This window comes from Rhodamnia argentea, chromosome 6, assembly GCF_020921035.1.
Source record: "Rhodamnia argentea isolate NSW1041297 chromosome 6, ASM2092103v1, whole genome shotgun sequence".
In the NCBI taxonomy this organism is placed as follows: domain Eukaryota; kingdom Viridiplantae; phylum Streptophyta; class Magnoliopsida; order Myrtales; family Myrtaceae; genus Rhodamnia; species Rhodamnia argentea.
Window position 1 is genome coordinate 17,033,129 of NC_063155.1, and position 67,629 is coordinate 17,100,757.

General features: G+C 41.0%; 8 protein-coding genes and 1 long non-coding RNA gene across 17 annotated transcripts; 6 read left to right on the forward strand and 3 right to left on the reverse strand.

Annotated features, from left to right (window-relative positions):
- Positions 1-4,922: 4,922 nt before the first annotated feature.
- LOC115751250 (calmodulin-binding protein 60 B-like) lies at positions 4,923-8,912 on the forward strand. 5 transcript variants are annotated; one of them, XM_048280432.1, is made up of 8 exons: positions 4,923-5,492; positions 5,575-5,650; positions 6,189-6,241; positions 6,433-6,938; positions 7,073-7,233; positions 7,309-7,515; positions 7,698-7,869; positions 8,011-8,912. In XM_048280432.1, exons 1-8 carry the CDS (start codon positions 5,407-5,409, stop codon positions 8,511-8,513), a joined length of 1,764 nt encoding a protein of 587 aa, XP_048136389.1. In that variant the 5' UTR covers positions 4,923-5,406; the 3' UTR covers positions 8,514-8,912. The 5 variants fall into 5 exon arrangements, with proteins under 5 accessions (XP_048136389.1, XP_048136390.1, XP_030544894.1 ...); XM_048280433.1 differs by having other exon boundaries at positions 4,924-5,492; positions 8,056-8,912; XM_030689034.2 differs by having other exon boundaries at positions 4,924-5,492; positions 6,445-6,938.
- Positions 8,913-18,044: 9,132 nt separating this feature from the next.
- On the forward strand, positions 18,045-22,081 carry LOC115751249 (calmodulin-binding protein 60 B-like). The gene is made up of 8 exons (XM_030689031.2): positions 18,045-18,657; positions 18,758-18,833; positions 19,349-19,401; positions 19,609-20,102; positions 20,238-20,398; positions 20,509-20,715; positions 20,890-21,061; positions 21,204-22,081. Exons 1-8 carry the CDS (start codon positions 18,548-18,550, stop codon positions 21,698-21,700), a joined length of 1,770 nt encoding a protein of 589 aa, XP_030544891.1. The 5' UTR covers positions 18,045-18,547; the 3' UTR covers positions 21,701-22,081.
- Positions 22,082-24,946: 2,865 nt separating this feature from the next.
- Positions 24,947-27,087, forward strand: LOC115751258 (dnaJ homolog subfamily B member 6). Its single transcript, XM_030689052.2, has 5 exons — positions 24,947-25,375; positions 25,855-25,942; positions 26,112-26,182; positions 26,389-26,445; positions 26,629-27,087. Exons 1-5 carry the CDS (start codon positions 25,265-25,267, stop codon positions 26,785-26,787), a joined length of 486 nt encoding a protein of 161 aa, XP_030544912.1. The 5' UTR covers positions 24,947-25,264; the 3' UTR covers positions 26,788-27,087.
- Positions 27,088-31,981: 4,894 nt separating this feature from the next.
- On the forward strand, positions 31,982-36,725 carry LOC115751254 (importin subunit alpha-1a-like). Its single transcript, XM_030689047.2, has 11 exons — positions 31,982-32,423; positions 33,311-33,407; positions 33,539-33,630; positions 33,729-33,860; positions 34,085-34,270; positions 34,703-34,866; positions 34,982-35,060; positions 35,147-35,275; positions 35,416-35,543; positions 35,624-36,001; positions 36,123-36,725. Exons 1-10 carry the CDS (start codon positions 32,214-32,216, stop codon positions 35,997-35,999), a joined length of 1,593 nt encoding a protein of 530 aa, XP_030544907.1. The 5' UTR covers positions 31,982-32,213; the 3' UTR covers positions 36,000-36,001; positions 36,123-36,725.
- Positions 36,726-37,971: 1,246 nt separating this feature from the next.
- LOC115751259 (GATA transcription factor 16-like) lies at positions 37,972-39,550 on the forward strand. Its single transcript, XM_030689054.2, has 3 exons — positions 37,972-38,255; positions 38,374-38,475; positions 38,901-39,550. The coding sequence occupies exons 1-3, from the start codon at positions 38,229-38,231 to the stop codon at positions 39,219-39,221; spliced, it is 450 nt and encodes a 149-aa protein (XP_030544914.1). The 5' UTR covers positions 37,972-38,228; the 3' UTR covers positions 39,222-39,550.
- Positions 39,551-39,638: 88 nt separating this feature from the next.
- On the reverse strand, positions 39,639-43,754 carry LOC115751255 (syntaxin-43-like). 2 transcript variants are annotated; one of them, XM_030689050.2, is made up of 8 exons: positions 43,372-43,754; positions 42,060-42,333; positions 41,187-41,276; positions 40,964-41,041; positions 40,619-40,696; positions 40,465-40,530; positions 40,295-40,375; positions 39,639-40,213 (listed from the first exon to the last, which is right to left on the reverse strand). In XM_030689050.2, exons 1-8 carry the CDS (start codon positions 43,566-43,568, stop codon positions 40,106-40,108), a joined length of 972 nt encoding a protein of 323 aa, XP_030544910.1. In that variant the 5' UTR covers positions 43,569-43,754; the 3' UTR covers positions 39,639-40,105. The 2 variants fall into 2 exon arrangements, with proteins under 2 accessions (XP_030544910.1, XP_030544909.1); XM_030689049.2 differs by having other exon boundaries at positions 42,060-42,336; positions 43,372-43,752.
- A 1,053-nt stretch (positions 43,755-44,807) lies between these two features.
- LOC115751257 (protein DEHYDRATION-INDUCED 19 homolog 3-like) lies at positions 44,808-50,018 on the forward strand. Its single transcript, XM_030689051.2, has 5 exons — positions 44,808-45,140; positions 46,418-46,557; positions 48,119-48,196; positions 48,528-48,784; positions 49,644-50,018. The coding sequence occupies exons 1-5, from the start codon at positions 45,065-45,067 to the stop codon at positions 49,750-49,752; spliced, it is 660 nt and encodes a 219-aa protein (XP_030544911.1). The 5' UTR covers positions 44,808-45,064; the 3' UTR covers positions 49,753-50,018.
- A 7,540-nt stretch (positions 50,019-57,558) lies between these two features.
- LOC115751215 (topless-related protein 3-like) lies at positions 57,559-66,606 on the reverse strand. 4 transcript variants are annotated; one of them, XM_030688990.2, is made up of 25 exons: positions 66,284-66,606; positions 64,626-64,805; positions 64,420-64,533; positions 63,954-64,112; positions 63,269-63,443; positions 63,040-63,172; positions 62,816-62,931; positions 62,536-62,671; positions 62,348-62,448; positions 62,075-62,147; positions 61,929-62,002; positions 61,756-61,851; positions 61,589-61,681; positions 61,003-61,130; positions 60,580-60,814; positions 60,329-60,496; positions 60,151-60,237; positions 59,884-60,036; positions 59,693-59,803; positions 59,409-59,588; positions 59,200-59,328; positions 59,030-59,125; positions 58,195-58,377; positions 57,936-58,111; positions 57,559-57,810 (listed from the first exon to the last, which is right to left on the reverse strand). In XM_030688990.2, exons 1-25 carry the CDS (start codon positions 66,361-66,363, stop codon positions 57,594-57,596), a joined length of 3,393 nt encoding a protein of 1,130 aa, XP_030544850.1. In that variant the 5' UTR covers positions 66,364-66,606; the 3' UTR covers positions 57,559-57,593. The 4 variants fall into 4 exon arrangements, with proteins under 4 accessions (XP_030544850.1, XP_030544849.1, XP_030544848.1 ...); XM_030688989.2 differs by having other exon boundaries at positions 62,075-62,150; XM_030688988.2 differs by having other exon boundaries at positions 62,339-62,448.
- Positions 65,165-66,277, reverse strand: LOC125315452. The gene is made up of 2 exons (XR_007198718.1): positions 65,554-66,277; positions 65,165-65,467 (listed from the first exon to the last, which is right to left on the reverse strand). It is a non-coding gene; the product is annotated as an uncharacterized LOC125315452 (long non-coding RNA).
- Positions 66,607-67,629: the final 1,023 nt, after the last annotated feature.

The following is a 67,629-nucleotide window of genomic DNA, read 5'->3' on the forward strand; positions in this document are numbered from 1 at the left end:
TTCTAATTCGGACACAACTCTTCATGTTCGAAAATTGCCATGTTTGAAAAATCGCAACATTTCAAAAGTTGTAAGAATGCCAAATAACTATTAGGCAAAAATTAAAATTAAAATTAGTAAAAATAACTGCAACTCCTACATGAATAATCGGATTTATTACTAAGTTTAAAGGAAAAAAAAATCATTGATTAGTACCAATTCACCGTACTAATTTTAAGAACAACTAAAAAAGGAAGGTTGGCCTGGCGTTCTTGACTCGCCAGGCGCCATAAGAGCTATTCTGCAGCTAAGAATCTACCCATGTCCCTTTGCCTTATTGCCGTATGCATTTCAACTATGATATACCCAGAGAAATAGGACAATGTATGACTCTACATCTCCCATGAAGATGGTACTATATACAGGGTTAAACTGGTCTCGCCAACTTGAATCAGTAGCTTAAGGTCTTAATCATTGTCTAGACACTCAACTTAACACGCATGATCATCTAAATCTCTCTCTTTTTTCCCTTTGGGTAATTATGCTATCACCCTTCTCATGTGGAACATAATCTAGCATGGAAAGGGAAACCCCAATTCATGCATGAATATGTCTGGACACAGACAGCGACAAACTCTGCTTAGTGGAAGCACGATTCCGACAAACACAAAAAAAAACACATACGTAATGCCCACATTCGCTTGTCACACAAGACAACCTAATATTTTAACGTTGAACCCGACGACTTCCTAGAGAGAAGTTCAACCGACGGAAACGGGTAGCAGTGAACGTTCAAATCTTGATCGTCCATTCCTCCTCAGTACAACACCCCTCTTCCGGAACGCGGTTGCTCTGAAACTTTGCTGTAACTCCCAAAAACTTTCTCGATCGCATTATTCATCGTCTACTTAGTTACGCGTCGATGCCACCGTGTGTCCCCGTCAACTCTCTCTCTCTCTCTCTCTCTCTCTCTCTCTCTCTCTCTAACCCCACCTCGAGAAAACATTTAAAAAGGACATCATTATATGGGTATCACTAATATTGTGTCAATAATTAGGGTTTCGCTGGAATAAATTCCTATGTTAGAGATATTTGATAATGCTATTAATTTGATGCATCTCTTAAGATTGCACGTATATTTTTATTTTATTTTTTTGGTCAAATGTACATGTCTTTATTTGTATGCATTACGTTCGATATTGATATCACAAAACCTATTAATAGGCTAATGTACTATTCATTACGATATATCGAAATACATACAAATTCTCTAAACTTATATCTTCCGCATTATTATTTTCTTAACTTGATATTAAAGCCTCCTATTCGTGTGGCAACCCTCGTGCACCCCAATTATGTAGCTGTCAATCATTTAAGGTTAGTTAGTTGATCTTGGTTTTCAACGGGTAATTTTCGCCGATGTGTCTTGGGTGTCCCTACTGAACTGATGAGTCCAAAGTTGAGCGTTCTTGACCTTGGAAGTGTCTAAAATGCAATCATAGTCGAGAAAATGTTGCGCAGGTCGGTCCCTCCACGTCACCATGGGACCTGCTTATTCAATGGACAACAAGTGGCTTCCTGGTCCCACTTTCTCTCTCTTCATTAACGAAGATTAAAAGAAAAATAGAAAAGTGGTTAGTAAATTGCATTTGCTTGCCTTTTTAGTCTAATTAGTGCTTTCATGTGTTTGATCGATGGTTGTTTATCTATGTCTTAATTGCATGATTTAACAAGATTCGCATGAGTATTTTAGATGAATGTTAGGACCCGGTACATGTTTTTAATTGCTAGTTTAGGAGGGTAATTACAAGTTAAGTAGGGGGTTAACGATGCTAGTATACTGCCTTGCGTACGCAAGTGGAGGCTAGTCGTAGTTAACCTTAGTCTTTTGAATCCAAGGTCGCGATTTCTCGTTTAATTGAGTGAACTTCGCCGATTGGTTGCTTTGTTGAATGCATTTGTTGAATGGTTTGCATCCTAATTGAAACTAACGTCGAGATGGTGGGCGAGAGCTCGAGGTTCCATGGCGTTCCAAGGCGAAATTAGTTTAGTTAGAATAGTCTATAATAACTTTATGTTTTAACTAGCTTAGGTCCTAATTAGTGAAATCAAATGAACTTAAGACTTATAATAAATGGTTAGATTAGCCTTAGTTAGCTTTGCCAACATAATTGGTAGATTTAGAATCACCTTAGATAGGCGTGGTCTGTAGTCTCAAGCTTACGGGGTCATGTCTGAAGGCCTAAAAATGAGGCCGTATATATTCTTTGCCTAACGTTGTATCAGGTTTTCTATTTCTTCGCATTTAGATAGTTGATTTTCAGGTGTTTACTTATCGCACCACTTTTCAATATATTGTGTGTTAATTTCTCTTCCAGATTAGGACTAGTTTGAATTTTAAATGAAAATGAACTCGTAAAAATATTTGCATGTCGACTTAGAAATGGATTTTAAGATATGCAGGCTTTAAATGGTAAGCCAATATTGCATGGCCACTTAATAAACACCAACTAGTTAGATGTACCGAAAGGACGCTAATTAGACAATTAGCGTAAACAAGTCTAAGAAATTGCGTATGTGAAATAGGTAAAAATATCTCGAGATTTGATTTTTCTTTAGGAAGGTTGTTATTGGATAGAAAAAATTTAAATTTGAATGTTGAAACGTGCAAGAGATAAAATCAAATTATTAACTTACGCTTGTGTGCATGGGTAGGATGTTGGTCAAATAAGCATTTGATAATTTCTGAAGAAGAAGGAAAAGGATCTGAGATCTCTAAAAGGCAAGAGGTCCTGTTCCATTCTTGCGGTTACTTCACGTTCTAATCTTCGACATGGATGAATCAATCGAGACCTTTGGACATGTTCGCTTACGACTTTACTATTTATTGAACTCTTCTCTCTGGCCGCGGGATCTTATCTAGTCAAGTAAGATGTAACTTGCGGTACTAACGAAATAAGACTTCGAATTTGAAATCGGACTTTTCAGCTCAACCTACAACATAAAACACGATACATTCGCAATTTCTCAATATTAACATCTTAGGCACGGCTGGCTGAGCTTCACATTCAATCTAATATTATGCGGAAATAGCAGCAAATTCAGCGAAAAGCTAAACGATTTTCAGCCCACTTTTGGACATTTTACATTGCAAAAACAAATAGGACATGTATAAATATGTACATATGTTACTGACTCGTGCCTACATATATAGAAAGCAAAGTCCATCTGGGAATTATGGTGTTTGTGAAGATTAATGTAGTCACAAGTCCGTTGGATCACATATTTTCCTAATATATTCAGCCTGACTGATGAGTCGTTAATTTTTATGAACTTGCCTTTTACTATGAACTAATGACACCTGTTTTCCCGAGAAAACAAAAGGTTCGAGATTAACATAATTCTTGGTCAACCTACTATTTTTAGAGGCAGTAACACAGAAACCGAGCCTGAATTCAATCGAAACTTCATACTTCTCATCTCCACGTCGAAGCAAACGAGGTCCTTCCCTTCAATTCAAAATCAGTCCACGGTCCCCAAAGAACGGTGAAAGTGAAAGGGGCTGGAAGTGAGAAGATTTTCCCGGAATGTTCTTCCCCACCCTCGAATTTTCCCTGGAAACCGTCTTGGCTAACGATTCGAACGGGGAAACAGCGCAGAAGTTGTGGTGTCGTGTGAGTATAGTCCATTTGTGAAACTAGGGTTCGTGTTTCCGACTGCACATCGTACATAACTACATGCTTATATACATATATACGTACATACATAGTGCAAGGAATGGCTAGGGTTTCATTGATAAATGTTCAGTTCATGAGATGTGTCTTCAACACATAGGTCTTCGTCATGGCACACATGTTGACATCCTTACGTTGTTCCTCGAAATGGTCATTTTCTATTGTTTTCAATTGACGAAGACGTCTTAAACTTAGGTCAAGATCGTGTGAGAGCAAAGGGCCAACGGGGTTTATTTCTCATATTTGACTATGATTTCTACATCAGATGACAACAACAGGGTGAAATTGGTCGTGCCAAGCCTGGCTCGATAGCTCAAGGATTTCATCATTGTTTAAATGGGCTAATCCCCTTTAACAAAAAATGCAAACTTTTAAGTGTAATCTCTACTTACCCCAAACTTTTTTTTTTTGGGTCTCGAATAAGCATCTCCAACTTTCGCTCTAACTCACGAATCTGCCCTCGCGTCCAAAAATCGCCATTGATTTTTCAAGATTATTTACCTCAAGAGGTTGTTGTTACTTCATACGAAGGTGAGAGTGTTAATGAAGACACTGGTCTGATGATGAACCCGTAACTGGATCTGATGTTAATAATTTTGAAGAAACTAATGTCGACTTTTGGATGGTGGGAAAATTTTCAATTATAATGGAAGTTGACATTCTCTTTTTAGACAAAAAAAAAAGTTCGGGACATAATTAAAATTGAACCTAAAGTTAAGAATATTTTTAGGAACTATGTCTTGTTTAAACACTTCAAACCCGCAATCATTTTAACTCGTGTCCTTTCCTTTTCACAGGGATCATAGTGTAAATTCATACATGAATTTGTTCCCAGACGCGGACAGCGCCGAGCCTCGCTCGGTGCCTCGGTGGAAACCCTGTTCAGACAAGTCCAAGAAAACACACGTAATCCCCACATTCGCGCATCACGCACAAACCTATCTAATATTTTAACGTTGAATACGACCTGGCGAGAACAGTTCAACTGACGAGAACCGGGCAAGAGTCAAGCTCGAATCTTGATCGTCCATTCCTCCTGAGCACAGCAACGCTCTACGGGAACGTGGTTGCTCTGAAAGTCCGCCTGTAACTTCCAAAAAGCTTTCACGATCACATTGTTTACTACGGTCTACTCAGGTACGCGTCGATGCCACCTCCCGTCTCTGCAGATTTTCACTCTCTCTCTCTCAAATCGAACCCCACATCGAGAAAGCACTTAAAAAAGACATTTTTTTTCATCTGGGTATCTCCTAGATTGTGCCATTAACGTAGCTGTCAATCTTTTAACACGGTTAGTTAGCTGAACTTGGTTTTCTATTGGGTAATTTTCCCGCAATCTTCTTGGAGGCCCCCACCTGAAATCAGTTGATGGGTCCAAGGGAGAGAGAGCTCTTGGCGCTTGGAAGTGTCCGAAGTGCAATTATTAAATTTGTCACACGCAAGAATGTTGTCATCGATTTGACCTTATTTTTGGGTTGGCTTTGTACCTCTTTGGAGCCCAAATAGCATCTATTTGTTTGACTTTAGTTGGTGTCTGGTTCCTGCTTTCCATGTTGAAGCTTCTTTGTACCTTCCATTTCTGTGGCGGCCCATTCTTGACTCCCTATATAGTCTCCGCTGCTTCAGCAGTACAGGTTGCTGTATCTATAAACGAACTTGGACATGAATTTCAAGTGCCTTTGATTCTGTGGTGATGTTGAAGAGGCAACTTCCGGAGGAGGAAAGGGAGGGTGGTTCCGGATTTTCGGCCCGAGGATCAAGAAGAAGGCTTAACATAAAGTAGAATCATCTTTACTAGGGGCCATTGCATTCCAATTTTAGCGTCTGTGACTGTGAATCACTATCCCTGATTACTTTGCAGTTACTTGAGAAATGTGACCGGAGGGCTGTCGCCGGATGAATTTGCATCTGTTCTCGAGCCTCTCTTTCGGAAAGTGGTATGCTATTCGCATCGGGCACTAGCTGCGTTGCTTGAAAAGAACTCAAGTCTGGTTCTTCACAATTTGATTGTCGATTTCATATTAATGCTATGGTTGGTATGTGGCTTTGGATTTCGCGGTAAGATATTACAATTCATTTCATCTGGCTTAGTGATGTTCGGTCAGCATGTCATGGATGTAGTTCGGATATCTATTGAGAAGGCTGTTTTCTAGTGGTGATTTGGATGTTCGGTTATCCAAGTGGGCAGTCGCCCCTTGCCTTCATTTTTGGTTTTTGTTATGAATGGAATGAAAATTTTCCTTTTTCTAATTATTTGTTGTGATAGGTATGCTATGCAGTAAGTACCTTCTATTAGAAAACATCGCAACTTAGGAAGGCAAGATTTACCCTGCTCGTAGTCTAACGAAATCACCTGTTTGTCATCGTGATGCTAAACAGGATGGAAGTATTTCGACCAAGAAAAAAAACAGGATGAAACTATTGGTTTGTTATATAAGTTCTCTTCAAATCTAAGTTATATTCTGCATCAAGCAGGTTAGTGAGGAAGTGGAACGTGCAATCTCGCGCTTTCTTGATCCATCGTTGAGGTCAGTGTTCCTTCTATTTCTGCGTCAACCTCCAAGGTTGATTGCAAGTTACAGCCATATTGATCTTGCTTCATGTTAGTATTTTCATACCAGACATGGTCATCTGGTCTCAAGTTCAAGATAAGTTGTTTTCTGACATCATGTCGACACTTTAACATCCCTTATGCACAGGGGAATTAATGTATTTCTAGTCTATATCGCAGAGCTCTCTCTATTCCTGTTGGAACTTCTGAAGAAAGCAGCCTGCGGCTGCAATTTGTTACCAAGTTACCGGCAACCATCTTCACTAGCAGTCAGATAGAAGCCGAGGACGGTACTCCTCTCATGATCGAACTAGTAGATGGCAGGACCAATCAGAGGGTTACAAGTGGCCCTCTATCTTCGGTAAAGCTTGAAATCGTCGTCCTTAACGGCGATTTCGGGTCAGAAGAGGGAGAGGATTGGACCGAGAAGGACTTCAGTTGCAATATCATTCGTGAAAGGGAAGGGAAAAGGCCACTGATAACAGGGGAGCTGACTGTGGTGTTGCAAGGCGGAATTGGTTGCCTCCGTAATCTAATCATCACCGACAATTCGAGCTGGATGCGAAGTCGGAAATTCAGCTTAGGAGCTCGAGCTGTTCAGAAGGTTTCTGCAGAAGGAAGAATACGGGAAGCGAGAAGTGAAACTTTCGTTGTTAAAGATCATCGAGGAGAGCGTAAGTTTGCAATGCCTGAGTTTCAATGCCTTTCATTTGATGACAGCATATTGATTTTTGACCGTTAATTCTTTACTCTATTTGTGGATCTTAAAAAGGTATAAACTTTGACAAGTTTTCCCTGCTATGAGCAGTGAACAAGAAGCATCACCCTCCATCTCTGAGCGACGAAGTGTGGCGTTTAGAGAAAGTAGCCAAAGACGGCGCTCTACACAAGCGCATGACTTCGAGAAGAATAAACACTGTTCAAGATTTCCTCCAGCTCTACGAAGCCGATGCATCCTCTCTAAGAAATGTAGCCACCATTTCTTTGCGGGCCGTGCTAATTTCCATTTTTATGTACACTTTATTCTAAGCATTGTTATTTCAGATACTTGGCAATGGGATTGCGAACCGGATATGGGAGACGATTGTCAAACATGCCAGCACCTGTGTGTTCGACAATAACAAGATGTACTCTTACTACCCAGCTTCGAACAAGACCAGTATACTGTTCAATTCGATATTGAAAGTTGTTCAAGCAACACTCGACGGCCAAACTTACCAGTCGCTAGACAAATTGACCCACTCTCAGAAGGTACATAAATCGTAACCTGTAACTTTTATATCAAGTAGTTGAGCGTCAATCTATCTGGAGCTATAGAAGGGCCTGTATTTACCGGACTGGTCTGTCTACACAGCAGAATAAATACCACAACTAACCTTAAAATAGTATCCATTTGATTATGGATTTGATTGAATCCGCTGCTCGATCGACAGATTTTGGTGCAGAACTTAAAATGGCAAGCTTACAATAACAAGAATCAGTGGGTGCCGCTCGATGCCCTACCCAGCATCACTCCTCCGAGAGCCCTGACCAACTTGCATACAGAGCCATTAGTCGGCCTGAGCCCACCTCTCCATCATCTAGATTACACAGTGCTAAACCAAGGTATTGTGACATTATATCAGTTCTATCTGTGTCTTCTTGGCTTCCTTAATCTTTCCGAGTTTAGTGATCCTATTTCTTTATTGGCACATCCATCATTTTGCATCTCTATGGTAGCTGAAACTTAACTGCATCTTTATTCAGATAGACCAGAAGTGACTCCTGAATTCTATTACTCATTGGCTTCAGCATCGCACTGCTACAATGTCACAGAGGACAGACAATTTGATTGTCTGGGGCCACAGAGCCATGTCACTGCAAAAATCTTTGACCCCAACATAGCAAATAGCTTAGCAAGGCAGGACTGCTCGTCCAGTTTTAGTGCTGGCGAAAGCAGTAATAATCCTGCTCACTCACAGGGACCTTTTGCACCGAACATTAATTTATCTCCTGAAGAGCTTTTCAAAGTGCCGTCTCCGATCCCTGGCAATTTGATGTGGACACCCAACCATACTTTCATCATCGAATCAAGCAGCGGGGCCGATTTAGGGATCTGTCCATCAGGCACGGGCTTCGGCATCCACAAGTCTAGGATTTCAAGGCCCAGGGCGGCGTGGTGCAAGATCCGTGCCATGGTGAAGTGGGGATCAGTTCGGCGCATCGTGGCTGCAAAGAGAGCAGCAATGTTCAATTTTCCAAATTATTAAGCTGTACAAATGGAAAGTCCTACACCCCAGGGAGAATTTTAGGTACTCCATATGCACAAGGCTCTCATCCAGACAAGCTGACCATCACGAGGTGAAGTATCATTACTTATACAGCGCAAAAAAAAAAAAAAGAAATTTATAATGCTTGACGCCCTATGATTGGCTTTAGTGGATGAGAATGTCATGTTTGGGGAGGATTAAGTTTCTGCAAAGCATCTAAGGATAAGATGCCCTACATGCATCAATTCAGTACTATGCCTAAGAATCTAAGGATAGTGCCTGCTTTGTATAGATCAAGCAAGCTGATCTTATGAACTACCTCAATGTGAGGGTACTTCAAGAATTGTAAGCCTTTTGTTTTTCTTGTTCAAGAATTGCTTGGCATTGTGTTTGTCCCAACCCATCATCTCTTGATTTATTAGTTTATTGCTCTGATATACTTAGCAGAATTTTCTTTGCTTTACACAATTTCTGAAGTATTTTACTCAGTTTGCCAAATCCAAAGTTTCTCCTGTGGGCTTTGCTTCTATTTGTTTGTAATGCAATGTCCCAACATATACTCAAGGTTCTTCTATCGCCAATGTGGGACCTTATGTGCATCCATGTTCCATTCTAATACAATGGCCAAAAGGAAAATCCCCTTCCTAATTCGTAGTCTCAAAAACAAGTGAAATACGATTGTCCATAGCAAAATTAGCACCTGCTTGAGTAACATAACTTGAGATGACCGGGACCAGACCAGACTGGCCATCCCAAGCGCTGCTAGCTGACCAGATCAAGCTGACCGCATGATGAAATCCAACCAGATCTGATCCTGCAACATTGGGTTGAACGGATTATGAGATACCTGAATTCTTGCAATGACTTTTATTAGGCCGGTTCTCCGAAGACCAGACGAATATGAATATAGCTAGCTCATCAACAGTCCTTTCCGAGAGAAAGCTATTAAGCATGGTTTGGCTCTAGGTATCACCTCCCATGATGCACAAGAGAAGAGAACTCTGCACGTACGAGTTATTTGATTGTGAGAGTGAGTTCTAAAGGAAGAAATTGGAAGAGAAACATAATAGTACTCTTGGGCAGAAAATAAGATTTGAAAGTTATGAATTTTGTAAAAGAAAGCGTATCAGCAATCTAGCACGTTACACATGTTTTCAGATTTTGATGGGCAATTATTTACAGCCCCCATGAAACTTTTCTGGTTTAAATCGACTTAATGCATCCGAAAATTTGCGTAAATCCCCGAAGAAGATGAAAAAAGAACAAAGGGTGGAGTTCATTTTGTCATAAATCTACTACAATTGATCATTACACGCCAATGCACACCATCCTCTTGTGCTGACAAAATGGAAGCCTGAACTGCAAAGTTTGGAGGTCTGTGATGTGAAAACTCTAACAACATTGGAGGGCTTGAGATACATAGCTAGTGCAATTGGCGTGTCTATGTCCTGGCAAGCTGAGACGGGACGACTTTCTTATGCAAAGGTCTGTTTTGAGGCGGATTTTGTACAAGAATTCCTAAGAATGTTCCGGCTGTGTTGAATGATGATGAGATGGTTAAGAGTTACAGTGCAGTTGCAGTAATTGGTCCAAATATGGTCATATTTTCCGAAGAAGGTTCCTAGAGAAGTGTCTTCCCCTGAGGATTTGGCTGATGAGTCCTCTCATAAGGAATTCACAAATTCAGGGCTGTTACTAGAGTTGTGACAAAATGATCAGTTTGTACTACTACTTTCCTCTGTCAATGTTCAGAAGGAAGAAGAGCAAGTGCTTGATATGATGCCTGAACTGGAGGAGGCTTCCATTGACTTTGATAGTTGAGGTGTTATTCCTCCTGGTTTTCTCCAAAGACTAGGAGGGCTGCTGCCAAGACTGATTGGAGAAGTGTGGAAAGAAGTCATTCTTAATCAGGAAAGAGCTAGAAGAAAGAATACTAATCTGGAAGCTGAGTTGAAGAAGCCAGATGGTATGCCTAGCTCCTTAGTTCCTTCCTCAAGGATATTGTATGGTCGAAGGATAGAGTTGTTAACCATCCTATCAGAAAGAATGATCTAAATAACTCTGTGCTTTAAACTCAAATTGTTAATAGCAAATTTTCTGATTGATCCTATCTTGTAAAGTCACATTATGATCTTTTTAACATGCCTTGGAGAGAGGGAACGACTTTAGGATCAGCTCCCTATGGTGTCTCCAACTATAGATCAACCTTGGTTTCCTGCTGGAGATTTCAACACAATTTGCTTGCCCTGCCTCTGAAGCTAGTTACTCTTATGATGTTTACTCTGGAGAGATATGGGGGATCTCAAGCAATTTGCTCTTTCACTAGGAGCTGCAGATCATCAAAGACTTATTGGTAACCTCTTCCCCTGGTCGAGTTGGCTTGGTTTCAGTCCGCTCCTCTTTGCTCCTGATGTTTTGGATCACTGCCGTGCATCAATGGAGTTGGTTCCTCATGATTTCAAACCTCCGGGACCTTTCGAATTCTTCGACCTCTAAGGGTTGCATGAGCGAAAGCGTTTTCTAGGAATTGGTTTTCCGGACTTTCGCTCTTTTGGTTCGCCGAAGATATTTCAAGTCTAAAAAGGTGAAAACATTTTCCGAAATTGCTCATCTCGAATTTTTTAATATTTCATATTTTTACAATTGTTCATCTTTTTATTTTTTATTTCTGATATTTTCGTATTTTCATTTTTAAATATTTTCTTCTTCTTTTTCTTCCTCCTTCGATTGCCAAGCCTCGCCTGCAGCCGGCCAGCTTGAGCTTGCCGGAGGCCGTCGTCGGCAATCGCGATGGAGAGCGTCGCAACAAGGAGGAAGGAAGAAAGAACAAAGAATAAAAATAGTAAAATATAAATATAAAAAAATAATTTAAGAATTCGATTTCGTTTTTGCCAAAGATAAAGTCATTTTTCTATTTCATAGAGCTTTACGCACCCGAAGTAAACGTTAAAATTATCTTTAGACCATGGAAGGTGCCAGGCAAACTGAGAAGGTTGGCTCTCCTATGTTTTTTGCTGTAATAATGGGCCAGCCCAGCCCATATCTCTTAGGGCCCAAGCCCATATCTCTTAAGGCCCAAGCCCAACCATCTCTCTTTCTCCTTCAACAGATGTGCGTGAGCTTAAAAAGGGAAAGAGCCAACCACTGGAAAGCTCGTCCGCGAACGAGGAAAAGGAGAAAAGAGAGGAGAGAGAGAGAGAGAGAGAGAGAGAGAGAGATTTTGGGGCGTAGCCATTTTGGACGTCCCAACAAGCCGAATCGATTCCGAATTGCAATGTCAGGGAAGTATTAAATCCTATTATTCGTTTAATTTGTACACAAATATTTTGGATTTGCTCACAACGATCAAATTCTATATTTTCTAAGCTAGGACACAAATTCGAAGTTATGTGGAATTCGAGCTGCGAAGTTTGATTTTTGAGTTGTTGAGCTATGGGATTTCATGGAAATTATGGACTATGGAGATTGTGAAGCCGCGGGTTTTGGTGGGAGTAGTTTTGGAGAAATGGTTTTGTTGGAGCGAGAATTTTAGGGTTTCGCATGCAAGCTCCCCATTGCGAACACCTTCGATAATCGCTTTGGATGAGTGATTTGTGAGCGCATGGGAGTCGTTTTGTTAGCAATTAGGTATAGTTTAGTCATTAGTTAAAGTGGTGTTTTACTCAGTTTTAATATTGTTTTTCCAATAATCGATAGGAATACGAGCGCGTCGGTTCAAGAAACGACTATAGGTTAGTTTTCGGTTTTCCCAAGTGAGTGGTGCTATCTCTTCTATCAATTTGTAAATTCATATCTTGAAAGTGATAAATGTTTGAGTATCATATGAGTTATTAAAGCATGTTTGTTGCACAAAATCTGGATCGAGCGTTTACCATATTTTGGTATTTGAGAATAGTTTGAGAATATTTTAAGGATTGTGTTGTGAAAAGTGATATAAATACTAATTCGTGAACCTAGTTTCAGAAATGAATTCCGAAATGGTTTGAGAAATGTCATATGAAATATATATTGTTGATGAACGCAGTTGAGAAAGATTATATATTTGGAGTTAACGAAACCTTTTTGTGAAAGAATTACGAAAAGTTCTTTCTTTTGAGTATGTTTATGAAAGGTTATTAGTATTGAATTGTGAAATGCTTTATGAAATGCTTTGTATTTGATAAAGTGGGTTGAGAAAGATAATATGATTCGCTTTGTGAAATCGATTTTGATATGAATTATAGTTTTGATTATGGGATTATTTGGCGAATGAAGTTTATGTTCAATATCACTATGAACCCATTAAGGGATTTGTGGCGTATGCATACCGATTTTAGGATATCCTTGTGGGGCAGCCAACAGCAATATAGATGGAAACCTAATTAAGGGTGGAATCTTGATCGTTTTGTCGCGGGGTGTTATGCGTGATCATGGTTAGATATTTAAGCACAAATTTGGTCAACGGAATAGACCATTAACATGTGATTTGAGAATAGTTGATAAAATGGACAATTGTCGTCGGGGATGTCAAAAAAGCCCACGCCAGACGAGCTCGCCCGGCCTGGCTCGACTCGAAAATTTACTTAATTTTCGAGCCTTTTCGGGTCGGGTTTGGTACTCGCACCGGGCCGGCCCGCCACCCGATTTTTTTTAACACCAATGTTTTTTTTTAATTTAATTTAATTTATTTTTTCTTTTTATATTCTTTCATTTGATGGGTTTGTTAATTAATTTTGATGCCAAAAAAAGGAAAAAAAAGAATCGGATCAGAATCGGACTCGAGCCGGCCCGGCCCGGGTCGAGCTCATTACTATTCTGTTTAGGGCCGACCCGGCCCGTTGACACCCTTAATTGTCGTTTGATTTGATATGAGATTGATCAATGAAATAGACCATTGCTATATGATTTGAGATTATTGATTTAGATGATGATGATTATATATATATATATATATATATATATATATATATATATTGTTACGTGGAAAGATATAATCCGCTTTTGGTATTATACGTATATGAGCTACGATATTTGAAAAGAATGAGCATTTTACTATTCACGTGACTGGCTATTTCATTGTCCATTTTGACCGTATGCTTACGGATTTATTCTGGAAAAGAAATAACGTATATTTGAAGTTGTACGTATATCATCAACCGGATTTGGGATTATTAAATTTCGTTATGATTTTCTGAATATACATAATGAGTTCTCGATCTACTTAGAATAGATATGGCATTACTTATTGAACTGTGGTTGCTCACTCTTTCTCTCTCTCCTTCTAAATTGTTTTTTGAAGTTCTTTAGCTAGCAACGAGTAGAAAGAGAGCGGTACCGATGGGGAACCTTTGGTAGCTGAATTGTTAACTTGAATGTGGATTGTTTGCATGCGTCTTAAAATAGCACCTATTGAGGTTTAGTTTTTCAGTTTGGGAAAACGTACATGTTATTAGAACTCTTAACTCTGTAACCAGATTTCTATTCTATTGGATATTTAATGGAGATATATATTCTTGACGACATGTTAATACTGGTTATGTTTGAGGCTGCATTCTTCGGGAGTGGTTTTCCCCCGACCAAAAAGCAAGCAAAGTCGGTCTTCCCAAGCTTGGCTCGGTGGCTTAAGCTTTTTATCTATTGTTTAAGCACTCCACTTGACACGCATAATCATTTTTATGCCTGTTCTTTCCTTTGGGCTATCATTATTTTGACGTGGATCATAATCTAAGCATGGAAATTGAAATCCCAAATGCATGCACGACCATGTCTTTCCAGACACGGACAGGGGACAGAGTCTGCTCGCTTGCCCACGCGCGCTCGTCAACTTCATGTTGCACATGTCGTTTTGGTCTTCTTCCTCTTTCCGCTCCCCGAGCTCCACCTCTTCGCTTCTTCCGTTCTCTCTCTAATCTCCCTTTTCTCCTTCCCATTCTCTCTCCTCACGGATGGTTCTCTCTTCCACGCTCAATTCCAGGACGGAGCTGCAATCTTGGGAATCACCTCGACGGCGGGCTCAAGGCGGCGAGGTGAGCCACAAATTCGCCAACTCTCCTCGTGAGGCCACGATTCGCCGAGCCGAGCCGAGCCTTGCGGCCTCTTTAATGGCGAGCTCGAGGCGGCGAGGGAAGCCACGAGCTCGCCAGATCTGGTGAGGCCGAGGCTCCCCTGGCCGGCCTCGAGCTCGACTGAGTCTCGCGGGTTCGACGACAGCCTTGAGCTCGCCGACCAAGCCTCGCGGCCTCGTCAATGGCGAGCTCGAGGTGGCAAAGCGAGCCACGAGCTCGCCAGATCTGGCGAGGCCGAGGCTCGCCTCGCTGGCCTAGAGCACGGCCGAGTCTTGTGGGCCCGCCGACGGCCTTGAGCTCGCAGCTGGTGGCGAGGCTCGACCGCCGGTCGCCGTGGCCGGTGGCTGTCCCGTGAAAGAAGTTCTGACGTTTGGCTTTCGCTTTTTTTGGTTGGCGTTTGGACTCTTGGAAAAAGAAAAAAAAAAGTAAAAGAAAAGAATAAAAAAATGAAAGAGAAAAAAGATAAAAAGGAATTAATTAAAATTCGATTTAAAAAGATATTAAAAGAAGTATATCAGGAAAATTGGTTTTTCTTACCAAACAGCGGAAAATATTTTCAAGTTCGTCTTCAGATTTCATTCAAATACCGAAAAATATCGTCATTTTTTTTTAAAATGACTTTCGAAAAAGTATTTTTTAGAAATGTCTCATTTTTCGCGAAACAAACGGAGCCTTATAAGGACAATATTCTTAATTGGGTTTCTTCTAGATCGTGCAATTCATGCAGCGGTCGAACATTTGACACTGCTTCGACCAAAAAAATAAATAAATAAAGGAGCATTTGACGCGATTGGTTGTTTTTCGAGCCCAGAGACTTGGGTATTGTTAATGTTTTAGAAGGTTCTTTGAGCCCAAATACAATGTATACATAGGGGCCAATCTTGACTCCCTATGTATTCTTTATTGTGTTCCAATTTTATTGTCTGTGACAAGGGGTGAGCATCGGTCCTGGATAGACCCCGAAATCAAATCGAGCCGAGAAACTAGACCGAGATAAGCTTAATTCTCTCTTTGAACTCTTCCATTGCATCTTGTTGCCGCCTCCGCTTCCTTGCTTTTTCAGCTAAGGAATCTCACGGCTGATTCATCATGCCTAGACTAGAAAGTTATGAAAATCTTTGGCTAAACAAATAAATATATGAAAAGTTGCAATGGCATTCAACAATGGAAGTCGCTAAGAAGTCAGAAGAATTTGCCAAAAAGATTGTTGTTTGTGAGAGACATGAAGTTTGATGGGTGGGGCTCAAATTTTTCTGACTAGTTTCGTCGATAAAACCAGCGTTTATTAATGATGGAATGTTGAAGAAGCATTAAGATCTTGTTGGCCACCACTCATCACCGGCTTTGAACTTTGTATGTGAATATTTTAAAGACTAATGAAACCAAAAAGAAAAGAAAAAAAATCAATTTCAAGGTCTACAAAATAGGTTTGAGATTTCAAAAATTGAGAATTGGTCCTAATATGGTAGCTTTCGGGTTTCGGGCCTGGAACTGTTCACTCTCATATGTGATTATGAATTACTATAATGTAACCTGGATGGAATCGCCTGTTTTGTCAAGCCTCTCTTTCGAAAAGTGTCATGCTATGCGTATTAGTCACTGGCCGTGTTGCTTGAGAAGAACTCAAGTTTGGTTCTGTTTTGCTAGAAATATCTACGACGAAAGATCTTTCACCAAAGGTATAAATCCTCGACTTTGATGTTTAATTGGGTTCTTGTAGCGATTCCGGACAGAAAATAACTAGGTGAAGTGAAGATAAATTGAACAATAGAAGTAAATGCAAAGGGATAGTAAAAGCAGATAATGTAATTGCAGAGCAAATTAATAAGAGTTATTGATTGTGAATCCTTTGTAAAGATTCATTTCTGACTATTTAGGACGTGCATGATAACCATTCTATTTATGGAATCAATTTCTAGCTAGAAATAGAATTTTCTATTTCTAATTTTTGAAAAAGTTTTTGACCAAAAAAAACGAGTTGACATAATTTTTTTTTTCATGGAATAGAAGTTCGTTCGATAACGATTGAAAATTTCTATTTCTGAAATATTATTAACACAAAGTCTTCTACGAAAAATTTCTACTTCATTTTTATTTTTTAAAATTTCTTTAAATTTTTTTTATTATTAGAAAATATTATTTACCATTTTAAAAATAAAAATTATTATTTATTTTTTACTCCGACGAAGGATGGCGATGGGCGGCCATCGGTGGTTGGTGGCGGGGGTGACGAAGTTTGGCGGTGGACGGTGGCAAGGTCGACGGTTGGCGGTAGCCCGCGGTGGGCGGAGGTGGCCGACGGTGGTTGCTGCGGCGGCTAGAGGGCAACCGAAGGTGGGAGTCGGTGACCGCCGACGGAGGTCAAAGGGGTGCGGCGATTGGCTGCAATGGGCGGCGACCGACAAAAGAAGAGCGATAGAGAGAGTGCAACGAGGACTTGAGAAAAAACGAAAAGCCTTGATAGGTTATTTCTCATTTTTGTTTCTGGAACAGAGAAACTAAAATTTTTAGCTTCTTATTTCTCCTTCAAATCTATTTCTAGAACAAAAATTTATTTAGAAACGGAAAAATAGAATTACATTACCAAACGAATTTATGTTCTAAACCTGTTCTAGAAATAGGTTTGAAATAGAAACAGAAAAATAGAATGATTATTATGCACGCCCTTATAGTCGAGCATGAAGCATAACTACCGGTAATGGTTACTTTCGTTGATCTATTCCTGGATTCTCGGGTTGGCTTCGGCAACTACTCATCTTATCCACTAAGCGATTGGTCCTCTAGCTTATCTACTCTGCTTGTACTTCGATGCTATATCCGACTTAACGGTGTCACCAATGCTTCCTTTGTTCGCGTATCGACCCCAACATATCTTTTGATTGTCGATTCAAGGCAGGCACAGCAGCCTAGAATCTTAACTTTCTCGATCACATTGCTTGTCGCCCACTCAAGTAGGCGACATGCCCATCTGTCTCCCGCCGCAAATTCTCTCTCTCTCTCTCTCTCTCTCTCTCTCTCTCTCTCTCTCTCTCGCTCTCTCATATATCAACTCGTTGAGAAAACAATCTAGAAAGGACAATATTTCCATCTGGGTTTCCTCTAGATTGCGAGATTAATGTAGCTTTCAATCATCGTACGAGGTGTCTGTTAATCTTGGTTTTTGTTAAAGGAATTTCTGGCGCCTATCTTCTTGGGTGTCCGTCCTGGATTCTGTGTACTATTCTAAAAGGCTTAAGGCTGTAATCATCGTTTAAACACTCGACTTATTAACTTAACACAGACAGTTGTTCTTCTCTCTGTTTTCTTTCCTTTTGGAGATATCGTTGTTTTGACGTGGATCGTTATCTAAGCATGGAAAGTGAAATCCCAGTTCATGCATGGCCATGTTTTCCCGGCGCTCACCCATCGCCGCCCGGACCTCCGACAACTTCTTAAGAGGAATTCAACAGAGAGCATACAAATCTACAAACGAAAGAGAAATAGATTTCTCTATCATATTACTTATCGTGTCTGCTCAGGTACGGGTCGATGATGCAACGGTCTGATTCTCTCAAATCCCACTTAAGAAAGGTTGATTTTTTTTTTTTTTAATATCTTCTAGATTGTGCGGCCAATGCAGCCGTCAGTCACTTTACACGGTTGGTTAGCAATTGGTCAATCTTGGTTTTTAGTGGGTAATTTCGCCCCCATCTTCTTGGGTGCGCGTCGTGAATTCAGGGGATGAGTCCAAAAGGCGAGTCGATGGCACTTGGAATTGTCAAGGTGTAATTTCTTATATTAGCAGGGAGGGAAATGTAGTTAAAAGCCGTACTTTTGGTTAGTTAAGTACCTTTTTCGAGCCCAGATAGAAGTATTTGTTTGGCTCGAGTCAATGTCATGCTGATTGTCAATGGTTTCAAAGTTGAATCTCCTTTGGACCTTCCATCTCTGCGGGTTCAGCAGTGCCGGTTGCAGCATCTATAAATACAGCAAGGTTTTGAAACTCTGGACATGAATCTCTCTAGTGTGTTGGATTCTCTGGAGATGGTGAAAAGGCAACTTCAGGAGGGCGGTTCCGGATCTTCAGCTCGAGGATCAAGAAGAAGAAGGCCTAACATTAAGTAAAATTACTTCACTAGGGAACATTGTGTTCAAATTTTAAGCGTCTGTGACTCTGTGTTATTGTAACAGATCTGATTCGGATTCTTGATTACTCTGCAGCCATTGGAGCACTGTGACCGGAGAACTGTCGCTGGGTGAATTTGCATCTTTTGTTGAGCCTCTCATTCGGAAAGTGGTATGCTATGCGTATCTGTCACTAGCTGTGTTGCTTGAGAAGTACTCTCAAGTCTGGTTCTTCACAGATTTATTGATGATTTCATGTACTGCTATGCTTAGTATGTGACTCTCCGGGTTTTTGGATAGGATATCACGATTTATTTCATCTGGCTTAGTGATGTTCGGTCACCATGCTGTGGATGTAGTTCGGATTTCTAATGAGAAGGTCGTTTTCTAGTGGTGATTTAGATGTTTGGTCGGTAAAGTGGGCATTTTATTCTGGTTCACTTCCCTTGTAAAACACCAAAAAGTATTGATCAGGCAAAGTACTTTTCATCACAAAGATGTAGATGGTTTTGTCCATGCCTTGTTTCTTATGAAAGATACTTCATTAAGTGATGTAGGAACGTCAGATTTGTCCGCATTTTGTGTAACGAAATCACCTGTTTGTGATCGCGATGCTAAACAGGATGAAACTACCGTATTGTTATAAAATTTCACTCCCAATCTGATCTACATTCTGCATCAAAGCAGGTTAGTGAGGAAGTGGAATGTCTGATCTCACGCTTTCATGATCGGTCTTTAAGGTCAGTGTTCCTTGTATTCGTGCATTAACCGTCAAGTTTGATCCCAATTAAAAGAGGCCAGATTGATCTTGTTTCGGATTAGTATTTTCATACTAGACACGGTACTCTGGTTTCAAGTACAAGATAAGTTGCTTTCCGACATTGCATAGACATCTTCAACATCCCTCATGCACAGGAGAATTTATGTATTTCAAGTCTATATCACAGAGCGCCATCTAATCCTGTTGGAACTTCTGAAGAAAGCAGTTTGCGACTGCAGTTTCTTGCCAAATTACCGGCAACCATCTTCACTGGCAGACATATAGAAGCCGAGGACGGCAATCTTCTGAGGATCGAACTAGTAGATGGCAGGACCAATGAGAGGGTTACAAGTGGCTCTCTATCTTCTGTAAAGCTCGAAATTGTTGTCCTTGATGGCGATTTCGGGACGGACGAGGGAGAGGATTGGACTGAGAAGGACTTCACTTGCAATATCGTTCATGAAAGGGAAGGTAAAAGGCCATTGATAACTGGGGAGCTGACCGTGATCTTGCAAGGAGGAATTGGTTGCCTCCGCGATTTAATCATCACTGACAACTCAAGCTGGATGAGAAGTCGGAAATTCAGGTTAGGAGCTCGAGCTCTTCAAAAGGTCTCTGCAGAAATAAGAATAAGGGAAGCGAGAAGTGCAAGTTTTGTCGTTAAAGATCATCGAGGAGAGTGTAAGTTTCCAATGCCTTAGTAATCGATGCCTCTCATTTGACAGCATCATTTTGATTTTTGACCATGAATTCCTGACTCAATCTGTGGACCTTAAAAAGACTTGAAGATTCACAAGTTTTCTCTGTTATGCACAGTTAACAAGAAGCATCACCCTCCATCTATGAGCGACGAAGTGTGGCGCTTAGAGAAAATAGCCAAAGATGGCGCTCTACACAAGCGCATGACTTCGAGAAGAATCAACACTGTTCAAGATTTCCTGCAGCTGTATGAAGTCAATGCATCCTCTCTAAGAAATGTAGCAACCATTTCTCTCCGGGCCGTGCTAATTTCCCTTTTTCTGTACACTTTAAGCATTGTTAACTATCAAAATCATTCTACTTCTTTCATGACGCAATGCCATCTCAGATACTTGGCACTGGGATTGCCAACCGGACATGGGAGACGATTGTCAGACATGCCGGCACCTGCGTGGTCGATGATAACAAGATGTATGCTTACTACCAAGCTTTGAACAAGGCCAGCATACTGTTCAATTCGATAATGAATGTTACTCAAGCAACACTTGACGGCCAAACTTACCAGTCGCTAGACACATTGACCCACTCTCAGAAGGTACATAAGACATAACCTGAAACTTTTCTGTCGAGTACATGAGTGTCAATCTATTTGGAGCTAAAGATGGGCCTGTATTTACACCGAAGAATTTATACCACAACCACTTCTCCGAAAATTCGTAAAGTTTTCGTTTGATTTAGGATTGGATTGAATCCGTTGCTCCATCGACAGATTTTGGTGCAGAACTTACAATGGCAAGCTTACAATAACAAGAATCAGTGGGTGCCGCTCGATGCCCTACCCAGCATCACTCCTTCGAGAGCCCTGACCAACTTGCATACAGAACCGTTAGTCGGTCTGAGCACACCTCTTCATCATCTAGATTACACAGTGCTAAACCAAGGTATTGTGCTGTTATATCAGATCTATCTTTTTTCTTCTTGGCTTCCTTAATCTTTTATAGTTCAGTGGTCCTATTTCTTTATCAGCACATCCATCATTTTGCATCTCTCTGGTAGCTGAAACCGAACTTCATCTTTATTCAGATAGACCAGAAGTGACTCCTGAATTTAATTACTTATTGGCTTCAGCATCGCGATGCTACAATGTCGCAGAAAACAGACAATTAGATTTTCCACCGAGTCATATCATTGCAAAAACCTTTGATCCCACCATAGCAAACAGCTTAGCAAGGCAGGACTTTTTGTCCAGTTTTAGTGCCGGCGAAAGCAGTAATCATCTTGCTCACTCACAAGGACCCTTTGCACCGAACATTCATTTATCTCCTGAAGAGCTTTTCAATGTGCCATCTCCGATCCCTGGCAATTTGATGTGGACACCCGACCACACTTTCGTCCTCGAATCAAGCAGCGGGGCAGATTTAGGGATCTGTCCATCCGGCATGGGTTTCGTCATCCACAAGTCTAGGATTTCAAGGCCCAGGGCGGCGTGGTGCAAGATCCGTGCAGTGGTGAAGTGGGGATCAGTTCGGCGCATCGTGGCTGCAAAGAGAGCAGCCATCTTCAATTTTCCGATTTATTAATATGTACAAATGGGAAGTCCTACGCCCGGGGAAGAATTTTTTAGGTGCTCCAGAAGCACAGAGCTCTCATCCACACAAGCCGACCGTGACGGGGTGAAGAAATTTATAATGCTTGACGCCCTATGATTGGGTCTAGTGGATGAGAATGTCTTGTTTGGGGAGGACCAAGTTTCTGCAAAGCGTCTAAGGATAAGCTGCCCTACATGCATCAATTCAGTAGTATGCCTAAGACTCTAAGGATAAGTGCTAATACAACATCTGTGCTGTGTGCAGATCGAGCAAGCTGATCTTATGAAGCACCTCAATGGGAGGGTTCTTCTTCAAGAATTGTAAGCGTTTTGTTTTTCTTGTTCAAGAATTGCTTGGCATTTTGTTTGTCCCAACCCATGATCTCTTCATTTCTTAGTCGCTGCTCTGATATACTTAGCAGAACTTTCTTTGCTTTACACAGTTTGTGAGTATTTTACTTAGTTTGCCAAATCCAAAGTTGCCTCCTCTAGGCTTTGCTTTTATTTGTTTGTAATAATGGGGGACGTTATTTGCATCTGTGTTCCATTCTAATTCAATGGCCAAAAGGAAAATCCACTTCCTAATCCATAGTTGCAAACACAAGCGAAATACGACTGTCCACAGCGTAATTAGCATCTGCTTGAGAAACATAACTTGAGATGGCCGGGACCAGACCAGACTGGCCGTCCCAAATGCTGCTAGCCTACCGGATCAAGCTGACCGGATGATGAAACCCGACCAGATACAATCCTGTGCCATTGGGTCGAATGGATTATAAGATAATAGTTATTATTAGGGAGATACTCCGAAGAACAGAAGAATATCAATACAGCTAGCTCTTCGGCGGTCCTTTTCGAGAGAAAGCCATTATTAAGCATGGTTTGGCTCTAGTTATCACCTCTCATGATGCACGCAAGAGAAGAGAACTCTGCACTTACCATGTTATTCTATTGTGAAAGTGAGTTCTAAAGGAAGAAATTGGAAGAGAACCAAAGTAGTATTCTTGGGCAGAAAATAAGATTCGAAAGTTACGAATTGGTAAAAGAAAGCATATCAGCAATCTAGCACGTTACACACGCTTTCTGGATTTTGACGGACAACTATTTACAACTCCCGTGAAACTTTTACGGATTAAATCGACTTATTTCATCCGAAACTATACATAAAACACCCAAACAAGATGCAAAAGGAAGAAGGCTTGAAATCAATATTTGTAGATATACTGCAATTAATCATCACACACCGCTTGCACACTATCCCCCTTGTGCTGAGAAAATGGAAGCCTGAACTGCAAATTCTTCTGGAGGTCTGTGAGGTGAAAACTCTTGTTTGGGTTAAGCTACAGAGGATGTTCCTCTGTACCTTATGAAGATAAGATGGCTAAAGTCCTTGGGGTTCTAGGAAATGTGCCAATTGATCCAGATATGGTCATTTTTTCCTAAAGAACAAGAAAATGTCTGAAATGGATTCCTGAAGAAGTGTCTTTCCTAGAGAATTTGGCTGATGTGTCCTCTCCTGAGATTTCCACAATCCAATGCTGTCACTAGAGTTCTCTCTGAAGAGGGTCAGACTGGATGACCAGTTTGTAGGACTCTCCTCTGTTCATGTACAGAAGGAAGAAGAGGTAAGTGCCTTGATATACTGCCAGAATTGGAGGATGATGGTGCTATTCCTCCTGCCGATTTTGAACTTTTCTCAAACAAGACTGCTGGTGAGGTGTGGAAGCAAAGCCTCATGCATCAGAAAACTGGTAGAAGGAAGAACACCAATCTGGAAGCTGAGTTAAGGAAAGCCAGATGATGGTTATCCAGTTCCTCAATTCTTTCCTAAGGGCAAGAAATTGGCTGCGGCCACCGGCAAGGTCTGAACATATGTTCGGGATCCAAGCCGCGGTTTGCGATCACATTTGCCCCGGCAATTCGTCTGATAGGTTCTTGCTTACCGGTTCCACGTCTGGCTCGTTTACTCATGCTGATGATCGGGCTTCGACTCAAAACAGGAGGAACAAAGTTAAATGGCATGGGCTCGTCCGGTTTCGGCCTAATGTACCTAAGTTTGCGTTTCTTTCTTGGCTTGAACTGAACTGAAATTATTTTCATGTCAGTTGAAGGTGCAAGTATTTATAAGGGCCGGTTTAGCGGCTGGCATCGCCCTTAGTTTAACCGGGAAATCCAACCGAACCGGCTAGTATTGGCCAGTTCTAAGTGAATTAGACAGGTTCTTGGGTATAAACCTTGGAAACGGCCATGATACGGTTCTAAGATTGAGTCAATCTTGATCGGGATTGGACACTTAAATAGAAAGTTCCAACCTTGAAGAGTCAATCCCATCCATGGTAGTGGGTACGAGGCTAGAGTGCATCCCCACTCGACTAATCACAAGTTAAAGGAAAATTTGATAGTAACTGTAATGCAACTTCACAAAATAAATCGACCTACAACCGGCCAGCTCAATTCCAATCCGATTACAAATGTAATCGATTCGGTTTTCAATCCCAAACGATCCAAACCGAGACCTTCTTGGATCAATTACATGATCCGACTTTGGAATTAGCTCACCTCGGAACAGATAACCCCGCACCATTTTAATTAGAGAAAATGGCACAAATGATCCTTAAATTATGCTCAATATGCACTATGGTCTTTGAATTGTCAATTTTGTGTAATGTTGCTTCTAAATTTTTAATTTATTTGATGTAATCCTTGAATTTTTTATACAAGTTCAAAATAGTCGTTGAATTACAGGAATATGTTCAAATGTCGTGCATAAACTCATATTAATGAAATAATAACATTGATTATTTTCATATTGTTTAGATACTAGCTTGAATTCCGATATATATAAAAATACCGGCTTGAATATTTACTAAAAGTTTAGGTATCATATTGAATAAATTAAAAATGTTTATGGACCACATTTCGCAAAATGAAAATTTCGAAATCATATTGTGCATTGAGGTAAAGTGTAATGACTACTTACATGATCATCCCATTTAATTTGTTCCTTTTTTTTTTTTTTCCTCGGTTCAGTTTGTCAAAACCGAAATAACTAATGCCGACACGCAAGCCGGATCGCAGTCCTACGTGTCAGCGGCGGCTGGGTCCCGACCAACACGTGCGCCAATGGCAACCCCCGTAATTCTCCCCCAACTTCAGCGTCAATTACGTAAACCAAACCGAAAATATCTTCTGCCACCTCAGACCCGCCCCCCGGAATTCTGATATGTCTCGAACTTTCTCCTCCCTCGCCATCTCCATCCCTCAACTTGGAGAGTCGCCACATCAAGATATTTTCTCTCTCTAAACCACCCCCCCCTTCTTTTTCTCTCTCCTCTTTCAGAGCTTCGATGCGCGCATAAAGCTCGCCCAAGTCTCTTTATCTCCGCCTCCTCTGTGTTGAGTTCGCGATTCTCCGTCGGCCGAGGCGAACGATGTTGTGACCCCATCCGAGAACGGAGGAGGAAGAAGAGAGGGCCGAGCTTGGAGATTCAACTCAGATTCTTCGTCTTGTTCCGAACGTTTCTTTGATCGCTGCGGAGGCTCTGGGAGGAGCAGCATGGACAGAGGAGGAGGATCCGGCGCCGGATCTTGCTACTACGCCGTCCTTGGGGTTGGCAGGGACTCCTCCTTCTCTGACATTCGATCGGCCTACCGCAAGCTCGCCATGGTAACGTACTCCGGTTTTTGTCTCGTCTTGCTCTTCGAAACTCTCTTTTTTTCCCCCCTGCTGTGTGGTCGTAATCCCTGGCGTTCGAGTTGTGGATGAATTGGAGGATTTCGTGGAGTTGCTATGTCGGAATCAGATGCCGTATCTGTTTTAGCTGAGATCGTCGGATGGGGACTGCCTTATTCAGTCACATTTCTGCTCGAGTTTTTTCTATAGGATTTCGCTCATGTGGTGAGCTTCTTCATGTGGGGAATTGTGCGTTCGATTTGATTCGATTTGGACTTTCCTGAGACTGTCAGATGTTGCTGAGGCGATATGTTTAGTCGTTTAGAGCACAGGGACGAGTTGCTTGATCAAATTCGTCCTGATCTTCGTTAGAAACACGATATTTATGCGATGCATGAATTGTTCGTTTAACAAATGAGGTACTTGATAGGTCGAATCTGTGCTTAATTTCTGCTTGATTTGTTTTTGCGAAGAAATGGCACCCGGACAAATGGGCACGGAACCCGCAGGTCGCTGGAGAGGCAAAACGGCGGTTTCAGCAGATTCAGGAGGCTTACTCTGGTAAAAACCCCCCCGGCACGATTTTGCTTGCATAGCCAATTCTGCACAACAAAATTGGGAGTATTTTTCAAATGTGATGCGTGATCATGTTGCATTACGTAGAGTAACGAGAGTTTTTTTGTTCTCTCTCTCTTTTTTCTTTTTTTTTGTGATGTTTTCGGGGGTTCAGTGCTGTCGGATCAGAGCAAGAGGTCAATGTACGATGCTGGGCTCTACGATCCGCTCGAGGAAGAAGACGAGGTAGGTCTAGCTAGCCATTTTGCAATCATTTACGACGACAACCCCATTTTGTAAATCTGTTTAATTGGTTATTTCCCTCCTGTGATTAAAAAAAAAATTCTTTTTTTTTTTGCCTTCTATTTTTGCGGTAAATAGTTTGTTTTTCTTTTTGGGGATGTCATTGTTAATCCTCCTTTTGGGCCTGAATTCTTCATGAAATGAACCAGGACTTCTGCGACTTTATGCAAGAGATGATTTCCATGATGAACAACATCAAGGACGAGGTAGGTGTAAATCCCTCTCACCTCGTGCTCCTCTTTTGCATGCTTGATTCAATGCGCCGCGCATTTCTCGCGCATTCCATGGTCTGAAAAGCCACGGTCGGAAAAGTTAAAATGATTGATGTTTTGCTGAGGTTAACGTGTCTTGCGTTTTGATTTTTTTTTTTTTTTTGGTGGTTCCACCAGGGAGATAGCTTTGAGGACCTCCAGAGGATGTTCGAGGACATGGTGGGCGGTGGAGAGGGCCCTGGATTTGACTTTGCGCCTGATCCGACGGCCTCCAAGAAGCCACGCGTGAACAAGTCCATGGCGAGCTCCGCGAGGCTCAATTCGTCTCGCTGTTAGGTTGGCCCCCAATGCACCCCCCCGCCCCCAAATGGCACGCGCCACCGGTCATAGTTTTAACGCCCCCAACCCCTGCCACCGCCTCTAACTGTCGGCATTGAGCGTTAATTAACGCCTTAATCTCTGATTAAAGATCTGATTTTTGGTGGTGGTGGAGAGATTGGATATTCCCGAGTGTTTCGAATTCGTGGTGGGCTTGCGAGGGGCCCAACAGTCGGGAATCTTTTGGGTCGACTGTTGAAGAAATAGTTAATAAAATTATAAGGGTTTGTGGTAGTGATGTGTGTTTTTTTGTGGTGATTCGTGCTCCTTCCTCCTGCTCCTCCTCCTTCTCTTTTGGTCTTTTGAGGTGAGATATTTTCTTTCTGTTGCTGCTGGCTGTTAGACGGAAAGCTACCTGGCACCACATCTCTCTCTCTCTCTCTCTCTCTCTCTCTTTTCGTAGGCTGGGCTGGGGCCGTAGAATCATTGGCCAGTCGATTGACACTCGATGGTCGACCCCCTTGCGTTCTACTGCTACGCCTTTTCCAAGTGTTTCTTCTAGTCCCTCCTTTTTCTCTGGCCGCGCCACGCCGTGGACGGTACGGATCCTACGAACGAAAAGATCGTGGGAGTGGGTCCCCCCACCCCCGTTTCTGGTGGAAACGTAATTTGATTGGGGGCCCCGATATTTTTGTTGTTTCTACGACTGGAAAAGATGAAAAGGTTGACACCAATGGGGCCCTCTAGTGAAAGTTACAACCTTTAATTTTTTTTTTATCTTTTTTTTTTGTTGGGTCTAAAACAACCTTTAATTAGTCAGTGGAACTCTTTGGAAAAAATCACAAACTACTGTGAAACGTAGAAAAACGAAATTTTGGCCAATAGTCCTGGGGGAAGACGCTACTATGGGGATGAAGACGCCAATATCTTTGTCGCTAAAACATCGATATTAAATTCGAATTTTCGGTTTGATTCTCGCGTTCTGCAAAGAGGGGGAGAAAAAAATAAATTGTGGCGGCACTTAAAAATTCGTTTTGGTGAACGAGGGGGGCTTGCTTTTCTTCTCTTGGTGAGGTGGTCCTCGAGACTTTTATAGGTGGAGAGGCTTCTAGTTCTACGACCACACTTCCTTTTTTTCCCCCTCGTTACTCCTTTTTATCTCTCCCTCTCTTTCTCTTTTTCTGAACAGGGATGGCACTAAAGTAGATGTGAGCCCCTTCTATAATCGCCAGTTGCCTCACATTAGGCGAAGTTGATTTGGTGCTTCTGTCGTTGCGGAGCCGTGTGCGCTTTTTCCAAGTTTTTCTAGCGAGCAGCGATGCTTTCGAATTTTCGATTGTTCTCTCCATGAGCACTTGACAATTGATCAGCTAGCATGACTTGTGATCTGACACGATTTTTGTATAGAGTTAGCCAGAGATACGCGCCTATTTATACCGGATTATAGTACTGGTAAGATAAGTCAACATTGATAACCCATGACTAAACCCACGTTCCTCGCTTTACGGTCGATTTTCCATCCGAGCTTAAGATTGCGTGCGGCGCGCGTCTGATTCGTAGCTTACTCAATCCCAGCCAGAGAGAGAGTCATGGTGGTGGGAGACCCTTAAGTTAAGATGACGACTAATATCCTTGATTTGTGAGATTGCATGCGGAGGTAAATGGTTCGTGTCACAGGCGGGTACTGCCGATTTTTGAAGTATATGAAGTTCCGCTCCATCCGAAACCAAATCGCCTGGCATGTCAATGGACGGGACCGCCGTGCTTCAATCCGAGGTGCTTGAGAGGGATGGCCTTCCATCACTTTTGGGATTATCACGTTTGTCCATTATGCTTGGTCCAGCCAGTTCATGAATGCTTCGTTTTGTGGTACTTGGGCCTTTTAGAAACGGCTTTTTCTTTACCTCGGTTCGAAGAGATTGAGTTAAGGCACAAATTTCTAAACGGAGCCCAAGCCTCAAAGCTTTTGAGAAGCCCGCACGCCGAGCTCCTCTTAACATCGTGCCAATTTGGTGAACGATATTTGGAGCGATGGTCCATTGGACGACATGCCATATTAACACCTCCTCTATCTAAGTCATGGCAGATAAAGCATGTGGTAAAAAATACTGTGAAAACACTTCTTGGTAGTTTGGTACAAGAAGAATGAAACTATCGACACAGCTCTTTTCTTTAAGCTCTATTCTATGCTCATTGCACGCCGAGCGGTAATTTTCAGAAAAATGCTATGCAAGCTATTCATTTTACACGAGATTAATGGAGCTTTGGAGGGGTAAATATAATCGTCTCATCACTAACTCTAGGGGGGGATTTTCATCACGCTCAAACAACTAAAACAATAGACACATGGCTTCAAACACGAGCGGAAGTAAGAAAGAAAAACATACATAACCCATTCATATATTATTGAAGCAAAATGATGTGCATATGGTTAAGTATAGTTTGGCCCTTGAAAATTTATTTAGAGATACTCCAATACATAGAACTAATTTTTGGGGTTTGTTTGATAAAATTGAAAAAATGACCCTTATTGGTCAAATTAAAAGTTCGGGGACCATATTGCACATTGAGGTTAAAATTCATGGATTATATTAGTCAAATTAAAAGTTTAGGTATCACATTGCTCATTAGATCAAAGTTCTAGGGCCATTTGTGCCATTATCCCAAAATTTAAGTGCTGTTTATCTTTTAGTGTTGAAAGTAGATTAACTATTGACTTTTTTTTACTTGTTTTACCGAAGATAGAGCGATTATGGGTAGGTTTTGGTAATATTCTTGTTGTCATCAATTATATCTTCCTTAATTAATTAACCCCTTTACTACATTGTCCCGATTTTTCACTTAATTAAGTCTAGAAAGTCATTCCGACCAAAAAAAAAAACGTCTATAGAGTCAATATAAATCGACATACAAGATTGATCTCATTTAACGACTAATCATATAGTTCTCAAAGCTTAGGCTCCGTTTATTTAGGGAAAAATGGATTATTTGAAAATATTTTTCTAAGAAACGATTGCTTGTACCGCTTGAAATAATTAAGTCAATAGAAGATGTTTTCATCACCACGAAAATGTTTAGATAATGAGAAAAAAGTATTTTTTAGAACATTCAATTTTTGCGAAACAAATGGAACATTAATTGGGTTATTAAACGAGCCGTCTTGTCAATTTATTTGCGATCAACCCCCATTGCGCCCTCTCTCTTCCTTCCTTTCTTCAATAGATGTAGCATTATCTTTTGTAATTTTGTTGGAATCTTATCTATTCGGGGCCAAAAGCAATTCCTTGAAGCATTCCGAACGTACCTTGTTCACCATACCTTAAATATGTGGGAATTCCATTTTTGTCCTCCCCAATTTTAATATTTCTCTACCAAATTGTGAAAAAAAAAAGTATTTGTTCACTGTTGCGTTAATCAACGGGTAACTATAACTTAAATTAAACGGTAGGGCTTAGCATAGTGGATCGATTGGACCGGATCAAACCGGCCGGATTGGTCCGATTCCAAGGAGCCTCGATCCGGTTTCCCATTCCTAAAATTGAAACCGGCGGCCTGGTGATTCGGTTCCCGATTCCGAGGGAAAACCGGATGGATGGACCACCCGGACCGGACCGACCATTTTTTCTTTCTTTCTTTTTTTTTTAAAATTCAAAACCTAATTTGAGGCTCTCTATCATGTCAAACAAATGGTAACAAAATTTCTTTCTCTATCATTTAATACTATTCACTAAGTTTTTGAGCGGTAAACAATGAACTTCTTTTTCTTTATCTTTTTGTTTAAATTTACTAAGGTCTTTGTTTATGTTAAACATCGATTCCATAGGATAGCCCGAGAACCGGACCAACCCAGAATATGCTCGCCCCTAATAAACGGGACATAATTATTAATGGCGACATGCATTGAACCTCCGAGTTAAGCAATAATACTGGTGAAAAGATTGTTTACATTCATCTTACCCCTAATGTCTTAAATTCTAAATGTGCTCGTAAAACGTTTCTTTTAGGTGCAGATGATAACAATAATTGTCTGAATATCTAATGCTATATTTGAGAAAAGAATATGCCTTTTGTCTCATCTTCGGTACCTGCCAAAAAATTCCCCTATCATGACAAAAAATTACCTCGTAAAATAGATTAAATTGGAAGTAGACATGCGTAGGTAACATGTTATCTACATGTCCGAACTACCCATTAGCCCTTCACTTCTATCATCTACAAATTTTCAGAAAACTAACACGAATATAGGAGAATTACTTCCAACATTACGTTGTTGAATTTTCATATCCGAAAGAGATAGATTAAACACGATCGTACGCAGTCTAGAAGTGTCGGAATGAGTCATGAATCCATTTTATAACAAATGTTTTCGGACCAAGTCGTATTATATGAGTTGCTTGGATGTTTAACTAGCCAAATGACAATGGGTTAAGAAAATTGAATTTTAATTAAATTTGGTCACCAAGCTCGCCACCATGATGATTGAGGGCATGGTCTTGAGTGACCCCCGGGTCCATAGGTTGTGACCTCCAAACCGACGAGTTGCAACCTTGACACAGAGAGGTGGATGGAGAGGTGTCGGATGAGTCGAGCGGGCAAGGGGGTTGGTGCCACCAACGAATAAAAGCGTGATGGTAAGGGATTTCGAAAGTGATGGTTGATGCCACCATGGTGTTGGCTCGAAAGTTTTTCATTATCATTATTTACTTTCTTTCTCTTGTTTCCCCGAATTAAACAACGAAGAATAATAACGAATGGAAAAATGAAAACACATCTCAACCATCGAACTTTTAAAGGATGAGAAGTGCCCTAAAAAAACAAAAAAACCTAACTTTTCATGGTTAAGAAAAATTGCTAAGAATTATAGCTTATGATGAGTTGGACATGAGTCGTGCTAGAGGCCAAGTTGTGTATTGGTCGCTAAAATTACATTACACCAAAACCGATCAATATGGGCTATGTCCATTTCGATTTACTCAATCTCGTCTTTCGACCAAAAAATAGAAAATCCCGACTCGGCCCGATCCGACCCGACGTTCCAATTTGACATGTCTAAATGGAACCCTGGGTTAAACCCTAGTACCTAATAATGGCTAAATGGGGAAATAGATAATGATCTTCCCTGACCATAAAATTCAAAACTCAAGGGCATTTTCGCAATATACTTGACGATTCGTGCCTATTTTCGGTCAACAGGTTTCGAGCATCACGGCACGACGCCCCCTCCTTCCTCTCTCTCTCTCTCTCTCTTCATTTTTGCGAACTCAATAATCACTCTCTCTCTCCAACCCTCCTCCTCCTCCTCCTCCTCCTCGTCACTTTTTCCTGAATCGATCGAAGGTTTCTTCGTCATCTTGCTCGATTGTACGTCTCGATAGGGTTTCGAATCCCTCGGAGGCCTCCGCCGATCCTTCTTCCCACCAGTTTTTTCCACCTCCCTTCGAGCGATGTCGCTGCGACCTAGCGCGAGGACGGAGGTCCGCCGGAACCGCTACAAGGTGGCGGTGGACGCGGACGAGGGGCGGCGGAGGCGGGAGGACAACATGGTGGAGATCCGGAAGAGCCGCAGGGAGGAGAGCTTGCTGAAGAAGCGTCGCGAGGGGCTTCAGGCGCAGCAATCGGCTCCTTCGCTTCACTCTTCTGCCGTCGAAAAGAAGGTGAGATCGTGTATTCAAATTGATGACGTGCTTGTTTGTTCGTTTTATGTGCTTTCACGGACTCCGATGTGGTGGCGTTTTGGCCCTTGATAATTGGTGAAGTATTAGTTCAGTAGGTGGCGTTGTCGATCGATCTGTGATTAGTAACAGTTCTGACCAAAATTAAGCTGTTCTGTCTTGTAACACATCAGTGTCTGAGCGTCAGTTGGAAGCAGAGCTTATCTTTCCCTCTTCAGGAGCTTATTTGGAGCTGAATTTCGGTGGTGTCTTATAGTCTAGGGTTTGCATTGGTCAGTAAATCTTTGTAGATCACGGATCATCTATGTGATTATAGCTTGTTTGGTATTGAGCTTCTCCGTGAGCTTAGGTTCCTTGCCTGAGTTAATGGGTACGTACAAGTTGAAGATTGTTTTGCTTCTGAGTTTTTAGCCATTTGGAATGTCTGCTGTTTTGGGTAACCTGCAATGCATATATTTGTAATAGAATGGGTGGACAAATTGCTTATAGAACTGATAGCCAAACCTATGTGTCTCAAGAGTTCCAGAAATGTTCTCTTGACCCAAAGCAATCTATTACTGGATCTTCTTCTTTGACTACTCAAAGCAAGCAGTGCCCCATACATATGTACAGGTTGGAGAGGGTCTTGTTAACTGGATTGCTGATAGCTCTTTCGTTGTGTCATTGTGGCTTTGTTCATTTTATTGGCATTTTGTCTCGTGTTTTTCATATTGATTGTTGATGGCCCACATTGAAAGATGTTGTGCTCGTTTTGTTTTCTAAGATAATGACATGAGATGATTTGACAGAATTTTTTGATCACATGCGGTTGTTTCGACTTTACTTGAGACCAGTTTAATCATGCTTGGCTCGTTTCTGTTTCGCTTCAGTTGGAAAATCTACCTTCCATGGTTGCTGGTGTATGGAGCAATGAAAAACCTATGCAACTTGAAGCAACTACGCAGTTTAGAAAGCTACTTTCAATAGGTGACATTTCATCTTCTTTCTTCCTAGTCTTTTAATTTGCTTTAAAATCTGCATCGCAAGCTTTTGAAACTGTTGGTTATCTCATTTTAATATTTCTTACAATACGTTAAGAACAATATGTTAATGGCCAGAGCGTAGCCCACCTATTGAGGAGGTGATTCAATCGGGTGTTGTTCCTCGCTTTGTTGAGTTTCTCATGAGGGAGGACTTCCCTCAACTTCAGGTACTATGCGTAATATTCTTTATTTGTATATGCCAACATTGCCTTTATATGAGCTGTGACCATAAAGCTACTTTTGGTGTGGCTGGGAATATCCTTAGTTCGAAGCAGCTTGGGCACTGACCAACATTGCTTCCGGTACATCCGAGAATACCAAGGTGGTTATTGATCATGGGGCTGTTCCTATATTCGTGAAACTTCTTGGTTCTCCCAGTGATGATGTGCGTGAGCAGGTGTGTACATGGCAGAAGATTTTAGATATGGAGTTCTTATTTTCTCTTTACCTTTATTATATCTTTGTCAGTCACTTTGCCTCTTATTATATTGCTTTTCAGATATGGTGTTCTTGTTTTCTCTTTTCCTTTATTATATCTTTGTCAGTCACTTTGTCTCTTATAAAATTGCTAGTTGGCTTACCTTCATTGATAATTCCTCCCCTGTTCATTTCCATGCCTAGGCTGTTTGGGCTCTGGGAAATGTGGCTGGCGATTCTCCCAAATGCCGTGACCTTGTTCTTTCAAACGGTGCGTTACTTCCATTGCTGGCACAATTGAATGAGCACGCAAAGCTTTCTATGCTGAGAAATGCGACCTGGACACTTTCTAACTTCTGTAGAGGGAAGCCACAACCACCTTTTGAGCAGGTTGGTTTCAGTGCACCCTGTTCAAGTCTAGAGATGATTGCTAATTGGTTATCGATGAGCCATTAGAGCTTGTTCTTTCGTGGACGATTGTTCTTTTTACATAATTTTGTAGATGTCATATGTTCACACATAATTGCAGAAGAGGTCATGAGGAAAAGTTCTTTTCTGGGACGTTTATCTTTTATGTTGTCACGGAGGGATCTTAGAATCTAGATACACTATTGAACTACAAAACAACGTATCAACAGTAATTGTTAGCATAAGGTAAAACCTTTCTTTGGATGTGATGCTATACCTTGATCTTCACGTGAAGCTGCTTTTAGGGAAACGATTTGCCACTTTGTAGTTTGGTTCAGCTTTTAGCAGAAATAAAGTCCTCCATTACACTGGTTTATGTCTTCTGAAGCTGATCTGCGTTCTATATTCTGGTAGGTTAAGCCTGCACTTCCAGCCCTTGCGCATCTTATCCATTCGACTGATGAAGAGGTTTTGACGGATGCTTGTTGGGCTCTGTCATACCTTTCTGATGGCACAAATGATAAAATCCAAGCTGTGATTGAAGCTGGTGTATGTCCTCGTCTTGTGGAACTACTGCTGTAAGCTGTCTCAACTTCTCGTTCAGTACATTGCATGGAACTATTCTGATCCACAGTCATTCTTCATTCTTTTTTTATGTTTGAAATACTGAACTTTTGATTTCCGTTGTACTAGCCACCCATCTCCATCTGTTCTGATTCCTGCCCTTCGCACGGTTGGAAATATCGTCACTGGAGATGATTTGCAAACCCAGGTAATGGAATCATAAGTAATATTTAGTTCTATGACACACATTTATCAGCAGCTGCTTAAATCTCCTGTAATTTCTGGTTCACTTAGTGTGTCATCGACCATCAAGCACTCCCCTGCCTTCTGAACCTGTTGACTGGTAATTATAAGAAGAGCATCAAGAAAGAAGCTTGCTGGACCATCTCAAATATTACAGCCGGTAATAAGGAACAGATACAGGTAAGATCCACACACGTACTTTCCTATATGGTTTGCTGTTGAGCAAACCATGCTTTCTAATTTGGTCTTTCAATCTAGATATACATTATAGGATATTGGATTTTTGATATGCTCGAGTAACATGTGTACGGATGTTATAGGCAGTCATCGAGGCTAATATTATTGGTCCAATGGTACAACTACTTCAAAATGCTGAATTCGATATAAAGAAGGAGGCTGCATGGGCAATCTCAAATGCCACATCTGGTGGTTCTCACGAACAAATCAAGTATGTAGTCTTTTATGCTGTTGATATAGGGTGCACTGATAATGTTTCTCAACTTGCCGCTTCATTTTCTGCGCTGTTAGGTTCCTAGTAAGTCAAGGATGTGTCAAGCCCTTATGTGATCTTCTCATCTGCCCTGATCCGAGGATTGTGACAGTTTGTCTAGAGGGTTTGGAGAATATCTTGAAGGTAGGAGAAGCTGAGAAAAATCTTGGCAACACTGGTGATGTAAATGTCTATGCTCAGATGGTCGAAGATGTGGAGGGTTTGGAGAAAATCGAGAGCTTACAATCCCATGACAACAATGAGATATATGAGAAGGCAGTAAAGATTCTTGAAGCATACTGGTTGGAAGAAGATGACGATACAATGCCGCCAGGTGATGCCTCTCAACCGGATATGCAATTTGGAGGGAACGATCTGCCTCCCGTACCATCAGGTGGATATAAGTTTGGTTAGAGGTAGGTCCTCTTTCGGCATAAACCTGATTCCTTCATCCGCCTCTCTTTCGATATCCGTCAGAATTTTGTTGGTGCCGTAGCTGGCTTTCCCTTGACCTCAGATTCTTGGGATTTATGGCAGGACTAAAGTTGGGTTCTGGTCGGTTACGCCTCGAGTCTGGGTCATGGTTGAGTCGAGTCTGGGTCATGGTTGAGTCGAGTCTGGGTCATGGTCGAGTCGAGTCAAGTCTAAGGGGCAAGATCGAGGGGTTGCTTCAATTAGCCTCAGGTTCCGAGTTTCTGGAAGCAGGTGAGAGAAGTTGGATATTGCGCTCCTTATTGAATGATTCTTCTCGGATATAGTAACACATGGGATTATTGGGGGCAGCAAGTCATCCCCGACAAGCATTGTCATACATAAAGCGCCACCAGAGTGCATGTTTTTCGTGGCCATCACAGGAAAGGTTTCAATGTCATATATTCTAGGGTCTTCCACCTATCTAGTTATGTGCTATATGTCTATATCCTTTTGTGTTCTGTCGGAGCAATGAGTTCCTTGATTCATTTTTCTTTTTATGAGATTGTTTTGGTTGGGTCTTAATTAGGAACTCGAGGTTGCCTTGCAATTTCTTCTGTGGTTTCTTAGCATCGTTATATCGATGCATAGTTTTTTATCAAGCGAATGATGCTCGTGCCTGGAAAATTTGATTTTCTGTCCCTCTTTATATATGGTCATCTCCTCTTATGATTCCTGTTTGTCACAACCGGGGCTGCTTCATATCTTTCTTTGAATACATGATTGTGATGCCACAAGTTGCAATATGAATTAATGCCTCCTCGTGTATGCAAGAAGTTGCAGTTTGAATTAATGCCTCAGGGAACCCTGCAGATTACCTAAAGTAAACATTAAACTCAATGCGGCCTCAACTTTGGTTTGCATCATATGAATTTGTTCGATCTGTCGGCGATTGACCATCTGATGCTTCATTCGCAAGTGCTTGGGCTTCGTCCGTGTGAATCTGACGAGGCTTCCGATTTGAACGTTCTAGCCATGGATTTAATAATTTCAATTAGCCTCGTGGGCAAGACCCAAAGTTAAAGCCCCAGCTCCTCATCTATTCCAGCCCTTTGATGATGCTGAGGCTCTGGAGCGGGAATGTTCTGTAAGATCTTCCAGCTCCAGAAGCGTGCTCTTTTACTGTGTGAAATGCAATTGGCCCGGCTCTTCGACCCTCGAGATCTGTAAACGCAATTGCACTTGATTCATTTCTCTTTTGGCTCGGTAGGTCTGCACAAAGCTGCAATGAATAGGTTCTGGGAAATGGTCGAGACGCGCCTCATGTTCGACCCTCAACGGCCGCTTGTATGTTTCTAATTTTTTTTTACAGTGTACCAGACGTAGATCCATGTTTCGATTTTGGACACCATTTTGCATCTTCACAATCAATTTTTTTCTCTCGCCTGTCTTTCTAAAGAAAAACGCTCATTCCCAAATCCGAGATTCTCGCACCATCCGAACGGACCGAACCCACTCGATGACCAATTAAAATGAGTTTGTAAGGAGGGTAATTCAGTCTTTTCAATATAGGGTTTTTGCTCGAAAGCATGCGAGTAATGAATCTGCAAAAATTTACAAAGGGGTCCTGGATCATACGTGTTTTACACATTCTCTCCGTAGGTTTTATTCTTACCATGGGAGTGAAATCTCGAATAGAAGGAAGGAAGGAAGGAAGGTAGGAAACACAACTGACGCTCAGAAATCTCTCCCCTCCCCTCCCCTCCCCGCCAGCAGCTTCTCTCTGCATTTTCCATGGTCTGTTGCCACGTGGGACTTTCACCCCTCTCTTCCCCCAGGATTTGGCGGTTGTCGTCGTGTCGTCACACCACATATCTCATCTCTCTCCTCCTCCCTCAGCCGGCCAGGGCCATTTCCGTCATTTCGCAGCCGAACGGAGGTTTAGGGTTTTTCCACTAAAACCGCCCCATCTTTCTCTACTGAGAGAGAAAATTATTTCTGTTGGAATCCCACTCCACTCTTGGAGTCGTCACCATTTCGTGCTCTGTGCTCTGTGCTCTCTGCCATTCCTTTCCCTTCTCTTCACATCACCCACATTCCTTCTTCTCCTGCTCTCTCTCTCTCTCTCTCTCTCTCTCTCTCTGAAAACATTCCCACTTGCTCTTTTTTTCTTCTTTCGTTAAGCTTTTGGGTTCTGTGAAAATCTTTGTCGAGAAAGAGGAAGATCCCTTCATGGACAATATGACTCTCGGACAAAAGGTTCCCATTGACTGTCGCGAGCTGAATCTCTCCACCGCTCTTCTTCTTTGTTGCTTTTACTGATGATTTTGTTTGTTCGTTTCTTCTCTCGGGGGGTTTCGAAAACGGATTTTTACAGGAACCAGAGCCCGGAGAAGCGAGCGAGACCAACAAGAAGTTTTGTGCTGATTGCAAGACCACCAAGACTCCTCTGTGGAGAGGCGGCCCTTCTGGTCCCAAGGTCAGTCAGTCTCTCTCTCTGTCTCTCTCTCTCCACTGACCTTGAATTCTTTCTGGAATTTCTTTTCCTTTTGGTTTTCTCTTCTTCTTGGTGCTAATGGGAAAATCACCGAATGCCGACTGGACTCTTGTTCATATCGTCATTTCTTCTTTTTTCTGTGGCCTGCTTTCGTTTCCTCCGCTTTCCATGCGTATTATCTTTCCTACCCTTATTTTTTTTTTCCCTCTTTTCAACCCTTTTAAGATTTTGGGTTCTCTGGATTCTGAGAGAAAGATTTGTGTTCTGCATGCATTTCAACATTCTCCCGGAACATTCTTGTGGCACATGACGGAGAGATCATTTCTTGCGCATGGCTTGGTGTTGCCTGTACTGTTACTAATGTGATGTTTACTTTCTTCTTCATCCTCTCTCGTGGAAATGTTCAGTCACTGTGCAATGCATGCGGGATAAGATACAGGAAGAAGAGGATCTTGAGCAGAGCAACAGCGAGGAAGAGAGAGAGACACCACCACCATTCCCATGTCAACACCACCGACACTAGCAATGCCGAACCTGCTGCGGATGTTGGTGCTGGGAACGATTTGAGTCACTCGTTGAAGATGAGACTGGCGATCCTGGGCAAAGATCTGTTGCTGCAGACGTCGTTTGTGAAGAAGCAGAGGTGCCAGAGAAAAAGGAAGTTGGGTGAGGAAGAGCAGGCTGCCGTTTCTCTTATGGCCCTCTCTTGTGGCTCAGTCTCTGCCTAAAAATAGTAAATGAAGGAAAATAGGCGGGGACAGGAGATAGGAAGTTTTTTTCTTGTCCTTCTTAGGTTTTTTTTTTTTTTTTTTGAGGGGTGGTGGTCTTCTTGAAGATAGTGAATGAGTAGCCATCCTTAAATATGTTCTCTGTCCATGCCCTTTTCTTCAGGAGGGCATTTAGGAGTAGATGAGGATAGGGGCAATAGGTCATATGGATTTTGGGAGTTGCGTAATGCCGTCAAGTTGTCATTGACATCTAACAGTGTAAATAGTAGGATTAGGCATGTATCTAATGAGAAACATGTCGCATCTGTTTAACAGCCGGACCCTCTCTTGTACCTGTCTACTGCATTTCAAATTGTCAATATGCCTTGACGATATACGAGAGAGAGAGAGAGAGAGAGAGAGAGAGAGATTCAGATATACCAAGAGGGGTTTGTTGCATTTAGCCAAAAAACGGATGTATGCTTATCTTATTTGCATCAAAGAATCAAATACATATCTTGTCTCCCTCAAGGACAACAATGAAGCCTAAACATATGCCGTTGAAACCAAAACTCAAAAGGGAGTCCAAAAAATTTAATGAGGCCCAACAACTGAAAAGAAGAAGGGAAAACCGAGAGAGATGGAACCCGTATACATGCGATGACGATCGACAATGTAACTCGACGTCCCAGTGCGCCCTTCCCATCACTCCATCAAAGTAGAGATTAAAGAGAAATTACATACAAGAATGAGAAGGTTAGAACTCAAAAGCTTTTGTGTAGGGCCAATTCGACTCTCCCGATTTTTTCCTTTCTCTGTCATACAAGTATGGTAAGAGTCCGAGGGCACGCATAAGGGATGTGTATACAGATGAGAGATGAGCTCGTTGAAAATGCCGTTGCAGTTCAAAAGAGTGTGTACTTGAGAATTAGAAGGACCAACATAACGAAGCACATGATCACAAGCACCGTTGCACACATGACCATTCCCCCTTGCTTTTGTGTTTTATCGGCCTGCAATGTTGGGCATAACGTGATGAGAGAGAGAGAGAGAGAGAGAGAGAGAGAGGTATGGATTGATAGAAGGATGAGAACCTTCTGCAGCTGTTTCAGTCCCTCCTCCACGGTAGTTGCAACATTCTGAATGTTGTAATCTATTCTGTCGACAATCGTGCCCTGCTTGGACAAATTTTAATTTGATCACGAATTATACTGAAGACAGTCCAGACAGTTATTATAACGTATCTTGGTGAAGCCCAGCCTACCTGATCTATCACAAGAACTGAAAGGTCTTTCATGATCTGAGCAAGCTCACTAACTGATTCCACAACCTACAATTTACGCCTGAGTGAGCAGGTTGACAACTACAACGGAGAAGCTGGAACATTGTAAACATATTAGACACAAGATTTTCTCTACCTGTTGGATCTCTCTTTCTCTTTCTGCTGTAAATGCTTCACTCTTTTTCAACCTTGCCATTTGATGCTCATTAAATCCCTACATACATGCATTAAACCAAAACAGGAATGAGCTTGTGGAAACACATAGGGACTGTCTAACCCCATGTCATGAGGCAGATGCCAATACACACAGATACTCCGTTAGGAACTTTAACATGTAAGCGCAACCGAGCCATGTAAAACTTTAGATTTAGATCATCAGTTTACATGCTTACAACTTTCTTGGCTTATATTTCTCCTGTCCATCTACACTAAGCATTGAGCTGGTCAAACAGAAAAAAGGGAGAGGATAGGAACATCCTACCAAGTCATCAAACTCATCATCATCTATTCTAGATCCACTGCCATTTATGTTCATCTCCAAGTCAACTCCATCTGAACCCTGCATCAAAAGGAGAAAACTCTTAAGGAAACAAATAAATTAATAATACCATATTCAAACTTCTAATTCCCCAATATCTTGTCATCAAATCATAGCCACAAAGAAAGTTCTTCCATTCACTAATTACAGACAATGCCTGTCCAACCTCTCTTTGCTGTCTGAGACGCTTTAGATAAGTTGACTGTTTCTTGCGAAGCTCCATTGACAGACTCTGTAGGTCTGTGGCAAGTGACCGCTGCAATGAGAACATGCAAAAATGAGCATTGCAACTGCTATCTCTTATACTCAATATGTAGCTAATAGATCCGAAGGCAAGCAAGACTCAACACATATCAAATGAAGCAAGGATGGCACCAAAAATGTAGTACTGATCGCATCATTTGAAGCCAGAAAATTTGTGTCATTTTGTGCGCGCGCGCGCACACGTGTGTGTGTGTGTGAGAGAGAGAGAGAGAGAGAGAGAGAGAGATGGCTTTTGGGAAAATTCCCATGGTGGTTAATGTTTTGGATGAATGCCTACTGAAATAGCTGCTAGTGAAACAAAGTAAGGGCGAGGAATCACTCACTCAGCAATTTAGACAATACCGATTAAAAGTTCAGGCAAAGGCAAGGTCCCAAACCCAGTTGAAGTACCATTTGCTTTGAACAATTCAATTTTCAAGGAGATACGAGTATTTTGTCTTGATAAGTATGGACTCAAGGTACTGCATATTATTCTTTGAATAGATTAATCCAGTTATTACGAAATCCTGACAGATTAGACTCAATAATCTCAGCAGCTATGATCCACTTCATGCCAAATCTAAGGTTCGATGTTGAAGGCATCTTCTCCCTATTGATTGAGAGCTCAATGAACAGAAAATCCAAAAGATATTATCACAAATGGCTCGCACCAAAGTATATATCAACGAATGCTCACAGGAATCAAGATATAAATGAAACTATATAAGTTGCAAAGACAAAACCAAACAAGTGCATAGTATGGTGATCTGTAGGAGGGCATTCCATTGCATCATACCTGCACATTTTTTCTAACATTTGAATCCTCAGAACGTTCATTTGCGGATAATCTCAATAACTTCTTCTCAGATCTTTTAATCAGATCAGTAACTTCATGGGTAAGAGACTCAATCAATCGCTGATCATCTTTACCATCTCCGAATGACGGCATTAGAGCTTTGCCATGAGCCTTGGCCAGCTCACTCATTTTCACCCGTGCGCGTTGCACATTTGCCGCTATTTCTTCAGAAGTATCAACCCAAGCTGGAGGCAGACCCACAGTAAGTGCACCCCTACTGCAGCAGGAAACAATATTTGACTATTGGACTATATTTTCAAGGGATGCATGTCATACAAGATGACAGGCGTTCAAATTCCACTGAAGGCTAGTAAACTACAGATCTGTTCACTCTTCATTCAGGATTCAAAAACAGACCTTGTGCATTCCACTGTCAAATGACAAAACTTATAAAAATCCTAATATATTGAGTACACGAGACATCAAGACAGAATGAAGAGATCCGGATGACAAGACTGTTCATGCACTCAATGCTGACTGAGCAAACAATTTTGAATGTCTATACGGAAAAAAGTTTTATAAGCTTGATATCTTAGGTACCGCGATCCACCAGGTTTTATAAGCTTGATATCTTAGGTACCCGTGATCCACCAGCTCTTCATCTTGCTTATGTCAATATCCCCTTGCTTGAGAGCTTCAGTTGTTAAACCAAAGGCAGAGAATGCGACATGAACCGACACACAAAGGACTAGCTATTAGGCAGAGAGGTCGAATTGGGAGTGCCACTCGTGGCGAAGTGGTCGAATTCAGAGTCCTACTCATGGCGAAGTGGTCCTACTCAAGTTAAAATTATGCACTCAATGCAAGCCAGGCGCAAGCAGCCTTGGTTAAATGAAACAAGAGGCTCCAACAAACACAGAGGATCTCACAGCCGAAATCCATGTCCACCCTCAATTCACTTGAACCAAATGTCTCCAACAACCTATCCACCCTTTAGCTACAGATGAATCCCCCGCCCCGCTAAATACAAGTCCTCGAGTTCCAGTAAATGAGGAATCCACCTATCAGGAGTATCTTCTGATACTTGACACTCAAAAAACCATCGATGTAGCTAAAGCTCCAAAGATGGAACAGATTGTCCACTTCTCTACCGGATCAACGACTTCAACTGAAACAAACACATGCTCGATCCATACAAACAAGCCAATGAAGAGCAAAATCGAAAGTCCGGAAGCAAATACTCCTCACTCTTCCTACTGAAAAAAAATCCAATTACGCACAAGAACGGAAGTCGCACAGAAAATCTCGATACCTAGAGCTGCCGGGATCTTCAGTGCTGAGAGGCGCGTACGAGCGATGATGCTGATTCAAGAGCGACGTGCTCACCATCTCGATCACCGGACCCGCGCCCGAACCCGACGACTCCGGCGACGAGCCCGCGGGGACCCGGACGCTCTTCAGCGCATCTCTGTACTTGCGGAATATCTGAGTCCGATTCCGCGTCGCCATTTCGGAACAGAGAGGCGGCAAATCCTACCCAATCGGAATCGGAGTTCGAATGCGGCGGCGCTCCGACGAACTCGACGGAGGAGTCAGAGATCTGAAAACGAGAGAGCTCGCGGAGATTCTCCCATGGCGAAATCAAGAATCAGAAGGGCAAATGCTAATCGATCGATCGATCGGAGAGAGAGAGGTTCCCTTTCTTTTTTGGGGGGGAGGCACCTGAAGGTCACGTGCGAGAGGACCGAGAAAGTCACGTGCCGGCGAAGTCCACTACATGACTTGGTTTGGGCGGAAATTCAAGGGTCGAGTCGTACATTTTCATGGGTAAATGATTAATCGATTTCTTATACCATTTTCATAACATTTGCATAAAATTCAATTTAAATAATCTAAAATAAGATCGATACGGCCCGTAATCACTGAGTGCCATAACCTGAAAAAAAAAATGGTGCCCTCGTTGTGATTAAAATCATTTCAACTTTAATAAGGCGGGTCTTTTCAATTTTAGGTTGTTCACTTAAGATCCTACATGGCAAGAGCAACCTCTCGATGTTGTACCATTCCTTATTTTGAGTGAATACAAATGAATTGTTCTGATAAGAACATACATACGAGAACTTACTCGACCCATCACGCTGCGTTAACATGTCTCGTGATAAATGCATTAGAAAATACGGTATTAAAAATAGAGTAATCCGACTAACGAATTTTCATTCAACCAATCACGGCATATCAAATATATCCTCAATTCTCTTATTTTTCTTAAATATATAAGAATCTCTATTTGCTCTTCCATTTTGCCCATGGCATTGCCACCCTCTTTGGCAGCATTCACTAATTCGAAACCTAATTTGAAAATTATATTTGAATCCCTTTTGGGAACCAACTAATGGCAAGTGTTTTTCCTTGTGTGGACCTCAGATGTCGATCCATAGTTTTTCTTTGCACTTGTGAAAACTTAAAAAGCACACCCCACTGACATTAAAATTCCTATGTCGGTAGAACAAAAAAAAAAAAAAAAGAGACATCCGATAAAATTGAAACATTGCCTAAGATTTCCGGATAAAAAAGGCTTAACCCAAAAAAAAAAATTCAGGGATTAAACATATTAGAAACAATAATTCTCAATAATAATGATAATTATATTATATAAAATGCAACTGCACCACAAAATAACATTTTCCTTCTCGGTGAATTTCACCCGCAGAAAATTATTTAAAAAAAAAAAAATAATAATAAAAGAACACGACGGACAGACCTCCCCCCTCTCTCTTTCTCGCGCAGAGGCCAAAACTCAACCCCCAAATTCTCTCGATCTTTTCTAAGGTTGTCTCAGCTTCTTCGCTGCGCATCTGCAATCGAATCCCGTCGCGATCGATTCGAAACCTCCGCGGGTGATCGTCGCCGCCGCCGCGTTAGCCATTCCGAGCTTCTGCCGGAGTAATTTATCGTTATCTTTTGTTTGGGGGAGATTTTTTTTTTTTTGGGAGTTTCTTGGAGCTATGGATGCTGATTCATGGAACGCTCGTCTCTCTTCGGCTTCCAAGCGGTATCAATCGGCTCTCCAGTCGAGATCTGGTCAGTTTGATTCTCGTCCTTTCCTACCGGTTTTTTTTTTTTACCGCCGGTTTCGGTTGGTAGTTGGTGAATGATTGATTGTTCCCGATGATGTGGAAATGTTTGAGTCTTTGCGGCTTATTTGATCGTTTCGGGCTCGCAAAGCGGAGAAGCTCTGCTGCTGTAGTCAGGCTGATGATGTTTTCGGGTGATGTCGGTTGTTCTTTTTGCTTTGGTTTTTCTCGTGAATTTTGGGCCGATGCTGCGTGTATTTGTCGACGAACGACGGTCGGAACAGAAATTTGGGCTCGGTCGTTGGAAATTTTCAGCATCTGTTGGGGAAAGTGATCTTGTTTTTTTCAATCGGTATCGAAATTTATGAGAATAGTCTTCAATCTCGCTCAGCTTGTTCGTGTACTTGGTTTTATACCTGAAATGAAGTATTCTTTCTAGTTACGAGGGAAAAGGGTTATTCATCTGACTGTTGCGCGTTCTTCTATATTTGGCCCTGTTAAAGTTTTCTTTTTGCTAGTACTAATCCAACGAAACAGAGAGATGCATGCCTCTACTTCCAATATAAAAACTGGTGTCTGATGCAGTTTGATTTCCTTCTCTTGTGTGGACACATGACAAATGACTGGACTAGAAATGAATATATGCGGACAAAAGTAGGTGTGGTGCAAATGAGGATAAGAGGAGAGAAACTCATTTAGGATAGTTCCTAGGGTGAAGGCTTTTGAGGCTGCAAATGGGATCCAAACGATAGAGTCTCTGGTTGAAAGGGGCAAAAGAAATACCTAAAATGATGTAAAACGAGAGTATAACTTATAAGGAAAGATATGGAGCATTAGTGCTATTGGAAGACCTCATACAAAATTGAGCCTGATTATGTGGGAGACAAGCTTTAGTAGTAACACCTATTTGATGTTGGCAGTGTATGGTTGGTGAGAAACCTCAAATCTGAAATTTTTAATTAGCTTCACATAACTTTATTTATTTATTTTTCAATTTAAAAAAAAAAATTATCTTCCCCTGTGACAGCAAAAAATGAATGAATTTAGCTTACTGAACTGTGAGTTTCTCCTTGTCCTGGGTGTATTCGAGAAAATTTGAGTTTAGTACCCTGTTCCTTAGATTATAATCTAACTGTCCATTGTGCCTTGTTTTCTGAAATGATTAGACGGTAAGATTGTGCTTGAGTTCTCTCAAACATCTTACAAGTGGGCAGTCAGAATGCTTTACAGTGTGACATTTTGCTGTTGTATGATTTTAATAATTGTAGGGTTGTGTGATTGCAGATATGTTTATGGGGTTTGAAGAAATTGATGAGGACGATATAAGAGAAGAATTTTCGTGTCCATTTTGTTCGGAGTACTTCGACATTGTTGGCTTGTGCTGCCACATGGATGACGAGCATCCAATGGAGGCAAAGAATGGGGTATGAAATTGGTCTGCTTTTACTTGTTGCACTTTTCGATGAGTTGTAAACTTGAAGAGATTGATGTTATTTTCAGTTCTAAGCAGGTATGATTGTGGTTATTGTGATTTTGACTTGATGTTATGTTGTTGCGCTTCTGTCAACTTGAAGATGATAGAAAGTTAAAGAGGTTCAAGTCCTGATCAACGAAAGCAATTCGATACAACATCATGGTGACTTCTATGGAAATTGAGTTGCCAAAATTGTATTAATTGACTAGAAAAGAACCGTGATTGTTTATTTTGAAATCAGAAGGAAGACTTTAGAGGGGAAGAAAACATGTTAATCTGCCTAGGTTCTTCACTTTTTTCTTGCGTTTTTTATGAATTCAGTTCCCCTCTCTCATTTCTTTTGCTTCTTTTTTATTAGAGAACAATTGGTGTAGCATTTTCACTAGTAATTCATCAGGTACCTTTCTTGCATAATTGCACTCTCCATGGCTTTTACACGAGACATGAAGTAAGATACCTGAAAACTTAATTGCGCTCTCCAGGGCTCATAGTTAGACTTTCCAGGGTGAAGATCTGGATCTTTTCCTTTTTAATGTAATTTCTTATAATCGAAGCCGAATTTCATCCTCATGCTGCATGGCTCTCTTGACAGTGCTGATTCTTCTTAAGCCTGTAAATGACTGTGTAATCCCCTACGGTCAGAGTGCAATTCTTTGATTTGATCTTGAAGGCTGGCTCCAACTCTTTCAAGTTGTTGAAAATGTAACCCAAAAACTTAAGCCAATAAGTGAAAAGAGAGACTATATGGATACAAGTCCTGGTCAAACCCAGTATTCAAGTGATGTCGGAAAACGCTTAAATGTCTTCTCTCATTTGCAAACCAAATTGAATATAGTAAAGACACCACGTGAAATTATGAAACAGGGATCTACACATGCCTTAGTATGAAGGATGCTAAACTTAGCTTGGATACCATATTAGAAAGTCCAATCCAAAAGCTTAAGTCAATGGTTGGAAAGTGACAAATTCTATATAAGGCCTAGTCAGACATCATAGACAGGCGATGTGAGATTCTTACCATATTTTGTTGCCTATATGGAATTCCTTACCTATCTCTTATGTCTGCTTGTGGGCTCATGAGATATTCAGAGACATAAATGTGTATCCTGTTTGGCTTTTGCATAGTTCTGTTTGTAAGAAGATGGTCTAGAAGAGGCTTGCTAGAAAATGAAGACCTGAATTATATTGACACTTGATGATGCACATTTCGATTTTACACTTAAAGGCATTAATGATTGTCATGAGCTGTGGGGTATTATGTTGCTTTGCATGTAATTGCATGGTCACAACCACTTCTTTACATAGTGTAACTACAGGGATACTTGTTCTCCCATCATTTCTCCGTGGCATAGGGTTGGTGTCCATTCCTTCACATTGCTTCTCATTCATGTTGATTCCATTTCCTTTTTCTTTTTCTATGGGGCAGGATGGGGTGTTGTTTAGGGCTTCTCGTAAAGTGGAGAATGCTCATTTCACTACCTTCTGATGTCTTGATCTGGTATTTTATGCAGGTTTGTCCGGTTTGTACAATGAGAGTTGGGGTTGATATGGTTGCACACATCACCCTGCAACATGGAAATATATTTAAGATATCCTTTCGATTGGATATGTTTTGTACATACATCTCCTACATAACCTTTTATCTGCTCTTAGATTTTCCCCTTGATTGCAAGTTGAGTGCTCTGCAGTATGTCGACTTACATTTTTACACCATTAAAGTCTCTTGAAGTTTGGTTTTACTAGTACTTGCTGACGTAAATTTAAGCTTCCAATTGACTTTAGAATGGCAGTCTGCTGCAATGCTAGAAAATGCTACTTTTATTCTGGTTGTTATTGCTGTGGCATATTTGCGATGCTTATTTTAATGATTATGAGCGTGTAAAGGTTTTTTCGATTTTTGATATCCTTAATGGTAATTACGTGCAACGCAAGCGGAAATCACGTAAAGGTGGGAATCATTCTACACTCTTTTTATTGAGGAGAGAGCTTCGAGAAGGAACTTTACAGTCCCTATTTGGTGGCTCTTCATGCGTGGTTCCCTCCTCCAACGCCGCACCAGATCCACTGCTGTCATCTTTCATTTTGCCTATGAATGATGATTTTGGCGGCACTAAGTCTCGCGATATGACAGAAACTAGCTTGTCCAAGAAATTCTTAGATGAGACTCTGTCAGAAAGGTACTTCGTGCTTTTTTATCACCTTCACCATACCATTACTTTTTCGCCTTTTTGGAGGATTTATGCAGTTGTGGAATGAAATGTTTGTGTTTTTTATTCGAATGGCAAGAAATGAAGTGAGGCTTCTGTAAGTTCACACAATGTTCTTTTACAATGATTGAAAAATTACAGGTAGTATGGAAAATTTCCACTTTATAATGTTAAAGTCTAGTCTTCCAGTGAATGACTAATTGAAAAAACTTTGAGATTGGCAGTGCGGTGGATGGGTTTTAAGAATTATTGCTTGTTCGATTGCTTTATTAGAATCCAAGATGTTCACTGGTGTTATGGTTAGGGTTGGAAATCAGGCATGGCCCTTTTTGGGTTTTTGAATATTCTTGATCTCTATCCACAGTTTTAAGCTTGAGTTGATTATATATGTTTCTGTTATCACGCATGGATATGGACATCTGTGTTAATCCAGCTTACAAATTACTACCCCCAACCCATGCTGCAAATACATATCTTTTTTTTCTTCCCTTGTCTGCCCTCAGAATCTGAGTTAATGTGCAAAGTTCTGATCCTATCATATTCATGCGAATTCTCTGTGGAATTGATGGAGATAAGTCTGGTTGATGTAGAAAGTAAACAATGTTGAGGCTTTATACCGTAGGAAAATAGCATATGCTTCAGCCACGTTAAGTGATTGAACGAACACTGCTGCAGTCCTTTTTTAATCCCGGCTATTTGAATCACAAAAAACTAAAGGAACTGGACAAATCTGCATATTTTAGAGATCGATGTTGTGTGGTAGATTAGTTGTGTGCTTATGATTCACGATTATCCACTGGGTTCATTCTTTTTCATCTCCTGTTGGCAGGAAAGCTCAGTCGTCTCCTTTATCTGTCAAGGAGCAAAAAGAGAGGTTGAAAAGATGTGACTTTGTTCGTGGCCTGCTGTTGTCCACTGTCCTTGACGATGGTTTATGAGTATCCAGTTGGTCACGGTTGGTTGTGGTGATGGCAGACGTCAAGGTCTCTCAGGAGCCCGGTCATCTAGGGTATGTTTGTTGTTTGTAGTGAAAAATGCCTGTGTACTACTTCTACTACTACACACACAAGATGTGTGGAATAAGTAACGTAGGAATTAGTTGCCTCTTGACTTATGTTGTAGGCCTGAGCACTCGGCAACGAGGTTCTGTTTCTGGCCATTTATTAAGTAAAACGCAGTAAAATAATTTACTTTCTTTGCTGAATCGAGCCTTGGTGTGCCTCGTTGGACTCCTTAAATCCTCACATACTACTTGAAATGCTGGAGAATCTAATTTGTTCATTGGTAATTCATTTGAAAAGCTGCCCCTTGTTAATATGAAATCATGATGCATCCATCGGGGCTTATAGATCGTTATTTCACTTTAATCTTTATTTAACCCCGTCAATGGGGATCGAATTGCACTATCAGGCTGTAGCTAGAGACCGTAATAGGCCGTTTTTCGGTTGTAATTTTGGATTGTTTGTGATCAAGATCGTTGGAGTTTTATGATCAATCAGCTTAATGTGATCCGCTGAATCAAATTTGCATCGTCAAAGTTTGATGATCGAATCAGCTTAATGCGACCCACCTTATGGAAGTTGCTTTTTGTCTGAGCCAAATGTTACAGATGACAACCCCACACCTACTTCTTGCCAAGCAAGCAGCCTTTGTATTGCAGCTTTGGACTCCGTCAATGCTGAGCAAACAAGAGTCAAATTCGGGGTACTACTAGAACTTTTGAGGTTGGAATTGAAATTGCATCATGGACAATCAAATTCGGAAAAAATTAGAAAATTCTAGACTTACTGTATGGAAACTAATTCGATTCTGGATTTTTGAATTATCTCAGTTTATCCATAAATTTTTTTAATGATTTGCTAATATAATCGTTCCGGCCAATTTTGGTTGGAAACAATTGCGATGTATTTTGGCCGTCCTGTGTGGCGCGATCGTCGTGTCAGCGATTGCCGGCCAAAATTAGCGAGAAGGAATACATTAGCAAAATCGTCAAAACATTTACGATTAAATTGGCTAATCGTATAATAGGTTTAGGACTTCTTGAACAATCATGCCATCAAATTCTTGAGCCCGCCGAGAATTTGGACCGTTTTAATTCATCTTGTACTCCCCCAACAGCGCTCGAATTGCACTAGAATTGACTAATGATAAGGTCCAAAATCAAGTTTTGCTTGGAAATGGGGGTACACAGCTCTGGTTCTGTGAACACTTGCAAGAGGGAGAATCAAGACGAACGCAAGATAAATTCATCATTTTTAATGCGAGGTGAAAAGTTTACACAATAGTATTGAAACTGACCATTTCATATGCTGCACTAAAATGCGCAAAATAAAGTATTTTTCTCATTAAAAAAAAACATGATTTTCTTGTAAACGAACCATACTTTTTAATCATGCAATTACGCAAGTTCTTCGGTTCATATAACCAATCACTTTATCGATTCGGTTCAATTCAGATAATTGGACCGGCATAAAGTATTCATACTCTAACAAGTTAGCTAGTATTTTTATCATGAAAAGAATTCGTAAGGAATGCTAAATATGCTAAGATAGGTTTGTAAAAATTATGACATGGAGTCATTTAAAATGTCGAATTTATTTTCTCGGACTAATTTGAAAGAACATATAGTACCTAGCAAGAGATTAACATCTCCTCCGCTAGGTCTCTCCCTCTCCTCCCGCTCTCTCCGGCCCGCCTCTTGCATACGCCCTCTCCCGGTCTTCTCACTGCTCCCAGAATCGCTCCGGCTCCCGCTGCTTATGCGGCACGCATAGTCGTCGGGCACCGATCATACTCGGCAGGGGAGCCCTTTGCCGGTTCCTCCCCGCCACAGGAGCCCTTTGGCTCCCACTCGCCTTCACCGCGGCCACGGTGGCAGGGGTCGAGCTCTTGATTTGGGGTCTCTATACATCTTAGATGTATACACGCAAATACATACGAGCGATAAATTTAATTACGAGTATCCTCGCGTAACATGCGTGTACTCTTTTTAGGGTTGATAAGATCTCATTATGTTTTCCAAGTAAAAGAAAAATCTTACCGAACGGAATTCTAATCTTAAAGCTGCCTTTCGTCCTATAGACATTTTCAGTGCATATGATACGATCGCCTAAAATAAAGATAGGATAGAATTTCGAACATGTTATGCATTGTCTGACAAGTATTTGGACATATATAATATGAATATCATCAAAATGAGTGTTTGGTGTGCATGGACAAAATTGAATTAATCATATAACATGAAAAATATTCTTTTAGATTTGTCAAAAAAATAAAAAAAAACAGAAGGATAAAAATTGTTTCGAAAAAATTAGTGAAAGAACTAGACATGTCAACTATCCACATCCGACCACAAAAAAAAATTGTCCATGTCAAGGCCAGCATAGGTCAAATGGCACGGACTTAATCGGCTCGTGAGCTAGCAAGGTCTTCAAACAAACGGCCTCTAGATAATCGAGTTTCCATGCCCGTACCTTTAGATTACAAGGAGGGAAAAAAAAAAAGATTTCTTTGGAGTAAAAGGGTTGTGCACTAAATTTCAAGTATTGGTGCAATTACGAAAACGTACATTAAATTGAACTCATTTATATTCGTATAACATAGTAACGAAACATTTTTGGATGCTCCAATCGTGTTCATTCCGAGCAACCAAACAGAGCGCAGAGAATTGATATTTCGTTGTCAACTCAAAAGAAGAAAAAGGGGCAAACTCCTAATTTCTTCGTCACCCCCAACTAGGGCTGTTCAACCGGACCAGTTTTATTCGGGAATCGAACTAGACCACTCTTCCTAAAAACCGGTCCAGTTTGAGGTTTTTTATTTCAAATTTTTTGAACCGATTGAAACTGGTTCGGTTCTCGAGTCAAAGTGAAGGACACCGGGGAATCGGATTCATAAAGCCTAAAAACCCTAGTTTTCCTTTTGACGTCTTTTTCTCTGTCTCTTTATTCTTCTCTGTTCCTCCAACCTCACTCAGACACTCACCTCTCTCTCTCTCTCGGTCCATCGATCCATCGATCCATCCATCTCGACTCACCCTCCTCTTTGCTCATTCGCTCTCGCTCATTCGAGCCTTGCAACCGCTTGTTCTCGATTCACCTTTGCTCGCTCTCCCTTGTTCATTTTTTACTTGGAATCGTTTTTGTTGCTTATATTATTTTGCTGAAAAAATAAATAAATAAAGGTACAAAACAGAAATAATTTCTCAATTAGACCTTGATTCCGGATTGAAGAAAACAGGGTAGGAGTCGGGACAAAAACGATAGGTTCGAGGGTTCAAAAATTGGGAACTGGCTCTAACAAAGGCAGGTTTTAAGTTCTAGTTCAAGAACCTGTTCATCTTGAAATCGATTACCCCTAACCCCAACCATGTTACAATCCGAAGCCATCCGATTTGAGGCACCCGAGCCACCAGGCTCGAGTTATCGACCTAGTTTTGAACTTGGTCACGGCGGAGTGTCACGGACTAGCTTTAGGGTTCTCCCCCGGTATCGTTGCCGATGCTGCATCTCCGACGATTCCCACAAGTTCTGGCCAACCTGTGAACAAATGAAAAACTTCGGTGAGTTATTTTATTCTTTGGCAATGCTCTTGTACCAGAAATGTCACGTACCAAAAGCATTGTCTAGCAACATAAGCTAGTATGTGAACCTGAGTAAAGTTCTTAAATTGTTTCGTCTGAACTCCGGAACGTAAAATTCGGTGGTATTCCTTGGAATAAATTCTATTTCATCGATACTTTTTCGGCTTTATACTATCAGGCCAGTGATAAGAGACATCAAATTAAAGCTCCATTTATTTCACGAAAAATAAATGGTTTGGCAATGTGGTTGCTTACATCGTTCACAAAAACGAATGAACGGAAAATACTTCCATCGCCCACGGAGTTATCTAGACATAAATTATTGTCGATAACGAAAATATTTTCATTCGTGGGTTATTTTAAACGATACAAGCAATCATTTAGAAAAAAAAATATATTTTTCAAATTATCTATTTTCCACAAAATAAACGAAGCCTAATTAATCTTTAGTGGTTGAACTGCTAAATGATTTTCTCTCTCTTCTTCCTCTTTCCAAATAGGGAAGACAATGCGGTGCGTTCCGATATGTTGCATATTAATAGAAGAAATTCCGTCGCATATTGCAAAAAATTTGTTCTGGAAATATATGCTTTTCCTACGAACCAAAATATCCTCAGAATCTGTTCATCCTTCCTTCGAACTAAAATCACATCTTCTAGCCGATTCCCCTACGTTAAAGATGCTCTCGTCGAGACGTCATAGCCTCCACCTCGAGCGTTCAACGAGTGTCGGCGACATTGGATCGTCTTTCAACCCCGGACTGCGCATTGATGACGGCTATACAGCGACGGTCGCGAAGAAGAAGTTCCAACCGCAACCCGCCATCGTGCACTCGAAGCAAGCCGTGCCGGCTGTGGCGGAAATACCATCCTCCGTTTTGGCGGCCAATTTTGGGTCAAAGGACGAGGAACAACACTCGACACGACCACGGGTGATTGAGGGGATATCTTTTATCGGATTGCCAGAGCGAGAGCTGTCGGCAGCGAAGAAGATTGCCGAGGATGACGAATCGGGGTTATTTGGGGAGTTCATCAATAAGTGTACATTGTGCAAGAAGGAACTCAAGCCGGACAAGGATGTCTACATGTACAGCGACCGTCCGTTTTGCTCGTCGGATTGCCGCGACGATCGGATAGCCCTGGACGGGTTCAGCAGAAAAGATTTCGGGCTTGGCAAGGAAGATCAGAAGACGATGAAGTCTTTGAGGAAAGATTTGAATCAATTACAGATGTATCTGTAGGGTAAACTTATTTAGGGATCTCTTTTTAGGGATTAATGCCAGAAGTGAACTCTTTCAAGTCTTTCCCATCGGTCAATTTACCTATTCATGTAATAATGCTTTTACACATCTATACAGTAGAATTACTAAAGATGTCCCTTCTAATTTCCCGCCAGTGGGCACTATTTCAATTTACCTATTCATGTAACAATGATGAACCTTTTTACCACGGGGTACTCTAGGTTGGTGTCTCGATCGATCTCAATGGCGGATGCATGTATCTAAGGTATATATCAACGGTTGAGATTGATCGAGACACCGAGGAAGCGCTTTATCAAGTAAAGGATTAGCGTCCCATTATCGACGTCCGTATCACGAGATTTGCACCCTTGTACGGCTTACGTCACAATTTCTATCATAGAGCTAATACAACGATGCACGATCGACGATTTTAATCGATCTGGTTTCCTCATTGGAATTGCGTGATTCTTGTACCATTAGGAAGTTTAACAATCAAGATTTTGCTCCGGTATGCATGCAAATTTCAGGGTCTAGGATAAGATAGAAAATTCATCACTGGTTTTGTTGATGTAAAACAGCATTGGCTTCGTGGTTTCTGATCCACGACATGAGTTACAAGCGAATTCCTCGATTGCTTTTCTTCTCGAAGAGGGTGATTCAAAGGTTTCGGTAGCCAACCGAAGGTGATTTTCATCGGCTCTTGATGTAACGAGTGGGAAAATTACCAAAAAAAAGCCATAAATCTATTGCATTAGTATTCCAGTTAAGTCTTAAATCTTTTGAGATATGCCGACGTAATCCATCCAGCTAATTTTGCCCAGAAATCACTGGCATGGATGCCGGACGCCTCATGTGGCACAATCGGCGCCGACGTGGAGAATTTTTCTTTTAAATTTCTAAAATTTCTGAATTTTATGCCTTTTCTTTTTCTTCTTTTATTTCCAATTGTGGGGGCAGTGACCTCGCCGGCCAACCTTGGTCAGCCACAGGCAAGTTGCAGCCCTCACCAGCCGATAGTTGAATTAAAAAAAGAAATAAAAGAAAAGAAATAAAAGAATTATAAAATTGTTCGTGTGAGCGCCGGTCATGCCACGTAGAACGGCCGGCGTCGATGTCGGCGATTTTCGGCCAAAATTAACCGGATGGACTATATTGGCAAGCCGTCGAAAGGTTTTGGACTCGATCGGTATAATTGAAAGGTTTTGGACTCGATCGGTATAATTGAAAGGTTTATGACTGAATTAGCATAAGTGCAATAGATTTAAGACTTTTTTTATAATTTTTCCCAAACGGAGTGGATCGCTGATGACTATGGGGAACCTGACAATTGGATCCTATAGAAATCGGAGTTACAGGGTCTCAATAACTTGATTAGAATGAACTTCAATTTATGATGTAAAAAATTTGTCAGGATCTTCAAGACTAATCCGATGAAGCCTCATGTTCTTCATGTTCAGATAGAGCTTTGTCGATCCGTAATTTTCTCTCCATGACATTTTGAAAGCAGAGAGCTTTACATCGTCCTCTTCAAGAACTCAGCTGTTTGCTAATGAGCGCCTCAAAAGCACTTGATAAGCAGCAAATTGACAGAACTTTGAAATTTTCAATGCAACGGCCACGTCGTTCTATCTGTGATTGCCCTTTTTTAAAACCAAACATTCTTCCCTTAGCTTGCTTGACATGACCCTTTTTTATGTTTTTGAATTTACATCCATGAACAGAAATTTTTCGGCAAAGCCGAAGGAAGTAGAAAAGCCAAAGTAGAACATGCTTTTGTTTAGCGAGGAGTGCATTGTTTAGTTGTGTAGTTCGTGATTCAGCCTATGTGAACAGATCTAAGTATTTTCTCAGAAGCCACAGATGTATCTGAATTGATAGTTGACACTCAGCTCTAATTATGTAGTTTGTGATTCAGCCTATGTGACCAGAAGAAGCATGGATGTGGAACTCTTCTAGTTACCGCGAAATAACCTCCTAAGAATACTGTACTTGACAATTACACCGACCCAATACCACCGTATGTCTCTCTAGATGAGTACTTATTCTCATAAAAAAAAGAAGCAGAAGAGTATACGAAATGTACGTTCCATTTTCAACGTCTCTGCGTTTCTGGATTCGGCGTTAACAGAACCTCACAGTGAACAGACCCGAGTGACGTGTATTCAGCTAATTGAGAAAACTTTGCAATTTCAACGCAACGACCGTCTCGTTCCATCCGTAATGGCCGTTTTCTAAAACCGAATCATTCTGTCCTTAGCATGCTTGACATGACCCTTTTTTATGTTTTTACCGTTAGAACAGACATATTTCAGCAAAGCCAATGGAAGTAGAAAACCCTAGTAGAATCCATTGTTTAGCATGGATTGCATTGTTTAGTTAGGGTGTTAGTGACTGTTGAAGGTGTTCTTTCAGAAGCCACAGATGGATTTGAGTATGATATTCGACACGTAGCTCTGTGCCATCACCAGAAGAAGCATGGATGTGGAACTCTTCTAATTACCACAAAATAACCTGTTAAGAATACTGTACTTAACAATTACTCCGACCTGGCCATATTATCTCTAAAGGAGTAATTAGAAGGTTATTCCCATAAAAAAGAAGAGTGCTCGAAAAGTTGTACTCTACGTTCCGTTTTCGGCGTCGCTGCATTTCTGGATTCACCGTTAAAAAATCTCATGGGGAACAGACCCGAGCGACATGTACTAATGGAAAGAAAAGAATAGATTCTGCAAACTATGATGCTTAAACTGAACAGCAACATGTGTACACTGATTAAACAAAGTATACAACAACATTCTGGCTTTTGTAAAGCACAAATGCCCTGCTTACCTTTTGATAAGGGACACATTAACTGGACAACCTTACAAATCTACATATGATAAATATGAATAACTCAGAAGAAAAAATGTTTATAAAAAAAAAAAAAACGGACTGGAAAGTGTACATAACAAGGCCATCTATCTCTGTACTGGTTCTGGAGTGTGGTTGCTTGTAGTAGACGACGACGGTGTTCTACCACTCAGCATCCCGTTTTCTAAGGGTGGAGTTGCTCCCCATTTTCCATCCGATTCTGCAGGTTCCATCACCTTGACAGACCCATCTGTCAAACCAACGGCTAATTGGTTGGGTTCCAGCGGATGCGTCGCAACCACGAGGGGATACGCCAGTTGACTTCTGCAATAATACAAATCACAGTTACTTAGCGTTGAGGCAAGGCACACTGGTGGTGAAGTGCAATCGCAGATGGTTATTTTATTTTTCAGTACTCAATCAGATAGTTAAGGGCAGCGCGGCAGTACCCATTCAAAGCCCCATGGGACAAGTAGGTGGATGGAGCTATGCGGCATCTTAATCTGAGGTAATCAGCATCAAACACCCCAATGTTACCATCACAGAACATCGCATACACCAACAAGCTGTTGCAGGAAAATGCTGCACAAGATATTGGAGCGGAAAGCGCATCTTGCGGGACCCACTAAAACAGTGAAACAGCAAAAGATGTCAAGATCAACAGAGTGAGCCTCAGACAATCAGTTACCAACACTAAGATTTACCTACCTGTCTAATGCGATCCATTTTGGATGCATCGTATATTGCCAACTGCGTCTCATGAACTACGAGTAAACGTATTTGATCTACATGAAATTGTACTCGAGTGTCACCATTAGGTGCTTTTCCAGCTGGTATTTGGATTGGGACAGATTTCCTTTTCTCCCAGGAATCAATGCTCCATACAAAAAGCTGGAAATAGAAATGACATTATAGACGCACTATAGATATGAAAAAGGAACAAAGGAAATTGCTTGTTGCCTTTGACAGATAATTCTCGAGTAGGGTTTGCTTGAAGAAAAACTGAAATTGAAAAAAATTCTGGGGTAAACCTAAACAAGGGAAAAGTTTGGAAGCCCGAACAAAAGCCACTAAATTGAAAGGAGAATCAGTTCAGATTTCCACCCGAATACAAGTAACGACACCATGCAACTGTAGTGGGGAAAAACTTCACAATAAGTCAATAACCAACATATCAGAAAACTTTCTCACGATAAATTGGAGCTTCTTTTCTGAAATATAATAATCGGATACAATAAAGCTTTCTATGCCGCCATGCAACTTTCGCCACCTGATCACCCTCTACCTGGACTTTTCATCATTTTCCCACTATTTTTCTCTACCTCCCTCTCACTTCTAAGAATATTCTGAACTGATGCAAAGTACTGTAACTTCACCAATGACCTAATGTATCGGTCATGCCTTTGTCATCTTATTCCTCGATAGATCTACTTCTCAATTACAAAACTCTTTCAGAGTTCAGCAGCCATTATCATTTACCATTCAACTATAATCTTAATAAAAGGTGAAACAATAAAACACAAAATGATGCATTTTTACTTACTTGAGCATCAGCACCTGACGAGACCAGAATATTGAGATTGGTGGAGAAGGCTAAACCAGTTATGCGCTTCTGGTGGCCCTTCAATTTCGATTTCACCTGTAAAAGATAATCTTCTATCGGTTGCAGTTGAAAGGCAGTATAGACCCTCAAAAAAAGTAATTCTAACTTACCTCATCAACTCTGACATTGTAGATATGGATAGTTGAATCCTCCATTCCAATCGCAATGATGTTATTATCCTGAGGATGGAATGCAAGGAAGGTTGAAGCAGGAGGGGGTGGCATGAACGTCGTCATTACCTGAAAAGAGCAACAGCAATCAATGGCCAGCAAATACAGGATCTCAATGGAAAATTTGAATGACTTCATAGGCAACATACCTTGAAAGTCATCATGTTAAACAATGAGACCTTGCCACCACAAGCAGACATAACGTATGAATCATTCTTTGAGAGCGCTATGCATGGTACTGCTTCATCCAAATTACCACCCGATACCTCATTTTTCATAAGAAGACCACTGCTCGGTTGCCAATGCTGAGGAACAACACTGGCAGTGGCCTTAAAAACACTTGCCAAGTTCAGTAATCACTTCTGTCAACTCATGAACGCTCCAGATGTTGGAGTTAAAAAGTGAAAGTACATGAACCACAAAAGCTCATTACCTTTCCACTTGGATTTTGATCATTTCGGGCCCACTTCCACAGCTTCTGAACACCATTTGCTGCGAGGCCCAAAATGCCAACACCTGAGTTCGTGTAGATAAGCCTAACAACCTGGATATAAAACCAGCGAGAATGTGATATACAAGGATATCAGGAAAGAAAAAATAATCAAAAACTAAAACTCATTGCACCTTGCTGGAAGTATCATTGCTGTCAGGCATGGTAACCAACCGGCACTGGCCAGGATCGGTTATTTCAGCCAACTGCCAGGGTCTGGTTTTATCAACTGCTTCCTCAATTACTCTTGGTTTCTCCAGGCTCCGTCCCATGGAATCCACTCCATTCTAGCGACACAGGGAAAAAGACAGAAAGATAATTAAGACTCCATCCTAGCAAGATATGAGGAAGCTGACATCAATTTGTCATAACTTGTAGAATAAACAGATCAGATTATATACAAGAAGCGGAGAAGGTCTGACTGGAGAGCTTCTTTCAATCTTGCAATTGACTGGGCTGACATTTGCAACAGCAGGAGAGCTAGAAACCTACATGGTCCAAAATGATAGAGAGGCCAGCTTATGAATATACTCTCGATAGGAATAACCAGCAGGCCTAGAAAGTGTGTACAAACATAACCTTAATCGCTGCAGACTCAATTGGAGTTCTCAAAGCCTCAAATGCAGGCATTTCATTCACTTTTAAGCATCTGAGACCAGCTGCATTTGCAAGTATCTTGAATCCACTGTCAGCCGTAGTAACAGCAAGTAAATTACCTTCTTTATTGAATCTCAAGCGAGGAAGACTCTGAAAGTAAAACAAAACATGTGAGACCGAAAAGCATTGGATATACGGTTTTCCATGAAAGAAGTGACATTGAATATACTGACCGGAAGTCCACCTTCTGCATCAGTGTTGGCTATGACATTATTATTATCCATGTCCCAAAATTTTATTTGGCCATCTTCACCAGCAGCCAAAAAATGATTTTGTGTGGTATCGAATTGCACAACACCAGCAGACTTTTTCCTGAACCCAGAGTATGTCCGCTTTATTGCTCCCTCACTTTCATTCCACTCCACAAGGAAAGAGTCTCCCTCTTTACTTGTTCCACATGAGAACAACCTAAAATGGTGAAAATATTAGGGAAACCACTAGATGGAAAGAATTAGAAACTACAAAGAAAACAAAAGAAAAAAAAGTTCAAAAATATTGACAAGAAAGCTACCACATTATTATAGGATCACTAAAGAACAAAAAAAACAAAAAATGAAACATCAAAAGTTCAATTGTACAGTGATTTACTTTCTTACCTACTTCCGTCGGCACTGTAAAGCATTGTCGTACACCCATGACCAGGAGCATCATAATCAACTCTAGAACCCATATTGTCATAGAGCCAGGCCTTTATTTTTCCATCTATTGCAGTTGAAAATATAAACTGAAAATCCAGAAAGTGGGACAATCAATGGAGAAGCAATTCCTTTTCTGGAAGGGAAGAGTTCGACATAACAATCATGCACACAGTTTATAGCAGCAACTGTCATGAACTATTCACCAACCAGCCATCTTTCACGATTTTCCAGAGTAGAACATCATTAGTCAGCTAAACTGCAGAAAAAAAATTTGCTATCTGCACCGTGATATCTCCATTCAGCAGGATATGACATCACAGAAAGAAGTATGTTCATCACAAAGTTCTTTCATCAGGTTTGTCACGGAAAAGATGTTGTGTGAAACAGTCTCCAGTTCTAGGCAGCATATAGGAGAAATTAAAAGTGCAACTTGATCAAATGTTTGGCCGCTACATGACTAAAATCAGACTATCACCAACCTAAACTCTAGTGCTTTAAATATTTGGCCGCTACACAAAAATTTTCTGCCCTTCGTCCAGCTCACCTGAATACTTTCCTTGTGATGCGGACAGATAGAATATACAGGTGCTTCATGGCCTTCAAAGTTAAATAATTTCCTTCCATTCAAGTCCCACACCTGTTAATATATCTAGTGAGTGAAATTAAAAGTGCAACTTGATCAAAGAAACTTCAGGAAATTTCCGTCATCACCTTTATCAACTTGTCATCTCCACATGTCACAACGCATAGTTGTTTGTTAGGATAAGCAAATGACAAGTCATTGACAACACCTGTATGGGCATCAATCTGCGACAAAGATTATATTCACATCAAGCTGCATTCACACTATTTTCCTGGCGAAGAAGCATCAAGTATCGAATTACCTCCGTTTGCTGACGTAAATCATTGGATCCATGATAGGCATATAGGTGTACCAAATGCTTGGTGAATGCAGCACCTGAAGTAAGAAAGAATATGAGGCAGATACACAGGCTGATTGAAATATCTTACCTCTGTCAAAGTGCAGTACCAATGAAATTTCCATCTGGACTACATGTAACACGGGTGACAGATACAACACTATCCTTAGCAGCAGCTGCAGCAGCCTGTAAGACAACTCATCGTAAGGTTTCAACGCCAATACTTAATGGTACTTTCTTGGGTAGTTTTGGAAATCCATAGGCAGATAATATGTACAGTCAACCAGTAGTAATAGAAGCTTTAAAAGATTGTCAAATCAATTGTTCAAAAAGAGTGTATCCCAGGAATTCATTAGCAAAACTTAAAACAAAACCTGAAATACCAGTGGACAGGAGGCCATATCCCAAACTTTGAATGGCTTTGAAACCAGTTTCTCCCGTGATACGAGTTCCCAGAGTGTAATTTCACCATTAGTACACCCAACTGCAGGGCAGAACCAAGTCAGAGAATATCAGAGATGCATTGTGTATGTCAATGTTCTTTTTTAAGGGATAGTGTTTGTAAGCATACCAAGAAGCACTGAAGGATGGGAGGGATGAAAATCCATGCTAGTGACAGCAGATCCTTGATGCATGGTCAAAACAACCGTTCTAGGCAAATCCTCCAAAGACCAAGAAGCTTGTTGCCGAGATATAGGGTATGTAACCTGAAAATTGAACAGAAGAACCATCCAACATAAGAGAATGAGCTTTCATTCAATTTCAGAGAGCAAAAGTTTCTATAAGGGGAAAAACCCAGAAAGGCTACTCCATGTTCCAAAATTCATCTAGGGAAGAAAATCCTTGATTACCTCCTCAACAGACTGAGCAGGTCTAAGCCTCTTCATTAGTTGGTCGTGATCTGGATTCTGATAATCAACCATCCCAGGACCTGTTGAAGGTGTTATTGGTCTTTTCATGATTGAAACTGCCCATTAGAGAGGTTTTTGATCAGATTGCAACAACCAGGTGAAACAAACTTAGAGAAGTACTTCGAAATGGTACAAATAGAGCGACTCTCGTTCAAGGTCAAAACCTTGGTTAGGTGGGATAGGTATTGAAGATGCAGTAACCACAGCCGCTTGAACTGATGAAGAAGCAGAGGCATTGGCCATCCAACCTGCTAAAGCATTTGCACCAGCAGCTGCTGCTGCAGTGGGTGGAAAAGGCTACACAAAAATTTAAATTAAAATTTTCATGAACTCTGATACAGAGTCATTCAAGCCAAATAACATGAGAGATTACACAAGGGAACTATATCCTACCCCGTGTGCTGCGAGTGGTGGATACGCAGCAGGTTTTTGAACTGCATTAACAGGCAGATTTACAGGCGCAGGTGTGAGAGGACCATTGGGAGGTGTACATGTGTGATCCGTAAATAATGTTTTTATGTCAGGGTTTGGCCTCGGGTTTTTGCATAGTTGGTGTTGCCAGTTCAAACTGCATGGAGCAGGTCCAGAAATACAAAGAAGCAAACAGAAAATTGTATGAGAAAATGTCAATGCTTGTCTTACAGCTTCAACAGGTTAAAAGTTTCAGAAAATAAAATGAGAAGCTACAGAAGTAAAATTACTATGACACGGAAGTTTTGGCACCAATTTCACCTCAAACAATACATACTTGCAACAAAAGATATGATGACCTAAGGCCTGACTGGAGTCTGTACCACATAATATGAAATTGTATGCAGCATTTAATTAACAGAATACCTTGGAAAGATCCATCTCTCTCTCTCTCTCTCTCTCTCTCTCTCTCTCTCTCTCTCTCTCTCTCTCTCTCTCTCTCTCATGCAAAGTCGAACCGGAGAATACATAAGAATTCACTCAAATGGAGCTAGTTAGCAATAGAGTGTATTAAAGGTCTCTGTAAAGATGATGACTAATGGCAGAACAGCTGTAGATAAAAGGAAGTCAGGGATTTATTAATTATAATGCACCATGTCAACCTTACCTTTGATTAATTAAAGTCCGCAATCTTGAAGACTTTAGAGAAGGAAAAATCAACTTATCACGAAACAAAGGATTTGCCTCGATAAGTTTCTTCAACTCTATCAACATTATGTTCCTAGCAGTTTTTGTGTCTCCATACTTGGAGAGCTGCTCATTTTCCCTGCCATTCAACAATAAAGGTATTGAGAAATCGAGTCAACCTTGAATAGCTTGTATACTGTCCGACACTTACATCTACTCGAATAACAAGCAATTGTGACCACTTGGAGGCTCATAAGGTTAAAGAAACTACCTTTTCGAAGTTAAATTAGATCACCTGCTCAATGAACTTTAGCAAGAACACGTTTTCAACTCTTCAAATCAAATTCTTTATACCAGATCCCTTTTAACTCGTATGAGAGTTAGAAATGGAAACATTTCGATAATGACCATTCATGGAAAACAACGAAGTCATATGCTGAACATACCTAAAATTGCTGAGAGTTAGAAGCTGGGTTATCTCTTTGTACAGCTCCTCGTTGAATGTGGAGAATACTTTCAAATCGTTCACCAATATTTCAACTGCTTTTGCTTTCTCTTGCCTGAAGCATTACATTATCATGAGGAAAAAGACAAATCACGAATTTCTGCAGATGACAAAAAACAGATGCTAACACTGTAGACTGTTATTTACCGATCAAGTGCTTCAAGGTACTTCTGCTTCCTGATCTCAAAAAAGATCTTCATGGAGTAACGATTATCGTCAACTTTGGTAAATCCAGTCAAGTACTTCTCAACTTCTTCCCATTCTCCAGCCTGAACTCTCTCCTCAAAGTACTTCATGTTAAAGTAAAACCCTGATTCTTTCTCCAACCTACCAGGTAAAACCTTAATAAATTCGCTTCCAAGGCTCTTGAACCAATTTGGTAACTAGTACTGGAGAAATTGCAGAATAAATATTGCTCTCGCATATTCTAAGCTTACACAAGCCCATTCTTCTAGCAAAAGCTTACAGAAACCCATTCACTTCAACTTTCATTTGGAAAATATTTTGAAGTACATAGAAGCAACGCTCACAGTAGCCAAAGTGTTAGTATTTCGGGGAAAAAAAAATTCCTGATCTTCATGTCTTTTTGAATGTGAAAACTTCAATAACTACCCTAAGCCCTAAGGCACTCCTACAAACTAATTAGTTATCTTAAAAATTGGGAAAAGTTCTTTTTTTGTTGGACCTTTATTAAGTCCTCTGCTAGTGTACACATTCACCGTTGGATTATTAACAAGTGAAAGAATTCGGTTACAAAGATAAATCAAAACATGCATAACACTCATCTAAAAATGAATCTGCAAGAATAACTTTACACTGGCAGTGGACCTAATACTAACAATTTTTTCTTTGTACTTTCTTCATTTTTGCAATGTGTAAAATTCACAATTATTGCTCATTTTCAACATGTAGAATACATAAAATTTCTATATCATGTCATGCATAGGAAATGTCCTGAACCCATTTGCAAAAAAACTTATAGAAACCTCCTAAAAAGAAAATGAAGATTGGGTAAAATGAAAGGAAAGAGAAATTAGCATGTGACAAAGAATCCTAACTCTATCCCCTCACGCACCATATAATAGAATTAGCTTTCATGTCACAATCCAAGAAAACCTAAGGAGGCGTGAAGCTCCAGATACAAATGCTTCCCCTGCTTCCACTAAAATTCTCGAAACTTCTATGGAAGCTAAACACTTCACAAAAATACAACCTTACAGAGAACTCATAATTAATAACTTCAACTCTCTCATTCCCAACAAAAGAAGCCAGCAAGAACTGAAATCAAACTACGGTACTCGCCCAGAACTTCAGTTCAGTATTCAGAAGGAAAAAGAAAAACCTCCGCCGCTCATCCTCTGTTTTCGTCTTTTACATGAAAACATCAACAAACTGCACTTGCAGGCTCTAATTGATGCGTTTCAAAAATGCATCCTCTTACGTTTACCCCTTCTGCAAGGCGTGCAATCTCATTACTTCACCACTTTCGATACATAAAATCTCTGTATCTGGCCATGCATGACACCTGTCCTAAACGCACCACCACCTTAAAGCCTTTAACCATACTCCCCGAAAAAAAAAAACGAAAGAAGTCAGACAAACAATTCAGCAAGCAACAGAGGATCTCAACCCCTTCATCCCCCTCTCTCCACCAAAAGATTGACGTTTCCCACCCTTCATCTCACCATTTCAAATATAAACATGAGCGAAAATCGAAACCGTCTCAGCAAATTCACGTACTCGCAGGAGTTCAACCACCGCAGAAACAAGTACGATGAGCAAAGAAACCAAAATACAAGGCATACTTGTGCACAGACTCCTTGAACTTCTCTTCCTCGAGGAACTGAAGTATGAGAAACACCAATTCTCTGCTCAGCGACGACATGCTTCAACCCCCGAGTGGCACAAAAACGAAATCCGAAAGAAAACTCCAATCGGGGCTGGCTTCACGAGCTCAGCGCCGAACGAAGCTCCGGAAGAATTCCACAATCCGAAGCAATTCGGAGCTTCCGCTGATTAAATATCGCTCCAACTCCGAGAATCTCTAGGGTTTTGAGAGAGATAGAGAGAGGAGGAAAGAGAGAAACTTGGTCTCGCTATCTTCGATGCGTGTTTGTACAGGCGAGTAGGGGGGTTGGGTCTTTCCTTTTCTACTGATCCATTTTCCAGTGATAAGCACGTTCGCTTATCAGATAAGTGATTTCGGTTATCGATAAGCCTGTCGGGGAGTTGGGGTGATAAGTAGAGTCGGACTGGTTGCGGATCTGAAACCACACATTCAAATCCAGTGAATATTCGCCACACACGTCCAGTCGCTGCCCCCCACCCCATTCATTCATTTCGTCGCCTTTCGCGTTCTGTCGCTTTCCTAAAGGCCTTTGATGTCGCGAGAAAAAGGAAGATATTCAATTTCACTTTCTTTTATCGTATCTTAATGTCCCGAAAATCGCGATATTTTGACCCCGAGTTTTTTTGGTCCGCCACCCGGCAACGATATTCGCGGGCGAAAGAGCACTGATTTGCCTACCGCGGCGACTGTAATATAAATTATAGGGGAAAAAAAAAAAGTCACCAATGATGCCAATTATGACACATTTATCTCGATAAAAAATCCCATATTCTCTCGTACTGATCTTGAAACTCGTCATCAATTGGGCCAGATCTGGCGGGTGGTCGAGCAAGGGTTGGGAGATTGCGAGCTTGAATATGATGAACAGTAACTTCGCGGTGGATAGTGCTTTGAATTTTTTTTTTCTTTTTAATTATCTAATGTGGCACCACGCTAGCGCATTGTGGAGTTTGCTTACAAGCTTGGGACTTCTGATGTCACTAAAAAAAGGTCAAGAATAAATGTGTCGCGATATATATAATTTGAAATTTTTCGTAGCTTTTTTCTCTAAAATATAATATCCATCGACACGGTGTCATTATGCAAAAGCAAGCCATTATTTCGCAAATTGGAAGCACATTGATGCTAATGGGAGGAAGCATATGGAATGAAATCGGCGATTGGATTGATAGTTCCTGCATAAGATTGTGCAGATCATTTTCAATAAAGTTATCCGTTTGTATATAAATTTTTTAAATTTTCTGATCATCCAGATTCGTGTTGATAAAAATGGTTTATTTATATTTTAAAAAAAGAACAAAA

Coding starts and splice junctions, on each gene's coding strand:
- LOC115751255 (XM_030689049.2), bottom strand. CDS start 43,568: ATGGCGACGCGGAATCGGACTCAGATATTCCGCAAGTACAGAGATGCG. Junction 41,277..42,059: donor ATGTTAGAAAAAATGTGCAG/GTATGATGCAAT, acceptor TTCTCATTGCAG/CGGTCACTTGCCACAGACCT. Junction 40,697..40,963: donor ATGATGAGTTTGATGACTTG/GTAGGATGTTCC, acceptor GCATGTATGTAG/GGATTTAATGAGCATCAAAT.
- LOC115751254 (XM_030689047.2), top strand. CDS start 32,214: ATGTCGCTGCGACCTAGCGCGAGGACGGAGGTCCGCCGGAACCGCTAC. Junction 33,631..33,728: donor AGGACTTCCCTCAACTTCAG/GTACTATGCGTA, acceptor GAATATCCTTAG/TTCGAAGCAGCTTGGGCACT. Junction 34,867..34,981: donor CGTCTTGTGGAACTACTGCT/GTAAGCTGTCTC, acceptor CCGTTGTACTAG/CCACCCATCTCCATCTGTTC.
- LOC115751249 (XM_030689031.2), top strand. CDS start 18,548: ATGAATCTCTCTAGTGTGTTGGATTCTCTGGAGATGGTGAAAAGGCAA. Junction 19,402..19,608: donor TTTCATGATCGGTCTTTAAG/GTCAGTGTTCCT, acceptor TCTATATCACAG/AGCGCCATCTAATCCTGTTG. Junction 20,103..20,237: donor TAAAGATCATCGAGGAGAGT/GTAAGTTTCCAA, acceptor TGTTATGCACAG/TTAACAAGAAGCATCACCCT.
- LOC115751250 (XM_048280432.1), top strand. CDS start 5,407: ATGTTGAAGAGGCAACTTCCGGAGGAGGAAAGGGAGGGTGGTTCCGGA. Junction 5,493..5,574: donor AGAAGAAGGCTTAACATAAA/GTAGAATCATCT, acceptor ATTACTTTGCAG/TTACTTGAGAAATGTGACCG. Junction 6,242..6,432: donor TTTCTTGATCCATCGTTGAG/GTCAGTGTTCCT, acceptor ATGTATTTCTAG/TCTATATCGCAGAGCTCTCT.
- LOC115751258 (XM_030689052.2), top strand. CDS start 25,265: ATGGACAGAGGAGGAGGATCCGGCGCCGGATCTTGCTACTACGCCGTC. Junction 25,943..26,111: donor GATTCAGGAGGCTTACTCTG/GTAAAAACCCCC, acceptor TCGGGGGTTCAG/TGCTGTCGGATCAGAGCAAG. Junction 26,183..26,388: donor CGCTCGAGGAAGAAGACGAG/GTAGGTCTAGCT, acceptor GAAATGAACCAG/GACTTCTGCGACTTTATGCA.
- LOC115751215 (XM_030688987.2), bottom strand. CDS start 66,363: ATGTCGTCGCTGAGCAGAGAATTGGTGTTTCTCATACTTCAGTTCCTC. Junction 63,173..63,268: donor CACCACTCGCAGCACACGGG/GTAGGATATAGT, acceptor ATTTTTGTGTAG/CCTTTTCCACCCACTGCAGC. Junction 61,852..61,928: donor ATTTACGTCAGCAAACGGAG/GTAATTCGATAC, acceptor TCTTTGTCGCAG/ATTGATGCCCATACAGGTGT.
- LOC115751257 (XM_030689051.2), top strand. CDS start 45,065: ATGGATGCTGATTCATGGAACGCTCGTCTCTCTTCGGCTTCCAAGCGG. Junction 45,141..46,417: donor GGCTCTCCAGTCGAGATCTG/GTCAGTTTGATT, acceptor GTGTGATTGCAG/ATATGTTTATGGGGTTTGAA. Junction 48,785..49,643: donor GATGAGACTCTGTCAGAAAG/GTACTTCGTGCT, acceptor TCCTGTTGGCAG/GAAAGCTCAGTCGTCTCCTT.
- LOC115751259 (XM_030689054.2), top strand. CDS start 38,229: ATGGACAATATGACTCTCGGACAAAAG. Junction 38,256..38,373: donor ATATGACTCTCGGACAAAAG/GTTCCCATTGAC, acceptor GGATTTTTACAG/GAACCAGAGCCCGGAGAAGC. Junction 38,476..38,900: donor GCGGCCCTTCTGGTCCCAAG/GTCAGTCAGTCT, acceptor GGAAATGTTCAG/TCACTGTGCAATGCATGCGG.